The 72,089-nt window shown below is 38.9% G+C and overlaps 1 protein-coding gene across 2 annotated transcripts; it reads left to right on the forward strand.

The window, feature by feature from the left end:
- The first annotated feature begins 8,504 nt into the window (after window positions 1–8,504).
- Window positions 8,505–39,673, forward strand: LOC127542604 (BRCA1-A complex subunit Abraxas 1-like). Of its 2 annotated transcripts, none has more exons than XM_051968339.1 (9): window positions 8,505–8,707; window positions 20,949–21,048; window positions 27,949–27,985; window positions 31,648–31,714; window positions 34,837–35,030; window positions 35,668–35,787; window positions 37,293–37,377; window positions 37,856–37,973; window positions 38,841–39,673. In XM_051968339.1, the coding sequence occupies exons 1-9, from the start codon at window positions 8,621–8,623 to the stop codon at window positions 39,413–39,415; spliced, it is 1,383 nt and encodes a 460-aa protein (XP_051824299.1). In that variant the 5' UTR covers window positions 8,505–8,620; the 3' UTR covers window positions 39,416–39,673. The 2 variants fall into 2 exon arrangements, with proteins under 2 accessions (XP_051824299.1, XP_051824298.1); XM_051968338.1 differs by having other exon boundaries at window positions 8,508–8,707; window positions 38,838–39,673.
- The last annotated feature ends 32,416 nt before the right edge of the window (window positions 39,674–72,089 follow it).

A 72,089-nucleotide genomic window follows, 5' to 3' on the forward strand; every position in this document is an offset into this window, starting at 1 on the left:
AATATGGCATAATTTGACATGTATGACTGATTTATTGTTTGCCTTCTAAGGAGATAGAGGAGGGTGTGGTAAGGAGGGAGAAAATTTGGGACTCCAAAATTTTAAAAGAATGATAAAATAAAAAATATTTTCTAAAGAATCCTAGGTAACTTTGGTCCCTGGCCTCCCCCTTAGGTCAACATAAGGGGACTTGTCAGTTTTCTGGGGGCCTTACTTGTTGTTGCTTAATTTCATTTGGATAACTTCTTCAATTCAGACTCTAGGATGAAATTCCTCAATTTCAGTGATGATCACATTTGGTGATCATAATTCTCCTTCTTTTGTTCCTCACCTGATATTGATGGTCAGTAGGCTACCAAAGTTGTTTCTACTGTTATGCTATTCAAGGTATCTTTAATAGTCTTGATGAATACATGAGAAACTGCCTAATGGAAAGGGAGGTATGGATCTATCAAGTCAGATGCTTTCCTTCATAGTCAACAAACAGTAATAATATTCTCTGGAGAAGAAAATGGCAAATCACTCCAGTATCCATTTTATTCAAGGGAATTCCAATAGACTTGGATTGGAAAGTACCATCTGCATTCAGAGAGAACTACAAAGACTGAATGTGGATCAAAACATAGTGTTTTCACCTTTTTTGTTTACTGCTGTTTGTTTGCTTGTTTTTTTTCTTTCTTGTAGTTTTTTCCCTTTTGATCTGATTTTTCTTAAGCAGCATGAAGAATAAGGAAATCATGTTTAGAAGAATTGCACATTTTTAACCTATTTTGGATTGCTTGGAACACAAGGTTTTGCAAAGGTGAATGTTGAAAACTATCTTTGCATGTATTTGGAAAAATAAAATACTATTGAAAAAAAATGTTTTAAATTAAAAAAGTAAAGAAAATCACATGGGGTCACATAGCGTCAGACATAACTGAATGACTGAATAAAAATAACATCTTGTATTCTCAGCGTCTTTCAACTCTTTGGTAGTAAAAATGCAATCTACTAGAGAATATTATTTGTGAAAGCTCAATTTGCTCATCAGCAATGCTCTTGTGTATACTATTCTCATAATTTTATTTTATCTATCATTTATCCATACATTGCTTAGCAACTATATGCAAGTTTAGAAGAACTGCAATCACTTTTTACCTAATAGATACACTAAAAAGTAAAAGCCAAAATTAAGAGTGTGGTCCAATGTGACAATCAGGTTCTTTGGAGGATGTTGGTGATGTCCTTTTATTTAATTTTTGTTCCTGAAGTGACTTGCAACAACATAATACATATTTACATAAAAGTTGTATTATTGACTAGACATCAAATTAAAAGATTCATGATGAACAGTTTTATCCTTTGTCATTGTTTCAAGATGTTTTAGGCATTTATTTGCATATAGCAATACAATGAAATGTAGCTGTTTTTCTTTTTATTCTCCATTAAAAGTATTTACATCTTCACCAAATTGATAAAAAGTACTGTATTCCACTGATTGTCTTTGTAAGTCTGGAACATCAGGAGCAAAATGTATTCATTGTCCTTGCTGAACCCTTGGTGAATTTAAATGTGACATTGTTCTTTTAAGTGACAGACAGACATTTAGCTATACATTTGTCTGTCTGTCTGTGTCTCTGTTTAGCATTTAGTTCAGCAACCCTTTAAGTGATTAAGAATCAAGAATCAAGATCAGATAGGGTTTTATTTTGTTTTTTTTTGAAAGAGAACTCATTCTGGCACATGTCAGAAACCAAGTTCATTCTGTGTTTAAAAGTATTGTTGAAGCTCCAGAAGCATGTAGCATTTTTGCCTTTCAAGATTCAGTCATACATTCAGCAAGCATTGTAAAAATTGTAAAAATTGTATTGATATCTTTTGTTTTCTGTAACTCAAATTTCTCAATATATTCCTTTTCCCTCTCACTTTAAGAAATTCTTCCCTTATTGAAGCAACAAACTGGGAAAACATCTTCACAGTTAAAGGTTCTGATAAAGGCCTCATTTCCAAAATATAGAGAGAACTGACTCTAATTTCTAAGAAATCAAGCCATTCTCCAATTGATAAATGGTCAAAGGATATGGACAGACAATTTTCAGATGATGACATTGAAACTATTACCACTCATATGAAAGTGTTCCAAATCACTATTGATCAGAGAAATGCAAATTAAGACAACTCTGAGATATCACTACACACCTGTCAGATTGGCTAAGATGACAGGAAAAAATAATGATGAATGTTGGAGGGGATGCAGGAAAACTGGGACACTGATGCATTGTTGGTGGAGTTGTGAATGAATCCAACCATTCTGGAGAGCAATCTGGAATTCTGCCCAAAAAGTTATCAAACTGTGCATACCCTTTGACCCAGCAGTGCTACTACTGGGCTTATATCCCAAAGAAATACTAAAGAAGGAAAGGGACCTGTATGTGCCAAAATGTTAGTGGCAGCCCTGTTTGTAGTGGCTAGAAACTGGAAAATGAATGGATGCCCATCAATTGGAGAATGGCTGGGTAAATTGTGGTATATGAATGTTATGGAATATTATTGTTCTGTAAGGAATGACCAGCAGGATGAATACAGAGAAGCTTGGAGAGACCTACATGAACTGATGCTAAGTGAAATGAGCAGAACCAGGAGATCATTATATACTTCGATAACGATATTGTATGAAGATGTATTCTGATGGAAGTGGATTTCTTTGACAAAGAGACTTAACTGAGTTTCAATTGATAAATGATGGACAGAAGCAGCTACACCCAAAGAAAGAACACTGGGAAACAAATGTGAGCTATTTGCATTTTTGATTTTCTTCCCGGGTTATTTTTACCTTCTGAATCCAATTCTCCCTGTGCAACAAGAGAACTGTTCGGTTCTGCAAACATGTATTGTATCTAGGATATACTGCAACATATCTAACATATATAGGACTGCTTGCCATCTAGGGGAGGGGGTGAAGGGAGGGAGGGGAAAAATCGGAACAGAAACGAGTGCAAGGGATAATGTAAAAAAAATTACCCTGGCATGGATTCTGTCAATATACAGTTATTATAAAATAAAAAATGAATTAATTAATTTTTTAAAAAAAGAAATTCTTCTCTTATAATGATATATAAAAGATTTTTAAAGAATGAATACAATTAAATTGTTATTTAATTAGCAAATTGTAATCAGGAAATTAGCATATAGCTCCAAGTCTGTGGTATGGGGGGGGTGTTGAAAAATGGATTAAATGTAAAATATAAATGGGTATTATTCCCATACAAAACATTAAAATTACCCACAAGTGTGCATTAGCCAAGCAGGATTCAGTAATTTAACTTTTAACCATAGGTAGGAAGGTGATACTTAAATTTCATCAGATGTAAAGCAGTTAGTGGAATTGCTGATTAGACACTTTGCATTTCACCTCTGTTCAGCAAAGCTAACCAATACATTAGTTGAGCCTAATATTACATTTAGTCATCCATACCTATAGTCCCTCACATCTGCAAAAAAGGAAAGGAGCTGCAGTTTCATATTTCTCTTTTGGGGTCAAGCTTGGTCATTATTTAACTTCAATTTTTGTTATTACTGTTAATGTTTTCCATTTACACATCTGTAACAAGAAGAATTTATCAGCTATCTGCTATGCTCCAAATATTGTGCTGGGTAGTGCAAATATATAAACAAAAACAAAAGTAGTCCTTGCTATCAAGAAATGATCAGTTTTAGCTCTGTGGTAGTAAAAATGCAATCTACTAGAGAATATTATTTGTGAAAGCTTAATTTGCTCATCAGCAATATTCTTGTGTATACTATTCTCACGATTTTATTTTATCTATCATTTATCTATACATTTGTCTCTCTATCTATCTGTCTGTCTGTCTCTCTGTCTGTTTATCATTTTTATTTTGTGCCCTTGGGCTGGGCTCACAAACACAATGATATTCACCTCATGGTTTAACAACCGTTGTCTATATATGTACGGACTGTGTTTGGTAAGGTGGAGGGGTATATTTTCTTTTTTACGTGTTTATTAGCTCACTAAATCACCACTCCAGCAAACTCAAGATGTTATTTAATTAGCAAATTGTAATCAGGAAATTAGCACATAGCTCCAAGTCTGTGGTATACCCTGGGGGGGAGGGTGTTGAAAAATAGATTAAATGTAAAATATAAATGGGTATTATTCCTATACAAAACATTAAAATTAGCCACGAATATGCATTAGCCAAGCAGGATTCAGTAATTTAACTTTTAACAAGAGGTAGGAAGGTGATACTTAAATTTCATCAGATGTAAGTAAAGCAGTTAGTGGGATTACTGATTAGACACTTTCCATTTCACCTCCGTTTTGCACCAGCAGAATTGGCTGGGCCAATTCACTCATCAGTGGGTGATCTCTCTAAAACAGAAGCCTCCCTTGCCCCCATCCAGTTCCAACCTTAGATTTCAGGATCTTTTAAACCTCAAATTCTAGACACAACTTCCCTTTAATGTTCATTAGTTTGGGATAATCTAGGAAAGATCAAAGACCCAAGAGTCAAAGGCAACCAAGACACTGGCATAATCCCCAGTCGATGTGGGGAATGACAGTGGGGTCACTATGATACTGGGGTAGAGTATTCTTACCTTCACTATTCATCATTGGGTCACATCATGTCATCTGGAGAGTTCAGCTGAGGGATCTGAGTCATAAGCTGTTTCTTCTTTCTTTTAAAAATATTCATTTTATTTTATATATTTATTTAATGCCATTTTATTTTCGGTTCTGAATTTTCTCCCTCCTTCCAACTTTCCACTTAAAAGGCAAAAATGATCAAACCAATTATACATATGGAGACATGCCAAAAAAATTCTATATTAGACATGTTTCAAAAAAGAAAAAGAAAAAATGGTCAATATGCAGTCTGAGTCCCCTATCTGGAGGTGGATAGCATTTTTCATCATGATTCTTTAGAACTGTATTAGGTTTGTATTGATCAGAGTTAACAAATCTTTCACATTTGGTTACCTTTATAACATTGCTAAATACTGTGTAAATTGTTCTCATTGGTGGTTCTTCTTTTACTTTGCATCAATTCATATAAGTCTTCTCAGGTTTTTATGAAACCATATCCCTCATCATTACTTAATAGCACAATAATATTTCATCACATTCATATATTGTACCTTGTTCGGCTATTCTCCAATTGATGGTCCTCCAATTTCCAATTTCTTGCCCCTACAAAAAGCTGGCACAAATGGGTTTTTTCCCCTAATTTTTTGGTCCCTTTGGAGTAAAGATTTAGTAGCAGTATTTTTCAGTGAAAAGACATGTACAGATTTACAGCTTTGGAAGAACATTGTTCCAAATTACTCTGCAGAATGGCTAGAGGAGTTCTTAGTTCAATCAATAATGTGTCAATGTATCTTAAAAATTAGAATTGGGCAAGTGGAAGCTAATGACTCTATGAGATATTGAGAAATGATATAACAAATTTAAAAGAATAAAAAATGTATGAAAAATTAAAATATTTCATCAAAAAAACTAATATGGAAACTAGATCAAAAAGAGATAATTTAAGAATTGTTGGACCACCGGGAAGCCACTGTTCAGAAAAGAGCCTAAACATCATCTTTTAAGAAATTATCAAGGAAAACTGCCCTAGAACCAGAGGGTAAAATAAAAATTCAAAGAATCTACTGATTACCTCCTAAAAGAGATCCCAACATGAAAACTCACATAAATATTGTAACCAAGTACCAGAACTCCTAAGGCAAGGAGGAAATATTGCAGGCAGCTGGAACAAAACAATTCAAATATGTTGGAATTATAGTCAGGATAACACAAGGTTTAGTAGCTTCCCACGTCAAAGGAGCAGAGAGCTTGGAATGTGATTTTTCTGAAGGCAAAGGAACTAGGAGTAACAAGAAAGTATAATCCTTTGGGAAGAAACATGAATTTTCAATGGAAGAGAGGACTTTTAAGCATTCTTGATGAAAAGACCAAAGGTGAATATAAAATTTGACTTTCAAATAAAAGATTGAAGAGAATCATAAAAAGGTAAACTGGAAAGATAAATTATAAGGGATTCAATAAATTTAAATTATTTACATTCCTACAAGGGAAGATGATACTTATAATTATAACTCCCAAGAACTTTCTCATTGTTAGGATAGTTAGAAGTTGTATGTACATAAATAAAGGGCACAAGTGTGAATTTAATATTTTGGGATGATGTCTAAAAGAATAAAAATTTAGGAATAAGAAAGAGGAATGTACTGGGAAATGGAGGAGGGAGATGTAGAATGGGGTAAATTATCTTACATGAAAGAGGCATGAAAAAACTTTTATAATGGAGGGGAAGATGGGGGATGTGAGCAGGAATACTTTAATCTTACTTTCATCAGAATTGGCTAAATGGGGAATAATGTACACACTTAGTTGAGTAAAGAAATCTATCTTATCCAATAGGAAAAATGAGGGGAAAGGGATAAGGGAAAGAGTAGGGCTGATAGAAAGAAGGGCGATTTGGGGGAAGCAAAACACTTTTGAGCATGAACAGGGTGAAATGAAGAAGAAAGAGGAGAATAAACGGGGAAAATAGGACAGAGGAAATTCTACAATTAGTAATCATCACTGTGAAAAAATATTATATCAAGTTTCACTGATAAAGGACTCTTTCTCAAATAGTCATTCCCCAACTGATAAATGATCAATGAATATACACAATCAATTTTTAGATAAATAATCAAAGTTATCTATAGTCATGTGAAAAATGCTCAAAATCACTATTGATTAGAGAAATGCAGAATAAAACAACTTTGAGGAATTATGCCACACCTATCAGATTGCCTAAGATGACAGAAAAGGAAAATGATATTAGAGGGGTTGTGGATAATTGGGATGCTAATGCATTGTTGAGGAAGTTGTGACTGATCCAACCTTTCTGTTTATCAATACATACTTTATTTTTCCAGTTAAATCCAAAACATTTTTTTTTACATTTGTTTTCAAAACTGAGTTCCAGATCCCCTCCCTTCTCTTCTCTGGAAGAACTCTGCATACAGTAACAGCAATACTGTACATTCATCAAGTGTGAAGGACTTAGCCATTCTCAGTAACATAATGATCCAAGACAATTCCAAAGGATTTGTGATGAAAAAAGTTATTTACCTCCAGAGAAAGAACTGATAAGAGTATGAATACAGATTGGAGTAGCTTTTTAAAAGAAAAAAAAAAGTTTTTTTTTTCTTTTTCTTTTTCTTTTTCTTTTTTTTTTGAGGTTTGAGGTTTGAGGTTTGTTGCTGGGTTTTGTTTTGGTTTTTTTTTGGTCTGTGATTTTTTTTTTAATTACATGATGAATATAGTGTATGACTGCACATGAATAACATATTAAATTGCTTGCCATTTTAATTAAGGGGAACGGGTGGAAAAGAAGGGGATGACTTAAAACTCAAAATTTAAAATGATTAAGGTTAAATATTGTTTTTACATGTAATTGAGGAAAATAAAATATTAAAAAAGAGCTAGTGTGAGATATTTCATTTAAAAATAAGTAGAAATTTTATTTAAAATAACTATACTTGGGAGTTTATCTGCCAGGAAGAATTCAGGAACATAGTTATAAAAAACACTTTTTATACACATAAAGTCAGATTTAAATAATTGGAAAAATATTCATTGTTAATGGGTGGGTCAAGCCAATATAATAATAAATTAGAATTCTATCCCAATGAATATTCAATCAAATCACCAAATTAAATTACCCAAAATTTATTTGATTGAGCTAGGAAAAATAATAACAAAATTCATCTGGAAGAACAAAGGGTCAAGAATATCCGTTAATAAAATGAAAAAATGAAGCAGGTCTCGCAACACGAGAACTTAAAACTGTAATATAAGGTAGTCATTTTTTTAAATATCCGGTAATGGCTAAACATTGGAATGGTGGATCAACGGAATAGAGTAGCTATACAGTACACGGTAATGACGTTGGCCAAGAAAACCTCCTAGGGAGTATGGATGTGCTAGAGACCTCTGCGCCAGCAACAAGTGGTTCGGGAGGCCTTCCGTTGCTGTACCTGGGGCAGGTCACTGAACCTGTCCCTCATTTCCACCTCGTTCCCCATCTCTGGAATAGGGATTACTCAGCAGCCCTTTGTACCCCACCAGAGGTTCTGGAAATCAAACGGGGTGACCAAGGGAAAGAGGAAGCCTCGGATGAGGAAGGACATTAAAAGGGGCCCCCGTAGGGGGGATCGGAAAGCATCGGGGCCCCCGTAGGGGAGGATCGGAAAGCATCGGGGCCCCCGTAGGGGGGGATCGGAAAGCATCGGCAGGCATCGGCAGGCATCGGCAGAGCCCCACCTAGTGCCGAGCCCGCCCCCCGTAGCGGGAGCGCTAGAGCCCGTCCCACCCCCAGCCGGCAGAGGGAGCTCTAGACCTCGCGCCGCCCTCGCAGAAAAAGGGAAGGCTGGACCTCGCGCCGCCCCCCTACCTGCAGAGGACGCGCTAGAGCCCGCGTCGCCTCCGTTCTCTCGCTGGGCGCTCACGCACCGGACCTGCGCCTTCTGAACTCACGTGCTCGCGCCGGCCGGAAGAGACGTGGGAAGAGGTTGCAGACGCGTGTAGTGTCTCAACGACTTGGGCCCAGAGAGGAACGGCAGCATGGACTTCAAGGAGACTTCGGCGACGCTCTCGGGGTTCTTGTTTAGCGCGCTCGCTTTCCAGCATCTTAACTCCAAGACCGACACGGTGAGGCCGTGAGGAGTCAAGGCCACGGCCAGGGAGCGAGCGCCGAAGGGTGGGGGCGGAGGGGCGCCCATAGGAGGGGCGGGTCCCTTGCTCCCTTAGGTTTTTCTGGTTTTACGGAGGGTCTGCTGGCCTTGATGCTGCGGGATCCTGAAGGGCTGCATGGCTGGCTGTGGGGCTGCGGGATTCACCGGGAGGCTGCGGGATCCACCGGGAGGCTGCGGGATCCACCGGGGCTGTGCGGCCGTGAGGCGGGATTCTCCGGCGCTGCTACGGGATCCTCCAGGGCTATGCGGCCGAGGGGCGGGAGGCTGCGGGATTCTCCCGGGCGGGGCTGCGGGATTCTCCGGGCCTGTGCGGCCGAGGGGCGGGATGCTCCGGGGTTTGTGAGGCCGTGGGGCTACAGGATCCTTCTCTGGACACTGCTACCAATGTCTCGCTCGGTGGCCTCGGTGGCCGCGGTACTCAACTCCGACAGAAACTGAAGCCTCTGAGCGGAGCGTGGGGGAGCCTTGGGTTGCATTGTGACTTAGAAAATCACACTTGAACATTCTCTGTGTTTTATTGTCTTTTTATTTATTTTGTCAGATATTTTCCGGCTGTATTTTAATCTCGTTGGGGGGGGGAGGGTTATCAGTCCACAATCCCCTATACTCCCAAAATTTTGTGTAGTCTTAACATGTCCTCCCTCCACCACTCCCCAGACCCAAAAAAAGAAAAAGGAAAAAAAGATTCCTTGTCAAGTAAAACGAACCTGCTTTGGCGCCATCTCAAAATGTCCGACCCGTTCCGCATCTCAGTCCAGAGAATGGGTGGCGTCTTTTAGTCAGGGATAAAAATTGCCCTTCGAACGGATTTTTCTTTATAATGATGTTATTGTATAAATGATTCGTTAGATTCTACTCATTTCACTCTGCATCAGTTCATATAAAATTTTCCAGGTTTCTCAAAATCTCTGCCTCCATTTTTACATACGCTATATAATTTGTTCAACAATTCCCACATTGAGCAATTCCCATTTAGTTTCTGCTTCCTTTCTTTGCCTGGAGCTGTATCTTTTTCTTGTTTTTTTTTGACATCTTTGGGAGTAATAACTAGGAATAGTATGTCTAGATCAGTGATTCTCAGTGTGATCTAGAGATTCCTGGAGATCAGAGAGTCTTCAAATTTAAAGTTAGATTTTATTTCTAATGTGGTAAATATCTATAAATACTACCCAGGTTAGAAAAAAAAAAACTCTGAACAGATTCTCAATCATTTTTAATAGTATAAAGATTATGAGAACAAAAGTTTGAGAACCACTGGTCTAGATAATTGGGGATTCACAGTTTAATGACCTTGAGGGCATGGTTCTAAATTCCTTTCCATAATAGCTGGAATGATCCATTGTTTCATCCAATAACATATATTTGCCCATTTTCCAAAAGTCCTTTCTATGCCAGTGAGGGGGGCTCCCAGCTGCTTTAATTTTTATTGCTCCCTAACTTGGGGGCTCTAGATAGCAGGGTATTTTAATCACCCCAGAGTGGGGCAGTTTAGAAAGTAATGGTACATTTTGTCACCCCAACTTGGGGGGGCTCTAAAAAGCAGGATATTTTAATCACCCCAGCTTGGGGGGTCTAGAAAGCAGTGGTACATTTTGTCACCCCAACTTTGGGGCTCTAGAAAGTAAGATATTTTAATCACCCCAATGTGAAGGCTCTAGAAAGCAATGGCTCTTATCTTACCTTTTCCCTAGTCTTTCAAAAGAAAGTTTCTGAAAAACATCATTAGCATTCTCTCTCCCTTATAGATTCTTATTCCTTAATAAGGTTCCCTTACAGGTTACATTCTTGGAACCAACCCAGAACACTTGAGAATGGAAGTCAGACATTGAATTTTTCTTGGCTACCACATTTTGATTTGTAAAAATGCTAAGTTTTTTATTTTATTTTTTGCCTGTTGTGAAATTAAGAAAATAACTGCTAAAAGATAAAACTAAGCAACTGAAAAACACTGGCCCTTTTATAAAAGTGAGAGATTATAGACCTAGGTGTACATTTATTTTAAATTTCCAGGAGTATGCATACCTCTTTGATTAAAAAAAATTAGTGTGGTGTGAAAACTTGTAACCCATTTCAAATAATTGGTTCTCATAGCCATCCTTCCCTTTAAACAGCACACTTCTCCCCTTATCACCATCTCTTCCCTTCATTCCAGATGGAGTAACTTTCTAAAACAGACATAATCCTGTCATTTTTACTTTTCTAACTTTGATATTTATGTCAAGGACACCACCATCCTTCCATTCAACCCAAATTTGAAATTTATGAACCATCCTTGATGATTTACTCTTCCTCAACTCCAAAATCTGATCATTTGCCAAGTCTTGTGAGAGATGATGTGAATGTAGAAGTAATGCTCATACACCTAATAATGATGATCAATTTAATTGACCCAGGAGAAGACATTCTTTCCATTGGAGAGGCGGGGGACTGTGGGTTTGGAATATTGTATATGCTGTTGCCATATCAATTGCTTTTGTGTAACTTTTTCTTTGTCAGGAAGAGCTCATTGGAGAGGTAGGCAAGAAAGGATGTGGTTGGAAATGACTGATTTTAAAATAAAAGATGATCAAAATTTTTTTTTTTGTCCATTTTCTGCTCCCCAGCTAGTTCAGGAATTCTTTGCTAGACTGATTGACTCAAGGCTTTCTCCTTTCTAGTTCATCCAACATAGATGTGAACATAACCCTCTGATGCTCAAAAAGTTTCAGTGGGATCTAAGATCAAAAACAAACTCCTCAGGTTGACATAAATTGCAAAATTTGCCAATAACTTGCTTCTGTTTTCCTTTTCAAATTTATTACACATTACTCCCCACTTTGAAACCTATTTTCTGCCAAATTGCCCTATTTGCAGTTCCTCTAAACATTCTCCCTCTGTCTTCGTCTTTGTACCAGCTGTTCTGTAATGCTTAGAATTCACTTCTTCCTTATCTGCCTCTCAGGATCCCTAGTGTCCTTCAAAGCTCAACTCAAACACCATCTTGTATATGATACTTTTAAAATTCCCCCCTTCTACAAGTTCCTCCCTCCAGTGCCCCAATTTTATTTATTCTTTATAAATTTTATATGTAATGTGTATTTAATTATATTTATAATATAATTTTATCAGTATATTATGTGTAATGTAATTTACATAATCTTTATAAATCCTTTAAATTAAAATTAAATTTATTCTCTAATTCTTCTAATTTAATTTAATTTTAATTCATTCTTTAAATTCTTTTATTCTTTTTTTTTTTTCTGAAGCATTTGGGATTAAGTGATTTGTCCAGGGTCACATAGCCAGGAAACATTAAGGTCCTCCTGACTACAGGGTTGGTTCTCTATCCACTACACCAACTAGCTGTCCCCTTATTCTTTAAATTCTTTAAAGGCATGGACTAGATTTTTTTTTAATCTCCATGTCTAGCACAAAGTAGGTGTTTAATAAATAACTGCTTGTTGATTGATATACCTCAAGAATTTCCTGTGAATTCTCATTACTTTGACCATAAAGTTCTAACTCCTGGCATTCTGGTCTCTCCATCCTTTAAGCTCACCCTGCTCATGTGCCAGGAACTTTACCCTCTAGCCAGACTAGGTATCATAGGATTTTCTGAACTTGACATACTCATTCCTGATTTTAAAAACCTTAACACATAGATTTTCTCCTACCAGGAATGTCCATTTCCCCATTAGAATGTGATCTACTGGGAGCAAAAATATTTTATTTTGTATATTATCAGCACTTAGCACAGTGATTGGCATATGGTAGGCATGTGATTGATGTAGTGATACATTCTAAGTTCTAGTTGATTGACTAAATCCTACCTTCAGAGTTCAGCTTATAGTTCTACTTCAGTAAACATGAAGAGCTGCTTATGTGCAAGCACTGTGCTATGAAAAGGACTAATTACTTTGATTACTTTGATTTATTTTTAGTTTGATTGTAGGATTAAGCTCCTTTCTTTAGGAAAATCTAGCCCTAATAGCTAAGCCAGATAACATAGACATTCTCTTAAGTCTAGATTGCATATAGATTTAATAAATAAATAGATTAGCAACTCTTTATCATTAAGCACATAATTTTGAGTAAGACAAATATCTGTAGGAAGAAAATAATCATAGGAGTATAAGATTCTCTTTAAAGGCTAAGTTTCCCTTTCTGGAAGCTGGAGAAAACTGGGGATTAAGTTCCTCTTTCCAATGGATCATTTTTTTTTTCAGCTAGAAGTTAAATCTAAGTTGAGTAAAGTTTCTTCTGAGGTTGGTGGTAGGAAGGTGAGGGATGGGGCTAATTACACACGAGTTTCCTTTTCCCAGTCAGCTCTTTAGTTACAAAAAGGCATCATCTGTAGGGCAAGGACTCCTGGGATCATCTTACTGAGGTTCAAAAGAGATCCCGAAAGGTTGGGGACACAGACTGATGTCGGGAGGTATCTCAAAAGAATTTGCAGGTTTGAACCCATCTCCAAATCAAAGGGTAAAGTTTTTTATAATTGTAATGCCAATGGAGCAAGAAGATAAACTTAGAGGAAAAGTTAGAGAGACTAGGAGCTTCATGTTATTTATTTGCTAATTTTATGGCTCACAGGTAGGTTTGAGGGGTGGCTTGTTCACTATTGTCTGAAGAACTTGGTTATCACTGATCAACAAATTGTTTATCTGACAGCAATGTTTGTAGGACTGTACTATAGTATTTCTAAGACCGGGAGACTATTATTATTTATATAATATGTTGTTATTATAAACAGACAAATTGTTAGAACAATAGCCTTCCTAAGGTCAGGGGGCCTAAAGATTATTGTTATATTTCCCCTAGAAGATGCACCCTATCATTCCCCTCTTAAATAGTTTGAGACCCAAATTAATTTGAGATTAAAGGGATATAGAGCTTGGAGAATGAAAGAAATTTTACAAGTAGATTAAAAATTCAGGGGCCAAAAATGAGCAAAAAAACCCCAACAAAAATGGAGTTAGCATGGGGGTTACTAGGGAGAGTTGCCATGTGCCCCACCCAGAAGAAGATGGGGAGGTAGATGAGGCCATCATGAATGTCTCATATCCAGTCAGTTTAATGTTCAGGTGGCCTAGAATGTAAGCACCATAATGTTTAAAAGTGCTAAGCACGGGGTAGAGAAGATGGCATTCAGAGTGGAGATGGTAATCTTAAGTGCCTCACTCATAGCTTGGGTCATTTGGGAAATGAAAGCCTTGCTCTGTGAAGAGCTGGGCAGGCCAAAATGAGTTATGATTTCTTTTAGCAAAAACTCAGCCTTTTCAGTCTTGCAAGGGAAGGCTTTTACCCTGTTAGTAAAGATTTCGACAAAAAACAAAAGTAGTTTGAAGGGGACATAGGTGTAAAATCAAACTGTCAGTTCTCCCTTGGTATGAACCCCTCCTCTGGAAGGGTTTCAGGATAGAGGGAGGTTTAACAGCCTCTTCAGGATTTTTCTCAAGGGATTGCAAGGTCTTTGCCTCTGAGGTGCCAAATAACCTTTCCTGGTTTCGAACCAACTAGATCCATTTGTAAACAGTTCACCATCTGGGTTTTGAGAAGAATGTCCCTCAAGTCAGGGTAACTGGAGTAGATAGAATCTAAAGCTTCCTCACAATTATGAATGATGTCTCCTGACTGAGTGTTGTCAGGGAGCAGGGTGCCAGGGTTGAGAGTGTGGGACACCCGGAGAGGGGGTGTCTAGCAGGTGAGCCTGATACCTGGTTAGTCTCCCATAGCAAGTTTCTGATGACCTTTGGCTACCAAGATACCCTGAAGTCAGTGGGGGCGGGGTTAGACCCTCCAGTGATTGGCGGAAGGTGAGCTTGGAGGCTTCTTCCTTTAGAAGGGCTGTGGTAGCCATTGCTCTAAGGCAGGAGAGTTATCCCAAAGCACCTAATTAAGTTGCTTTGAGAAGTAAGCAACAGCCTAGAATCAGGTCCAAGGGACTGAGTCAAAACACCCTTCATCAATATACAGTTTTCTAAAAGAGGCGAAGATGTTTCAGATTTTGATTCAATCATCAATAGAATAACAGGTTCCATAGGCAGTGTATTACTATAGGAACCTAATTTCATACAGGTATATATCTAGTCATTTATCTAATTATTTAAGATATAATGACTACATATTTTCAGATTGAGAATAGCAAGATCTTCCATACTTGTATTGTGCTGATGGCTTCTACTGACCACTAGCTCTGAGTATAGAAATTTGCTATAAGAGGAAAAGCAGGGAAATGATTATCATAGCATCAAAACAGGTCCTTCAGGAATCAGCCTGAGAGCATGTACATGACAACAGGATAAAGCATCCTTAGCTTTTTTTTTTTTTCATAGCCAGACTCCAGGAATAATAAGGTGGGAGGCAAAGAAACAGAACTGAGAATCTGAATCAGAAGGATCCAACCTTGAACTGAGATTAAGGTTGTTTTCCCAGCTCTTGGCCAGATAAAACCTCCATCTGTGACAATTCAGGAAGGCATCCCTCTGAGCAACTTATGATATTTTTCTGGAATAGTGGGCTACTGACTTAATGATCCATCAGGCAATTATACCCAAATTCAAAACTCAAAAGAATATCAGTTATAATCCCCAAAAGATTTTATCTCTAATAGCAAATTCTACTAATCACAGTTTATGGCTAGATCCATTATTTTTTTTTTTCCTATTCCAAACATGAGAAAATAGTGGGTTTTTTAAAATAGCTTTTTATTTACAAAACATATGCATGAGTAATTTTTCAACATTGACCCTTGCAAAACTTTCTGTTCCAACTTTTCCCCTCCTTCCCCCCCATCCCCTCCCCTAGATGGCAAGTAGTCTAATACATGTTAAATATGTTAAAGTATATGTTAAATCCAATATGTGTATACTTATTTATACAGTTTAGAGATATTTTTTAAAAGTTTGCCAAGACTTGCACACAGGAGATTTTGTTTAATATATTTAAACTCATCCTGTTGCAAAGGATCACTCATTAAACAAGCTTATAGATTCTTAGTAAACATATTCCTTTTTGGGGGAACAATACATCCCAAACAAGCTCCTTTTTCAAGGCTAATGACTTTGCTTACCCTGATGGCTTCAAGAAAACTGGCAAGCTTACAAATTAAGAGGAACTGACAGAGAACCTATTAGTGTATCTTAAAATATGAAATAGTAACCCATAATTACTCTGATAGTCTCTGCTTATATTATTTATAACATATATATATATATATATATATATATATATATATATATATATGTGTGTGTGTGTGTGTGTGTGTGTGTGTGTGTGTGTGTATATAATAAAATGTCATTTATATATAAATAATACTTTAAGGTCTACAAAGCTCTTTAAATGTTATCCCATTTGATTCTCATATGAACTTTGTGACAGGAATTCTGTTGTTATCCTTAATTTTCTTTTTTTGTGGGCTGTGCTTTTGATACCTCCCCCATTCTGTGAAGGGAAAAAATGGTGCTGCACAACCTTGTACTTCAAGGCAAACTGATAAGACTTTCACCTCATCCTTCTTGTTCCACACAAAGTAATTACCAATTTTAGGTTTAAGTTGATGACGGTAACTCCAAATAATTTAGTTAACAATCCTAGAATTTCACAATAGCCAAATAGTCTTAGCTGTAATTTCCTCTTGATTTTCTAGCAAATGTGGAAATACCTAATTCCCTACATTACAATTACAAAACATAAAACAAGGTTAGCAGAGCTAAATAAATTTTCCACCTTCTTTTAATTCAGTTTATTCTGTCCCCAAGCTATTGCAGTTTTGGAAGATCTGGGGGGAGGAGGGAGTCAACTTCCCTCTTCCCTTGAATAAGTTTCCCTTTTGTTTTAGGGAGAAAGCAAGACAATTCTTAAAATTGAGATAGAACAGATTTTAAAACTGACTTTAGTTTATGAGATTCCTTAAATTCTAATTAAATGTTCCAAACTGAATTGTCATTTGGTTATTTTCCAATTCACACAAACCATTTATTGATAGGGCCCCAGAAGTCTGACTCCAGATAATGAAAAAGCAAAGTTGTAGCGAACTGTTTTTCTGTTTTCTTAAAGTTCCCAAACTTTTAAATCTTTTGTTAACACTATCAGTGAAAATAAATTACAGCCTACATAGCCCTTTAGTGGGCTTTGATTGGAACCTCTTTAAAACTGCTTTTACTATCATATCCCAAATAACAAATTTCACTGAACTGAGTATATTTTCTTTCTTTCCCTCTCACCCCTTCATCCATATATCTCTGCTGTAGTCAGGGAAGGAAGGAAGAGGGAACAAAGAGAAAGATTCTATTACACACCGTCTTCCGAGTCCTGGGGAGCTCAGGTGTGGTAACCTTAATTTAGTTGAATTTGCTTCCAAATTACACATACACACATACACAAATTATTTATCTCAACATTGGCGTTGTATGTTGGTCACATCTAAAAACCCATATAAAGTAATCAAATATGAAGTAATTATATCCAATAAAACAATTCACTTTCATTTAGCATTTGCTTTATGCTAAGAATTTTTGCAATCATGTGATCTTCACAACAACCATTATTTCGCTTTACAAATCAGACATCTGGGCAGAGATAAAAATAATTTGCCATAAATTACATAGCTAATAAATATCTGCAACTGAAACAGAGAATGGTAGGCTTCAAATGCAGAGGTTGACTGGTTTTCTTACTTCACACTGCCATGTTGGGTGCTGCCAGGGCACCCAGATTCTTCTCAAGCAGTTGCTGTAGAGAAACTGCTGGAGTCTGGAGTGACTGATGCCAGGATCTCCCTTTGACGGTAGTTTTAGGTGCCAGAACTCAGGGAATGCTCACCAGGGGGGCTGACCCCCCCTCCACTCTACCTCCCTCGCCCCAAGCTGGGTTGGGGACTTGTTTGGGCAAGGTTGTGTGAGGTCCCCATTGCTTTTGCTGCTTCCTTCATTTCTGCTGGAGAATTTGAATTTCCCTCCAGTTCTCTAGCACTCTTTTTTCTTAATCTGATCCAATTCTGGTGAGTAAAGCATACTGAGTAATCAGAGGGCCCCTTAATACCTTCTGGGGTGCTTTTCCAGTGGAATAGAAGAGACTTTGGACAAGATAGGAGTCAAGGAAGGGTTAGCAAAAAAAATTGTTATTTATCTAGTAGTTTTCTTTATTTCCTTTTCACTCCCTTCTTTCAGAATAGGGTAAGTTCCTGGAGTTATCCCCAATGTCTCAGGAATTTTTTCTTGTAATCTTAAAATGACTGATTGCCAAACTCCTTAATCATTGCTCTCAAAACCTTGAGAATCCTCTATATTAGTGGTTCTATAACTTTAATTAGATAGCTTTACTTCTGTAGCCCCCAGCTTAGCCTGAACCGGGATCCACAGGAAAAAAAAAAGTCTGGCTTTTCCCTTTTTAATGTGGGAGTCAAGGATCTACAGTAATTTTTCTCAGCATTCTACAACATAGAAGTTTTATCTTGCTGGCTGCATTTTAAATCTTTCCATGTAACAAAATCTAGCTTACAGAACAGAAATGACACAGACAATCTGTACAGAGACAGACACAGACACAAATGACATGGTAGAGAACTGTCCCATCTTTGCCAAAAGCCATGGACTTTTTCCTCCAGGTGAAAAAGGTGTTAAAGATTAGTTCTTTGCCAAAAGCCATTCTATAGCACCTTGAGTTTTCAAGCATCTCAGGGAGGGTGAAAAGATGGCAAAGGTTCCCTAGGAACTTTGCTGGAAATTGCAAGAATCTCCAAGTCTAGGCATCCCCCATCGAGGAAAATTTACTGAGCATGGAGCTCAAGACAACCCAGATGAGCATTTAGGTGCTTGGGATGTCTCAGCTATAAGATAGAGGGAGAAAAGAATGGAGGACTTACCTTGACAAGGAAGGAGTGAAGCCAGGGGGGACCAGATTCTCCCCATATAGGACCACCAAATGTTGAGGTTCAAAGGAGACCCAAAAGTTGGAGAGAAAGACTGATGTCTGGAGGTATCTCAAAAGAATTTGCAGGTTTGAACCTGAAGTGGGCTAAGTTCCAAAATGATTTAGCAAAGTACCAGGAGCAAGAAGATAAACTTAGAGGAAAAGTTAGAGAGACAAGGAGCTTCATGTTACTTATTTGCTAATTTTATGGCTTACAGGTAGGTTTGAGGGGTGGCTTGTTCACTATTGTCTCAGGAACTTGGTTATCACTGACCAACACATTGTTTATCTGACAGTAATATTTGTAGGACTATACTATACTATTCCTAAGACCAAGAGATTTTAGAATTATTGATGTTAGAACAATAACACTAGGGTCAAGGGGTCTCAGGATTACTGCTATATTTCCCTTAGAAGTTGTACCCCATGCACTCCATCAATCTCACTTTGAGAATTTGGGTTAAGAAAGCCTGGGGAAAGCAAACTAATCAGATGATCTGTCCTTTAAAAATATATTATTTATATATATACGTTTGTTTTTTACATATTTCCATATGAGTCATGTTGGAAGAGAAAAATAAGAACAAAAGGGAAAAAACACGAGAAGGGGGGAAAAAAGGTGAAAATAGTATGCTTCAATCTGCATTCAGTCTCCATTATTTTCTCTCTCTGGATAAGGATGGCATTTTCCATACAAAGTTTGTTGGAATTGTCTTGAAACACTGAATTACTAAGAAGAGCTAAGTCTATTGAGTTGTAGATTCCTTTTTTATTAAAGCTGTTTATTTTCAAAACATATGCATAGATACTTTTCAATATTCACCTTTGCAAAGCCTTTTGTTCCAATTTTTTTCTTCCCATCCCCCCAACCCTTCCCCTGGATGGCAAGTAAACCATAATGTTCAACATGTGGAATTCTTCAGATGATCTGTCTTAACCAATTGAATTATGTTCAAAACAAGTTTCCAATTTTTTTAATTCCTCTTTTCTGTTTTAAACTAAAGCTCTGTAAATCGTTTCTTTGTCACTAATTACTGAGGAATTAATGGCAACTTGCTAGCCTTGCTGTTAAATCATTTTCCACTTGGAAACTGTACTTCAGGATTATTTAGATAATTAATTTTAACAGCTAGTTAAAAGAACTTCAAAGAACTTAGATTCTAGTGGGACATACAGCATGTCAACAGAAATAAATACAAGGTAATTTGGGGAGGGAGGGAGAGAATGCTAATGACTAGAGGAATCAAGAAAAAGTTCACAAAGAAAGTGGCCCCTTAGTAAATATGGAAGGAAAATAAGCATTCTAAAATTAGCTTGCTCATAGGTATGCAGGTGAGAGATAGAGCATTAAGTTCAGGGAACAGAGAGTAGGCCATTTAAGCTAGTGTATAATATATATGTGACATAAATCTGGAAAGTTAGGCTGGAGCCAGACTGAAGGGTTTTAAATGCCAGGTTGAATTGGTATTTTATCTTTTGAGGCAATTGAAAACCATTGGGAATTTTTAACAGGGATTAGAATGATTAAACCTGTGATTTGGGGAAATTATTTTGACAGCTGTGGGAATAGAAAATGGAAAAAAGGGAGTAAAGGAAAATAAGAAGGTTGATTAGGTTATGCAACAGTCCATGCAGTCAGCTAATACAGATCCCAAATAGGGTAGGAACAACATGAGGGGGAAAAAAGGGTAAGGATAAAAAAGATGTTGAGATAAAACTGAAAAAGGTGGGCAAATTAGAGACTCAAGGGTGGCAGGGAGAGAGTCATCAATACTGTTTTCAAGCTTATTCGTGATACCTTCAACAGAAATAGGGAAGTTTGGAGTTTAAAGGGGAAGAAAATCAAATTTGTTTGGGTTGTATTGAACTCAGTTGCCTAAGATGTCCAGGAAGGCAATTTCTGGGACTCAAATGGAGGAAAAAAGATTAGAATTGGGTGAACTTATTTTTATGAATCATATATATAAAGATGATACTTTAGGATGGTGATAGGGGCTGATGAGATCACAGAAAGGAGAGCACTAGGGACAGAACTTTGGGATACCCTCGTGGTTGGAGGCAAGAGATGGATGATAATCTCCCTTAACACAATCCATATTAATCTTCTTATCACAATTTTAAAAATACTTGGCCATGCCATTCATTTTGACATATTGTCTTTCCAACTAGGTCAATTAAGGTGCTCTTTTGTATCTTTTTTAGTACAAAGTATATTGTAGGTGCTCAGGTTTAGAACGAATTAATGAATAAAGGAATAATAAATGTCAGTTTATTTTACATATTGCTCCTTTTTTGTACCCCTATAGGAAGGTTTTCTTCTTGGAGAAATAAGAGAGGACATAAAGGACACCATTACAGATGATCCAGGCTTTTCAGTGACTGAGATTGAAACTGTTTGTGTGGTTGGTGAGTCTGTATTATGTGCTATGTATGTGTTAAAAAAATTTAAGTGTTCTTTTAAAATATTTAAAAATAGTTATAAAAAAACTTTTAAATGGAGAACACATATAAAATTAATGCATTCTTCATTTATTCATCATCTAAAAGTTTAGGCAGAGCTTGGCTAAAGTAGAGAAAACTGAGGCCAAAGGAACAGAAAGAATTATGGATGAAAGACAGTTTCTTGGTAATAGTAAATTTATCTATTATGCTAGCAAATAATAAATAAATTGAGGTCAGTGTTTTCTCTGGTAGCCAAAGACCCTGAATGGAGGTTCCTCGATATTTTAATTACCGTTGCAAAAAGGGAGTGTCCCTGAAGGTAAAAATTAAGAGAATGAATATTATAAGGAGAGGTTGGCTTTTTCTTGTAAGGGGCTGGGAGAGGTGACTTTGATCGCTCTAGATCATTCTGCCTCTAGCAATCTATACAAAAGAATCTATTCTCTACTCATTCCTACTTGAATTTGAGCCAGAGTGGGGTTACTGTAAGAATTCCACCTAAATAAAATGGTCTAGATGGGGTGAATTTTGGGGCTGTCAGAAATGTCCTTGAAAAACTGAGTTTTGAATTGAGTAAAAAAAAGAGGATCTTTGCCTCATATATAAAATTGGTTGTGAATATAAGAAAATAATGTTTTTTCTCAATGTGTAGTCAATTTAAATGGAATTTGTCTATCTCTTCCTGCTGAGTTTTATTGGTAATAGATAGTAATGTTAATGATTTATGGGGATTTATTTTATATTCTATAACTTTGCTGAAGCTATTAGTGGTTTCAATTAATTTCTCATTTTGATTCTCTACTGTTCTTTTAAGTAAATCATTTGATATCCAAAAGACTATAATTTTGTTTGTTTTTTAAATGTGTTTATTCTTTCACTTTCACTTCCCTGTCTTATTTATTGCTAGCTCTAGCACTTCTAGCACTGTGTCAAATAGTGGACCTCCTTGACTTACTCGAGGTCTCATAGAAAGGGACTCTAATTTATCTCTATTATATGTAATGCTCCTCTTAGTTTTAGATACTACTTCTAGGAAGGCGAGTTCCACTTGTGTTTTTTGACAGGAATGGATGTTTTATCTTGTCAAAAATTTTTTTCTCTGTATGTTGATATAGTCATGTTATTTGTTGTTATTCTTGTTACTTCTCATCAGTTGTTTATAATATTGAACCAGCTCTGCACTTGTCATAGCTTTTGTGATATGTTGCTGTAGTCATATTTTATTTTAAAAATTCATGTTGATATAGTTGTATAATATTCTTTGGTCTAACTTTCCCTTGTTAAGGTAGAAAGGCTTTATTTGCATCACAGAAATCACCTTTTCCTCATTTTCCCTACCATTTATGTTATATCTGGTCCTTCAGCTTGTTTTCTTTTTGAGTTCATTTGTGTCTTGTCTAATTTCTTCTTCTAAAAATGGGTAATTTAAGTGCTCTTTCACTTGTCATATTAATCTGAGCCTTTTATATTTTTATAAATATTTATCCATTTCATGTCAGAATAAATTAAGTGAAAAAATATGCTCAGATCTGCATCAGCTCATTATCTGGATGTTGATAACATTTTCCTTCATGAGTCCTTTGTACTTGTATTGAATCATTGTTTTGCTGAGAAAAGCTGAGTCATATCATGCAGTGTTACTAATAATATGTACAGTGTTTTCCTGGTTCTGCTCATTTTATTTTTATCAGTTTGTACAAATCTTTTCAGGTTTTTCTGAAATCTTCCTGCTCATCATATCTTATTGCACAGTAGTATTCTATTACCTTCATATATCACAGCTTATTTAGCCATTCCTCAGTTGATGAGCATGTCATCAGTTTCCAATATTTTGCCACCATGAAAAGGTCTGCTATAAATATTTTTGCACATGTAAGTACTTTCCCATTATTTAATGATTTCTTTGGGATACAGATCTAGTCATAGCATTACTAGATCAAAGAGTATGCAGAGTTTGATAGCCTTTTGGGCATAGTTCCAAATTGCTCTCCAGAATGGTTGGATCAGTTCTCAATTCTACCAACAATACATTGGTATCCCAATTTTCCCACATTGCTGCCAATATTTATCATTTTCCTTTTTTGTCATATTAGCCCATATAATGGGGTGTGAGGTGGTACTTCAGAGTTGTTTTAATGTGCATTTCTCTAATCAAAAGTGATTCAGGGCATTTCTTCATATATATGTACATAGCTTTGATTTCTTCATCTGAAAATTTCCTCTTCATATCCTTTGTCCATTTATCAATTGGGGAATGGCTTATATTCTGATAAATTTGACTTAGTTCTCTATATATTTGAGAAATAAGGCCTTTATCAGAGATACTTGCTGTAAAAATTTATTTCCTAGCTTTCTGCTAGGTTTTCTTTATACAAAAGCTTTTAAATTTAATATAATCAAAATGATCTATTTTGTATTTCATAATGCTCCATATCTTTTATTTGGTTATGAATTTTTCCCTTCCTATAAGCCTGACAGACCTTTTCTTGTTGTTCTGATTTGTTTGTGGTGTCTTCTTTTATGTCTAAATCTCGTACCCATTTTGACCTTATCTTGGTTTATGGTGTGAGAGATGTTGATCTAACCTAGTTTGTGCCCTATTGTTTTCCAGTTTTCCCAACAGTTTTTGTCAAATAAGTTTCTTATCCCAAAAGCTGGGGTCTTCTTGGCCTTTTAATTCTTCCAGATGAATTTTGTTGTTATTTTTTCTAGCCATATAAAATCATTTTTGGTAGATGGTTTTCTTTTTTAAGTTGCATTCCCAATTCATTGATCTGTCCCTTTTCTCTTTTAATGATAAAAGTCTTGAGATAGAAATTTCCCCTTAAGAACTATTTTGGTAATGACTTGTTGTTATTATTTTAATGAAATTACTGGTGGTTTCTGTGATTGTAAGGAGGCAGAATCTATTAGGCACTAATTATGCTAATTATAGGGTAACATACTTTCTGAGAGAATACTAAGATCCTGAGGAAAGGAAGGCTTATACATACCAGCTTAGTTATTAATAGGTTTTATTAGGATGAGTTTACAAGAGCCAGTTGTCCTGAATGGCTTTAGGACAAAGTGACATCCTGGACCCCTGCACCAACCCTACCTAGTCCAGCTCATCTGTTATATTGTTGTTTGTTCTTGAAGATGATGAATGACATCAGGAATATGACACCTTGACTTGCAAGTGAATTGGATTTAAATGAGAGACAGCACTGTGCAAAGTTACTATTCTCATTCTCACCTTAACAACCATCTGGGTTCAGTGGCAAGATGCAGATCAGAACAACTTGAGCTGGCCCTGGATGTGGTGGCAGTCCTTGTCCTTTTAAAACGAAGATCTTTAAACTAAGGTCTCAAGTTGGTTTGAGGCAAGGCCCAATCAGTGATTAAGGCTAAGAAATTGCTTCTTTTACCTAGTCAAGGAAAAAAAAAATCATTTTGAGAGGGGAAATTCCTCAGGATTTCTGGCCGAAACAGAAACAATTGCTATTTACACTCACTGAATCATCGGGGCCCAAACCATGAACAAGTGAGGCTTGAGCTTCTACCTATTATTGCCAATCAGTGAGTGCCAGTATGATTTAGGTTTAAGGCATGGTCATGTAGCTCCATTTGAATCCCAATGGATTTTATCTAAGTCTGGTTTTCCAATGTTGTATTTCAAGAAATCATAAATGAAACTATATGGGGCAAAAATTGTGGGTTTTTTTTTAAATGATAGAAGAGATTATAGGGAAGGGAGGGGAAAGAGATCTAGCCTGTAAACTCAAAGATATCATATGGAGTTTCAGTGATCAACATTTATATTACTTTGGGTATAGTATTCTCATGTAAGGGTATGATTCCTTATGTGGACAAAAAGAGGGAGGGAAGGAAGGAAGGAAGGGAGCAACATTGCCCAACTGGAGTTGCCTAGTTGGATCTCCAGTTAGTAGTAGCTAGTACTGCTCACAGATTGTGATTTGTCCTTCATTCTCAAAGAGGACCAATGACATCAGGAGTGTGATACCTTGGCTTGCAGATGAATGCAATTTAAGTGAGACAGGGTTGTACAAAGGCACCAGCTTCACTCTCCTTCATGTCTATCTGACATTATATAGAAAAATAATAAAGAAGACATAATGCCACGGATGGCATAGGGTCACATGCAGATGTTCCCGTGGGATAGATGGGATAATTAGGTCTTTTTTTTTCCATTTTCATTTATTCAGGTCTTCTATGGAGTCATAGGTCACATTTCCAATCTGAGTATCCCTTCATACTTTGTCCTTTGACCTTTTTTTAGGTTAAGATATTTGGTCTCAATTTAATTTTTAATAGTTTCTCCAGCATAACTTTTATTGGATTGTAGTCTTTAAAATGTGTTTAACATTCTGCTTTCTGCCTTTTTATTATCTAAGACAGTTAATTTTTATAAGATGCCACATACAATGAAATGTCTGTTCTTTTCTATTCCCACTTAGTAACCACCAAACTTCTATCATATCTAACTTTTCTAAAGTGCATTCAGGTCCTTAAGTTCTTTCCTGGTTATTATTTTGTTATATTTGTCTATGTCTCAGAAGGGTACCTTGACATCTCACACTATTATAGTTTTATTGTTCCCTTTAACTCATTTACTTTTCTGTATTTAAATATTATGTCATTTGGTCTATATATTTGGTATTGATATTAATTCATTATGCTGCTTTTCAACAAAACACTATTTTAATCAAGGCTATTTTCACTATTGCCTTGTCTGGGATCATGATAGTTACCTTATCCTTTTTTTTTAAACTTCAACTGAGGAATGATAGATTTTATTCCAGCTCCTTATTTTAACTGTCTGTGAATCTTACTTTTTCAAGTGTGCTCCTTGTAAACAACATATTGTTGGATTCTGCTTTCTCATCTGTTTTGTTATCCTCCTTCAATTTATAGGTGAGTTCATTACATTCACAGTTATTAATTATGTATTTCTCTCCATTCTGTTCTATTATATTTTCCCTTTTCTTTGTTTCTTGTTCTCTTCTTATAAAGAAGAGGGCTGTGCAAAGAATGTGCTCAGTCCCAGTGCTATAGGTACTACAGTCTGCTGCTGTTTCCTTGCCCCTTTTCTCTTTCCTTCCCCAACAACTGAATCACAGATTGCTTTCTTTCCTTTTAAGCCCCTCTGTGTGAACCACCCTTCGGTTAGATTTTTTTTAAATCTCCTTCTTTTTCCTTTTATTTCCCCCCTCTCTTTCCCCTCCTGTTTCCTTGTTGAGGGAAACTGTTTCTGTATTCTTCCCTCTTTTGAGCAGTTCAGATGAAAATGAGGATCCCATTCCCCCTTGTTTGTAGTCTTATAACTGCATCCTGATTGCATGTTATACTTCTTTTCCTCATCCTTTCTCTCCCATTCTACCCCCCCAACCTCACTGCTACCCACAGTGTATTCTTTCCCCTTCCTTTTATTCTTTTATATTGTATCAAAATTTCTACCAGGCCCTCTTTTTATCTGACATTTTCTAGACCCCTGGTGATGTTATGTTCCCCCTTAGAATTCTAGTATCTCCCTCTTTTAGAACGTTTACACTTCATCCTTGTTTAATACCTTATTACTGCTCTCTTGTATTTATCTTTTTCTGTTTTTCTTGATTCTTCTGTTTGTATTTCAGAATTTCCACACAACTTGTCTTCTTTGTAAAAGCTTGGTAATATTCCATTTCATTAAAAATTCAATTTCTTCCTTTTTCCCCCACCTCCAATGGTATTAAATTCAGTACAGTGCAGGATTTAATTGAATGGCTTTAAAATTATTTTATTATGATAAAATATAGTTTTTCTGGTGTCCAAGAAGGACCTTCTTTCCCTATATTTTAGTTCAAGATTGTAAATTGTGCAGCATTGTAGCAAGAGCAGTGACAGTGCACCATGTCTTTGCCATTAGACTTGCCTGAGATTCATCAATGGAAGCCACTGGGAGAATATGAGAGCATGGATTGTTGTGGCTTGTATTGAGTGAATGGAACATGGTAGGCTTTTATTAAATGTTTAGTGAATAAGAATAGTCATTATTTACATAGTACTTGAGGATTTACAAAGTCCTCTTCAAAAATCCTGTGGAGTATAGAGTGCAAATATCATCCCTATTTTTTTGAAGAGGAAGCCAAGTCATGATCAGATAGTTATTGACAGATTTGAGATGAAACACGGTTTCCAATTTTCAGTACAGCATTCCTCTTGTGTAACTTCTCATAAATGTATGCCTAAGGAGATGATCATATCTATAATTATTTCTTCTCAACTCTCACTCCCTTTCCTTAGATTTGGTTTGGCTTTTGAGTTGGAAATAAACTAGTTTAGCTTTTAGACTTCTCTTGACGTTTTTCCTACCCAGATAGTTAACCTCTGCTTTAATGAAAAAAGTTAATGCATCTTTTGTGCGGTACAAACTAGTGATTTGGTAAGTTTAGGGGACTTTTCCCGTGAGGAAATTCTTTCTACCAATTTGAGTCAGTGCTGATTTTGCAATTTAGAGTTTTAGAGCATATCTGGAGCCCTGAGGGGCTCAATGAATTGCCTTCAGGTAGGATTTGAACCTAAGTTTTGTGGACCCTGAGAACCAGGCATTGATCCATCTAATTTGTGTATAGTTTCTAAGCATCAACACATCCATGGAATTTAATATCTATTAAGCAACCACAGAATATAATATGGAGAGAATATAAAAGCCATCTCTAATAATAATAGCTACCTTACCAAAATATGAAATTAGAGTAAACATAGCTTTAAATTCAGTGAAACTATAGCAGGCTAAGATTGTGCTGTGGGGGAAAATTTGCGATCATTAATGCAGTGTTAAGAATTTCTAATTCAATTGATATAAAAATACTCTTTTCCTTTCAGACATACAAAGGTACATTCCATGCTATCAGCTTTTCAGGTAAGTATTACTATGTGTGAGGAATTCTGACAGGTAGTTTGTGATCGTGTTATATCAAGGAAGCAAGCAGTGATTGGCTAAGTACCTACCAAAGGGCAGGCATTTTACTAAGCTTGGACAGACCCTGCTTCAAGAAGCTAAACAGTCGTCTTGGAATGAAAAGGTTTTTTTTCTAATTATCTGAAATGCCATTAATTACTCATTCAACCTGAATACTCACATTCTCTATGATACATCATTGCCTCATTTTTCTAGACCTTCACATTCACCTTTTGAATCACTCCAGCCACCTGCTCATTTGCCCGGTTTTATATTTTTTTACTATTCCAACTACTTGTTTTTTCTCAACTAACTGGTTATATTCCTCACTCCACTATACTTTCTTTCATGGTTGCCTACCTCTTATATTTTCTAAATTGCTATGGTTTTGCTCTTTCTACCACTACCCACGTAGTACCTAATGTAACTGAGGCTGTTTTCCATTAACCACATGGAAAACCAGCTTTACTGCTTTAGAGTTACAAACTTTGCATATTGCATCTTCTTGTAGTGAATCATTTACTCCTCTTATATGAGAATAACTTTCCTAGTCATTAGAACATATTTCTTGAGAAAATTTGAATCTATACCTCTTATTAAATATAAACTCGTCACTATATCTTGATTTAGTATTTATTGGGCAATTACCAAGGAAAAACTCTCCAGCTATACAGCAGTCTCACTCTGAGGATCTGGTAGAGGAAGAATACAGAATATGGCCCCTTTTGTGGTGATACCAGGTCCCCGATGAGATAACCAGGGTAGATTATTATAATAGAAATGATGGGGGCAGTTTGGATGATGCAGTGAATCAAGCACTAGCCCTGGAATCAGGAGGACTTGGGTGCTGCTGGGCAAATTCACTTGACCCCAAGTGTCTCACCAAAAAGACAAACAGTTAGGATGAAGAACCGTGTTAGGATGGTATGACAGCAAAGGAGATTTAAGGAGAAGAAGCTCTCAGTACAATTATAGGGTCTATAAACAGTATTCATGGGGAGCTCATAGGGTTGTTTTGGGAAGGAAGTTGAGGAAAGTGGAGAAAAAAGTGACTCTTTAAATGTCACTTTTGGGATGTTTTAGTGGTTTTCAGATGGTTGTTAAATCATTCACTTGCAATCATGCAGTTTTAGAGCTGGAAAAAAAGAATCTGAAAGATCATCTAGTTTAATTCCCTCATTTTACACATAAAGAAATTTAGACCAATAATTTAATGACTTTCCTAAGATTCTACAGTTTGAGAAAGTCAAGACTAGAATGAAAGGCTTCTTACTTTTAAGTGAGCTTTTCAGGGTGGTAAGTGCCTCTTCCTTCCATGAATTTCTACATTTCTTCCATCCAATTTACTTAAAGGCGTGCTCCTTGAGAACAGAAATGTTTTTTCCCTTTCTTTGTATCCTCACAGGCTTAGCAGAATGGCTGGTACAGAGAAAGCTCTTAATTAGCGCTTGTGATTAATGTGTATTGACTGACTATCAAGTCCTTTCGTTTCTTCTAGGACTTAGGATTTCATTAGTATGGAAAATCTTACCTATTTATACATGCTAAGTGCCTTGGCCAGATAAACATAGCTAGTCTGTATCCAGGGAAGAATATGAACTCAGGTCTTAATGACTCCCAGGCCAATCCTCTCATCTGTTCTGCCTCCTGCTGTCCTGCTGTACCAAATGCTGAATTGTAAAAGATAGCATTTTCAAAAGCTCTTGTGTATGTCCCAGGATTGAAAAGGCATTAGAAAAATCATACATAATGCCTTATACTTAGAGTTACCATATCAAAGCATAGATTTGTGGGACTGGAGAGAGAAATTAGGGACTGCAAATGATCTTTTTAGCATTTCTTTGGGGCAGAGGGAGAGCAGCCATTCTCAATTTCAGATCTTGGTTTATTTTTTTTTAAACTGTAAAAACGCAGGGAGGAGGAGTGATAAGGGCAAATAATCTCAATAAGGAATTTCTCTTTTGTAACTCTTTATTACAAACATAACTAAAATCTGTTCAAATTTACCCACATGAACATTTGTAGCATTATTAACTTATCTCCCACCTCCCTAGCTTTGCAGACTGTCCTTCAGTCTTACACTCTTTCCTCACCTTAGAATCTCTCTTTTGGTTCAAATGTCAATTTCCTACACAAGACCTTAACCATTTACCCTGGTTGTTAGGGCTTTAACCTTCCCACAACACCCTGTACATCACTTTGTATATATTTTGCATTTTTTTGTCTGTGGACATTTTTTCTTTCCCAGTAGAGTGTAAACTTTTGTTGTTTCTTTTTCTTGGTATCCCCAGTTCCTGCCACATAGTAGGTACCTGATGCTTGCCTAATCGAGTTGTTGCACTAATGTGAGAAATGGGCATGTTATAGCATTGTCGGCAACTTCAGTTATAGTTTCATGACACTCACTTCTGACCTGAAATTTTTGTGTAACACTTTGTGTTTCTCTGCCCCATCACATTCTACCTCAAGATCTTTCAAAACATTTTTGTCCTCAACGCGGTCTTTTTTTTGGTGGGTAATTAAAAAAGACAGTGAACAGTGAAGTTGACACAATTCAAGGAGAGGTTTGGAGACCTTAAGTATATGAAGTTCCCCTTCAGTAAGTAAAGTCCTAGCTAGAGTTCTAACTGCTACAGGTTAATTACTTTTGATTACTTACAATCTATGGGGTCTGTCTTTTGTTTGTAAATAGGCATTCACATGTTGTCTCCCCCTTAGGCTTTGAGTTCTTTAAGAGCAGTGGCTGTCTTTTGCCTTTCTTTGTATCCCCAGCACTTAGCACAGTGCCTGGGGCTTAACAAATGCATATTGATTGACTGATATCCTTTTGAATATTATTAGACATAAAAGACATTTGATAAATAATTTTATAATAAATTTTTCTTACCGAGCACATATAATATAGTATTTGCAATATAAACAAAACATGTCTATTAAGAAGTACATATCACCCTCAACATTTGTCAAGATGTGAACTTACTGCTGAACACTTGAACTTACTGAAGGGTAAGTAAAGACTCACACAGTAACAGCAAAATAAACTTAAAGAACAACAAAAAAAGAAACTCAACATTAAATATAATGGGTAAGTTTGGCTCTGAAGAAATGAGAAAATGCTCTTGCCCCTTGCAGAGGTAGTGGACTATGGTTCTGGAATGCTACACATGCTCTCAGATTCAGTTGATGTGTTAGTTTTGTTGAATTGGCATTTTTTTCACATCTTTGTTTATATTTGGTTGCCAGAGATGATTTGCTGAGGGTGATGGGAACTGTGAAGTAAAAATAAGATATGAATTATAATTTTTAAAATAAAGCAATTTGTTGATATGTGCTTTTAAAGAAAAGAATGACAATCAATAGACTGGAAATGAAGTAATTTTATTTGAAAACTTAGAAGATGTCTTTGTTTATATTTCAGAACTCATTTGTTATGTAGCTCATGAGATGTGATAGGGTTCAATAGAATGTCAAGGCACATGGTATCATCTGTTGACTTTTGCCCACTTGGCAACACTTGTTGCTTTGCCTTAGGGTACTTTAATTAGGACCAATTAAAGTATGATACTGGCCTTGCGGGACTTAAAGGATCTTACTGAAATGTGTTTTCAACTGCCTCTTTTTAGCTTTTATAACGCATCAGGTGACATAAATGAGCTGGAACTGAAGAAGATCATCCAGTGCTATGAAAAGGTATTGGTATTTGCTCTACCTCTGTCTTTAATTTTCTACCTTTTTGGCTTCTGACAACATTAATAGTCACATTAACTTTGCACACATGGTTTCATATTACATATGAGAATATCTTCATATTATTCTCCAGAGTAGAAAGAAGAGGTAAAAGACAGCATGGTCAGTGTAGGACCTGGGGGGCCATAGGCAAATCCTTGAGCTTTTCTAAACTTTTTCCTCATCCGTCTGCCATGGAGATAAAATGTTGTACCTTCAGGGGTTTTTATGAGAAAAGGCCTCTGCAAACTTTGAGGTGTTATATAAATCTGAGTGACAAGCCTTTTACCACAGAATTTGAGAGTTAGGCTAGAATCCATAGGGTATTCCAGACCTGAAAGAGTCCCCCTTATTAGTGGGAAGAATGATGGAATAATTTAAGACCAGGTCTTTGGTAGCCAAGTGGGCTATAGGGAGGGGCACTGTCAGGAGGAGTAAGCCTTTGTTGAATCCCTTGCATTGACAAAATGATAATGTTCCCACAGTTATTTATCCAATTAGAAGGCCCGAATACAGATGTCAACCCCCAAGGGTATTTTTTTCATAAAAAACCTACTGGTACCCCATTTCTTAACTAACTTCTTTTAGAAACTTTGCCCAATTACTAAGCATCACAATCGCTGGTTTATCAGGAACTTGCTAACCTTATGTTGTAGCTAGTTCATTAGGAACTTAGCCCACCTTATGGTACCTTCCCCTTTGTTAATAGCTAAAAACTCTCTTGTACTTAGCCTACTGCCAATAGCGTGATAAAATTTTTGCCACTTGATATGGAGGTCTAAGCCTACAAATTCTTTGGAGATACCTTGCAACACCAGTCCCAAACCCCAATATATTTTGGGGTTCACCCCCACATCCCAACAAGAGGGCCTAGCTCAAACCTTTCCTTTTGAACTGTGTGACCTTAGGAAAGTCACTTCACCTCCCTGGGTTTCAGTTTTGTCATCTGCAAAAGGAGATTGGACTAGATGACCTCTGAAAAAAGGTCTTTAAGTACTTATCAAGATTCTGCTTCAAAAACCTCAAGGAGGGAAACCTCTCTAACCCTTATTTGACCCTATCTTCCCAAGGAAATCCATTCCACTTTTCGGTAGCTTTCATTGTTAAGTTTTATCCTATCTCAATCAACTTAAACCCACTGCTCCTAGTTCCGGCCTTCAAGTCCAAGCAGAACAAGTCTGACCCTATCTCAACAGACAGTTGTGTCCATGATCTTCTCCTGGATAAAGATTCCAAGTTCCTTTAGCTAATCTCATATGGCATGAACTCCAAGCCCTTTATTTTCCTGGTTGCTCTACTACAGGCATCCTTCAGCTTATTCCTAAAATATGGTCCCAGAACTAAGCAGAATACTATCTTTTTGGTCTGATCAGGGTAGAGCCTCTCACTTTTCTGCTTCAATAATTCTATATGAATAAACATTTTCAGTTCAGGGTTGTTTTTTTTTTTAAATAAAAAGCTTTAATTTTTTAAAAAAAATTGCATATCTACTATTTGCTAGGCACTGTGATAAGTACTGAGGATACAAAAGCAATCAAGAGACAGTCTCTACCTTAAAGGAGCTTATTATCTAATAGGGAAGACAATATACAAACAGATATATACAAAACAATATATATAGCTAGGACAATATAAAATTACATTTGTCTCTTTAATTTTTGTCATCTACCTTTTGCTTTGCTTCCTTGATAATTATTCTTTATGCAATTTTTTAAAAAGAAAAAAAAAACCAGGAAAACCAGCCAATGCATTCAAGAAGTCTGACATTATAAATATTATTTTATATCAATTTCCTCTCCCATCTCTCTGCAAAGAAGGAAGGAATGTACACTTTAATATCTCTTCTCTGGGACCAAGCTTGGCCATTATAAGTTCACAGAATCTTTTTTAACTATTTTGTGGTTGCTTTCCATATTTATTTTCGTGCTTTTTGCGTTAACTACTTTCCTAGTTCCCCTTACTACAGTTCATACAAGTATTCCAATGCTTTTAAATTTCAATTATAATATTCATAATTTAAATATAATATGATTTTGAGGTCCCAGTTCAGGGGTTTTTTAAAGTAAGTTTTACCTTTCAACTCAGTTACATTAATCTCATCTTTTAAAAAGGATCTTCTTATAAATTAAAGACTTGTTACAAATGAAAAGCCCTAGAGACATTTAATAAGTAATTTATTTTTTAAAAAATTTAGCTTTTTATTTTCAAGACACATGTATAGATAATTTTCAACATTCACCCTTAGCAAAACCTTGTGTTCCCAATTTTTTTCTCCCTCTCCCCCACTCCTTCCTTTAGACAGCAAGTAATCCATTATATGTTAGACATGTGCAATTAAAAGTATTTTATTAATTAGGTCAATGAATAATAAATTGATGGTCAGTGGTCTCTCATGGTAATCAAAGACAAAACCATGGATATGCTTGAAAACCCTTTGGAAAAATAGGTACCCCTGACAGGTGATTGATGAGCAATTAATGGGAGGGAGGTAAGGCATTTTATTGAGGAGCTGGGCTTTAGCTCCTGCGGCTGAGAACTGCCTGCTGAGGACTGCCTCCAGCGATCTGGACAGAGGAATCCATCTCCACCCAGACTACTCCAGTTGAACTATGTGAGTTATCATCAGCCTAAATGCTTTAGAGCTGGAATTCCCTGTCTCCTAGTAGGTGGGCTCCAGCCCAAGATTAAAGAGGATATTCCTGGAGCTGCACTTCAAAACTTGACTTCTCTGAATGAGGAAATAGAAGGTTTAATAAAAACCCTCAGTTCTAATTTGGTTATTAATATAATAGAAAAATAATCACTTCACAGATTCTGGGGTCAGGACAGAATTGGAAAGTTCTGAGTAGGACCTTTTTTCCTTTCTTGAAATTGTTTTTAGTAAAGTCTAAGAAATACATAAGAATGTTGTAAGTACAAACTAGTATTTACACTTTGGGAATGTACAAAACATGTATATATAAATCCTTAAGCTTGTCAAGGCTTTTTAAAATCATTACTTTTGAGTATTTTTCAAGTTTTGTCTTATTGTGATAGTACAGTTTTAGATAACAGCGGCATTTAAGTTTGCATTTTCTCCCCCTTAGAATGTGATTGGATGGTACAAATTCAGACGCAATTCAAACCAAACAGTGACATTCCGAGAGAGCGTTATTCACAAAAATTTACAGCAATCTCTTTCAAAGGAAGGACTTATTTTTCTGTTACTGACATCCAGCATCACCACAGAAAACTACTCTACTCATAGACTGGATCACGTATTGTTCAAATTTCATGAAGGGTAAGTTTGGCATATATTTAGATTAACTAGTAAACTTCAGGAAGTGATTTTTCAATAATTCTGAAATATTTTCTACAAATGTTTAAAGTTGATACAATAACTTTTTATGCATAGGTTTTATGTGAGATGAGCCTTTCCCTTTCATATTTAGATTTTCCTGAATACAGGTAACATAGTGATCCCTGGTACCAATAGGAGGAAAAATCACAAATTTCTTCTTCCCTTAGTGATAATAAGATGGGTAGTACTACCTCATGTCATCCAGATGCCTTTTTCATGCACCATCGAGACTGTTGTAAAAACATGCATTAACCTGATAGTTTTTTTTAACTAATGAATAATAGCTTACGCCAAAATATTAGTTATGCCTAATTATAGCTGTATTCCATTTTAATTAAACTAATCTTTATAAGTCAAAAAAGGTGTTTTTTAATGTATTTCAAAATAATTGACAGTATTGTAGATAAAAGTAATTGCTTACAAATTGAATTAATTTTAGCTGAGCAATTATTTAGGACAAGTAATAAAGGGTGCTTCCATAGAGTCATCTATTAATGAATGGAAAATGAAGATAATAAAATGCCTCTGCTTATTTTTAATCTTGCTTTATAAATTCATATCAAAAACTAATTTTTAGGGTCTTCAATAAAGTGCCTTTACTGGTGACCAGCTTAACTATGACAGAAGAGCAGGGCTATAAGACTCTATCTGGTTCCTGCAGCTCCAACGCCTTTGACCGAGCAATCAATACAAACAGGTAAGATAAGTTTCTCAACCACTAACTCCTCACTTTACTTGTTTCAAATGTTGTTTGGTCATTTTTTTAGTTGCTTCTACTCTTTGTGTTCCCATTTGGGGTTTTCTTGGCCAAGATACTGGAGTGGTTTGCCATTTCCATGTGCAGCTCATTTTACAGATGAGGCAACTAAGGCAAACAGGGTGAATCCTGGAGCCTTTCAGTATCTTAGGCCATATTGGAATTCAGGAAGATGAGTCTTTTTGATTTCAGGCCCAGTACTCTATCCAGTGTATTACCTAGCTATACTAATTTTAAACAAAGGAATTTTTGTGTCATTAAATATAAAAAGGATCTAAACATGAACAAATATAGAACTAAAGCTACTATGGATATAGTCTGTCTGTAAATTTAAGCTACCTCACTTTTGTTCAAGTCTTCAAGGCTTTCTTTTATTCAATAGATCATTGAGCATCCTTTAGATCAGGTCCTTTTGCTAAGGATACAGTGAAACAATTCCTGTTCTCAAGAAGCTTAAGTTCTTTTTGTGGGGAAGCAGTGTGTGTGTGTGTGTATGTGTGTGTGTGTGTATGGGGGGGGGAAGAAATACATATTTTATATACAAGGTATTTGAAAAGAGTCCAGGGCTTTGTGGTATTTTAAGAGTTGGGTCTGGGGCGCTGCCAGGACCCCAAAATGTGAGATAAGGCTCAGTAAGCCCCTTTCCCCCCTACCTGATTGGAGTCTTGTTGCCAACAGAACCACACTGCCCCCCTTCAGTACATTTTTCCTTCTGTCCCCTCTCACATCTGGCCTTTAGTGGGTGCACTAGGCTTTGCTTCTCAGACCTGTTTATAACCTAACTTTACCTAATTTGAATGCCAAATACAGTAGTCCACGTGTATCCTAGAAGCAATAGGAGCCACTGGAGCTTTTTGATCAGGGAAGTGATATGGTCATGTGTGCTTTGGGAATTTCCTACTTCCTGAAGTGGCTGTTACAAACCTTTTTCTCTATTTTAACTTTGCCTTTCCCTGCTAAAGACTGCACTAGCTATGATATTGATAAGATAAAACTGATTCAGTATGAACTTCCTGCTCTTCATCATTGCTTTTCCTTCGTTCTGAAAGAATGAAGCAGTGTTTCTCTTTGAGTTCCACTAATTCTCCTTCATCCCATCTAACTCTTCCTACCCCCATTCTTCTGAGAACTTGTCCCATCATTGTTTATCCTTACTTTTAAATGTTGAAATCCTGTTGTCTCATTTGCTAATAAACATGCAGATTTACCTTATCCTAAAAAAAAAAAAATAAACTCCTCTTGATCCTATAGCAGACCCTCCTCCTTATCTTTCCTACCTTTCTTTTAACAACTAAAAAAAATAGCACTCTACATCCTCACCACATACTCTTAAAATCTATGTTCTAGGGCCCTACATTACCTAGTCTGATCATTGTACAGATGAACTCTAAGCATCAGTTTTGAAACAGATTGGCACAAGGTGATATTTTATCTTTCACCAACAGCTCAGAGTTTTTCAATGAAGACGGAACTTTAAAAGAGGTACAGAATATAAAGGAACTTTGCACCACTGTGCAGGAAGAATTAAAGGTAATTATAACAGACCTTTAAAGATTGTTTCTAGATTTAGAAATCAGCCAGTTTTGCATGTTTAGGATTTCTTCTAGACGGATATACAGATTTTGCTTAGAGGTGTCATTTATCAAAAAAATACACAGTACCCAAAATAAAGTTAACAATTTATTATTATACATTTACATTGATGTTTTAATTCATAAAAATTATTTTAATAAATTCCTCACCCTATAAATTTGAATTAGGTAATAATTTTTTGGGTGACATTAAGTTTCCCCACCCTCACCCTAATGAACCACATTGTTGTTAGGCAAAGAGGAAAATTGTCCTTGCAGAAATGCAGTAGTTAATGTATTTTACAATTCAGGAAGTGGTTCACATTTGTGACTGTTGTCCTATTCTGTCCAATAGAATTCTTTTTCCTTAATATAGGTTACTAATGTATTTTGAATTGGAATGTCATATGTATAATTAAACTGATTTTCTTTTGTAGGAAATAAGCAGTGAAGTATTAGACAGTGAGCACTCAGTAGAAAAACTAACAAAGGATATAAATATGCTGAAAGAGAAACTTGCATCAAAGAAGGAGACTTTGGAGCCTGAAGAAGGAGGTAAATAACAAGATCATGGCTATATTTATTTATTTACCTAGCAGTTTCCAATTGACAGACCTGTGACTTTGCCAGCGGCTCCTGCACTCCCTTTTACCAAAAAAAAATAGAGGTTCAAAAAGTGATGGTTTGGGGGCCTGCAATGACCAGTTCTTTTTGTTAATTTTTATAGTATTTTATTTTTCCAAATGCATGCAAAGATAGTTCCCAGCATTCCCCTTTGCAAAACCTTGTGTTCCAAATTTTTCTCCCTCTCCCTTCCCCAAGACAGCAAGAAATCTAAGTTAAACATGTGCATATTTCCATATTCATCATGTTGCACAAGAAAAGTCAGATCAAAAGGAAAAAAATGAGAAAGAAAAAAAAACAAGCAGATACAACAACACTAAAAGGTGAAAATACTCTCATGCTTCTGATTTTTCTTGTGCAGCACGATGTGGATGGCACTTTCCATCACAAATCTCTTGGAATTGCCTTGACTCACTGCAATGACCAGTTCTTAAGCCATCATGCAGCATGCCATGTCAAACTTAAGAGTTATCCTCAGTTTAACAAGATAGCAAGCAGTCTCTGGACAGTAGCACCCAGAAGACATTTTGATAAATACAGAGGACTCCTCAATTCTGGTTCAGGAAGTCAGCTTTGGCAGATGTAAACCGAGTTTGCCAAATATTTTAAGCAAAAGTAATAGTGTATAAAGTTTTGTAATTGGACTCTTTGATCAAATAAGCCACAAAAAGCCTTATACCTTCACTTTCCATGTCAATCTGAATTCTAATAATGTTATAATAATCGAATTGTAATCCAGTTATGGATTATAATAATTTTATAATGCTGAATAATATATTGTGTTGTTTGATTTAGCAGGAGGAAGTGGTGACCCAGAAGCAGAAGAGAATGTTTTACTCTGTCAAGCTTTCCGTAAATTTTTCCCAAATCAAGAACTTCTTCGTTCATGTGTTGTTTGTTTGAAAGGCAAGCAGATTGCTAGCAAGTCTTGTGCCACTGACCATAAGCATAGTGAATTGGATAAATTAACCCTGATGGTAGAAAGCTCTGATTCTTCAAGTGATGATGAAGCATTAAGATCTAGCTTTAAACGTAAATTTATTGAGTGTGAAGATTTTGATGTTGAGGATGAAAGGCCATATAAGAAAGTAGGACTGTTAACATTTGAGTCCCCTCCAAACGATGATGATGATGATGATGATGATGATGATGATGACGACGACGACGATGATGACGATGTTGACGATGTTGACAACAATAACAATGACAATGTTAATGACGATGATAGCGATAGCGATGATAGCGATAGCGATGATGATGATGATGTTGACATCGACAGTGATAGTGATAGTGATACTGATAGGGGTGTAGAAGAGGCTGAAGATTCTGACAAAGACGATGTCATTGAATGTCCAGACTCACCACCTTTCTAAACCTGTTCATATAATTGTTCTTACTGCCTTGACTAACTGAAAGTGAGCAGAGAAAAAAAGTTTACTGTGTTACTAATTAGATAAGTTGTGATAATTTTCTTAAAATGACAAAAGTTTTTGGAAAACTTGCTACATCAGTAACGTGTCAATCTTTTCATTGTTATTACAGTATTCTAAGTGTGTGGCAAAAATTACAAGTCATTTTCAAAGTTGTATTTTTATTTCTTGTTGTCAATAAAAGCTTTCACTGAAGTTCAATCTACTTTGTAGATGAAATATTTTTGTAAAAAACAAATCCTAAATTCAGAAGCTTTCTTTTTGACTTTGATCTAAGAAATGTAGTTCACATTCAAAAGTTAAATTTCAGAATTCAACTACCCTGGTTTTCACTGCATCCATTTTCTCCTATGTAATCAGCTATAAGATCAGTATTCCTAAAAATCTGAACTAATCCCAGATCAAGAACTTGTTGTGCATGCTTTTTGTGTCTGTGTACAGATTGTTTCTTCCCATTAGAAACTAAGTTCCTTGATGGCAAGCACTTTTTTTTTTGCTGAGGCAATTGGGGTTAAGTGACTTGCCCAGGGTCACACAGCCAGGAAATGTTGAATGTCTGAGGCCAGATTTGAACTCAGGTCCTCCTGACTTCAGGGCTGATCCACTACACTACTAGCTGCCCCCGATGGCAAGCACTTTTTGTGAGATATCTTTTGAGCCCAACTATGTTTGGCACATAGTAGGTACTTGAAAATGGCTGCTGAAAACATGAATTGTACTACTTGTATCTAAGTTAAATCCCATTGTTTGAACAAAATGATGTTTCTTCTTAGTTAAAATTCTAAAGGGCTTGATTTAGAAAAACAAACATAGCTTTGATTTTATATACACACATATACATAGATATATATATCTATATATCCATATATCTGTATATATTGTATGTATGTGTATACACATGCATATATGTATATATGTGATAGCACCTCCCTCACCTTCCCTGTTGTAGGTTAAAATCAAGAGATCTGATGGCAGAACCAAGAACCCAGGGTCACCTCCACAATACAGTCAATCAGCAGAGTAGGAATTGGAGGTTAGCCTGAGGTAGAGTTCAACTGGGTTTTTTTGTGTTCTCTTACAAATTTGTGAAAATAATTTTATGAAATCAGATCACAAGAACTTTAAAGCTCACTGGAGATCATCTTTTCCAACCTCATTTTACATATGAGAAAGGAAGGCCCAGGGAAGGTCCAGAGTCATATTGGTAGAAACAGGCCAATTTTCCCGATACACAGTCCAGTGGTTTTAGAATTGAATCACAACGAATCCCATACATGTTAACTGCCAAATTTTATTTGTAATAGCTTTATTCTCAGTATAGATGTTGGGATGTAAGTCCTATAAAAAGTAACTTGCTTTTTAAAGTTTTTGCATTAATTCGCACAAATAATAAAAGTAAAATTAGGAAACAAACATTTCATAAGTTTAAAGCCTGACGTAAAATCCAAAGCAAACTGAGTCAATAAGATTAGCAGTCAGAGGAGATGAGCATTTGCAAAGGAAGAAATGTAAAATTGAGAAAGCTTCAAAATTACCGATGAGAAATAAGCATGGAAATATTAAAGTAGCACTTCATACAAAACCCAGCCCAAAATGGTGAAGTTTAGTGCTGGAGGAAAGTCTGTTAGTTGGCAAAGTATGCTTATTTCACTTCTGATAGAACAGTCCAAATGTTTTAATGAATTTTTGTAATTATTTAAGCAAGGTACCTAATTTCTTCACTTCCTTTGATCCAGAAATGTCCAAAGGCCATCCGTGAAAGCCAGAAGAGATTATGTGAAAGTATTCATTCACCACACATTAAATCTGTCCTATGTGTAATTACTATTCCCTCGGTCAAAAGTCTCAGAAACAACTCTAGGCCCCAGAAATAACATCTGTGAGACCCTGGACAAGTCACAACTCGTCTGCCTGAGTTTCCTCTTTTGCAAAATGGAAATAATTATAATTCCCCTCCCAACGGAGGCGGAGGAGAGCTTCTCCACCAGCAGCAATTTTCTTCCTTCTTTTTGCCACCTCCTCTCTTGCCAGTCTCTGTGCCCCAACGCCCAAGGAAACCCAGCCGGCCTGAGGGAACCGAGAGCAGAAGCTGTGGGGCTCAAGAAGGAGGCAGGCCTCTCCTGTGGAGAGCTAGCTGCTCCCACCTCCCCTGGCCCTCTTCCTACTCCCCGGAGCCTTGCCTTCCCATCCTGGAAAGCATTTGCCCAAGACAGAGGGTCTGTGCCCTTTGCTCTAGGGCCGGGTCGTAGTGAAAGGTGGTGGTTGTGAAGTGGTAATAAAGACGCCAGAAGTAGTAACAGAATAGAGCCAGACTCGGGGGACACATACGACACAAAAGGCAGGCGTTTTAAATCCTAGAAGAAGAGGCTCAGGAATAATGAGCCCTTTTACAAAGTTTGCTGAAGTCAGTCCCCCATTGTAATTTTGGGATCCCCTACTCATGGTCTATGCTCACTAACCAGTATCCTGGAGAAAAGTGGGGTACAATTAGGATCCTTAGAAAAAGGCAACCTGATTCAGGGCATCCTCTGGTGAGATCTGATCACCCAGTAAGCAAAACGATCCCCAAAATATCTGGGTTTGCCACAGTTGAGAATAGGACTCAAAAATATCGAGGCGACTGCATTTTTGTTCTGTTCCTGTGCTGCCATATGGATTTTGACACCATTATGAAGTGATAATAAAAGTACCAGAAGTGACAATATGAACTAGAAGTGTGAAATAAATTTGGGACAGCACAATAATTCACTCAATCTGAAGAAATCAAGTCAGACATCCATCACAGGTAACAGATTTGCTAGTACGTGAATAGCATACAGGCTCAAGCAAATATGAACAGGAGGGGCAATCATAAATGAATGAGCAGTTTGCTTTTGGGGAACATGACTTTTATAGCTCAGGGGAGATGGAGGAAGGAGAGGGTGGGATCTAGAGAGTGAAGGAAAGAAGGAAGGAGTTTGGTAGCTCAGAGAAAGGGAGGGATGGAGGGATTAACAGAGATGTGTATTGAGATATTGAGTTTCCTTCCAGGCTGTCTCAAATATGCTCATCAAGACAGTCTGGGAAAAGGGTTCCCATCATGGTGGGTCATAGAAACAGGATGGGCTGCTTTAGCAATTCCTGAGAATAATCTGGTCCAGTCCACAAGCCAGTCCAAAGTTCTCAACGCCTTTTAACTAAAGGCTAGCTTCTTTCCCAGGCTAGCTCGGGCCCAGTGGAGCCATCACGGTCATTGATCTTAAATCCAGAGAATTCCAAGCCACAGGTCCAGTGGTCGGCATCAGTAGGTAATGAAATGAAAAAAATAAGTTGCTGTCACTTGTCCCTGGACCCCAGAGTTCCTTCAGGTTATCCCCTGCGTTTCTTAAGTTTTATTTGTTCTCTCTCTGAGTTAGAATATAACTAGTCATCAAGATTTTTAGTGTCTTTTCTGTACCCATGCAAGGAGTGGGTAAGTGGATGGGGTGTCAGTGCCCCTATTACTCATTCACCTAAGGGAGTTTACTTTGTATTTGGAAAGGAACTGCTGTTCGTTTATCCAACGTATGGACAGCTATTGAAAAGTCTCCTTTCTATAAGACACTGTTAGCCTACAAAACTCTCTAAACCATGATCCTGTCCCAAGGGAGCCTGAACTGATAGCTATAAATCAAGATAAGTGACAGGTGTACCATGGGAGTGCAGCAGAAAATTTTAGAGAAAGGAGTCCCAGGCAGGTTATACAGAATGTTACAGGAGACAGAGTCAAGATGGCACAGAAGTCAGAAAGTTGCCTGGGCTCTCCCTAGTTTCCCTCAGAAACAATATTAAATCAAACTTCTCAATGGATCCTGGAGCTACAGAATCTACCAAAACCCAGAATGAAACAACTTTTCAGCTTAAGAGAACTCAGAAGGACTTCAGGAAAGGCACGTCTTACTATGTCTTACTTGGGAAGTGTTGAGGTCTTCAATGTTGGGTGTGGTTAGCAGAGAGAAACTGAAGAAATGATAAAAATTGATCCCTGAGGCAAGCAGGCAGAAGGCACTGATAGGGATCAGTTTAGTTCCATGGTCTCACCCTCTGGGGAAGTCCTCCAGTCTGAAATCCAAGTTATGTCAAACCCCTGAGACCCTCTGTCTGGAGGGGTCTCCGGCGCTCACCTCACCGTGCCCTGCCGGAAATCCCAGTCATGTCCCGGAGGTTAAATTTTCCCTGTAAAATCTACTTATGGGCCATGCCATGGCTGCTGCCCTCCTTTGGGTCAGTCTACCATGACACTGCTTTGTGGTATCTTTCCCCTTGCCCCTCCCCATGCCACGTGGTCTCTCCTAACCTCAGCATACCTTGTGATGTCTCTCCTGACTCCACTTCTCCCTATGGCTAGATAGCTGTTTTGGGGTGCTAAGTCCCTTTCAGGAGTTAGCCTGCCAGCTCAGGGCATGCCCCCGCCTCATGAAGTGCCCCCTTTCTACTGGGTAACTGGGTGTTCCACTAGGGAACTTGCCCTTTCCATCATTAATAATTAAAACCCTTTTCTATGCTCTCCCACTCATTTCATACTTATCATTCCTGGTGTCTATTGTATCCCTTCATTTTATCTGGACCCACTTCCTTAAATAAATCTTATCTTTTGTCAGAGAATGGCCATTGTGAATTCTTCACATGTCGGAACCCAGCTTTTGGTGCCTGCCATCATCTGGTGTCTATGTTACCCTCATCAAAAAGGGAGTGCAGCCCAGTGCAGAAGGCATCCAGAGCAAGCCAGCTTAGCCCTAGCACAGATCAGCAATTGAGATCCCTCAGATCTGGCCCAGGAGGGCATAGCCACAGCCCTGGAAAACAGGCGACAACAGAAGGTTGACTGGGCTGAACCACCTCAGCGGTAGTGAGCAAGCTGTGGAGCACCTGAGGCTCCACTTCAGAAAACCAGTGACTGAGCCCTTGACCCCAAGCACAGGAAGTTTGGGAGAATACCCCTTATGCCCAGGAGTAGAGCTTTATTTTAAAAGCCATAAAATAGGCCAAGATCTGTTGTTTAATAACCTCAACGACCCCAGTTTCTGGGATAAGAATTCACTATTTGACAAAAACTGCTGGGAAAACTGGAATACAGTATGGCAGAAACTAGACACAGACCAACATCTCACACAATATGCCAAGGTCCAAACGGGTTGCACAATTTAGACAGAAAGGATGATACCATAAGCAAATGAAAAGAACAAGGGATAGTTTACCCCTCAGATCTATGGAGAATGGAAGAATTGGTAACAAAGAGGAGATAGAGAACATTATGAAATGCAAAATAGATCATTTTGATTATGTTAAATTTAAAAGAGTTTGCACATACAAAGCCAATGCAACCAAGATCAGAAGGGAAGCTGGGAAACATTTTTTACTTCCAGTGTTTCTCATAAAGACTTTATTTCTAAAATGGAGAAGTGATTCAAATTTATAAGAATACGAGCCATTCTCCAATTAATAAATGGTCAAAGGTATGAGGGCAGTTTTCAGATGAAGAAATTAAGGCCATCTATAATAATATGAAAAAATGCTCTAAATCACTCTTGATTAGAAAAATGCAAATTAAGACAACTCTGAGGTTCCACATCACACCTCTCAGATTAGCTGACAGGAAAAGATAATGATAAATGTCAGAGGGCATGTGGGAAAATTGGGACACCAATGCATTGTTGGTGGAGTTGTGAAATGATCCAACCATTCTTTTTCTTTTCTTTTTTTTAAAAATTTTTCTTTCTTTTTTTAATAATTATAACTTTTTATTGACAGAATCCATGCCAGGGTAATTTTTTACAACGTTATCCCTTGCACTCACTTCTGTTTTAATTTTTCCCCTCTCTCCCTCCACCCCCTCCCCTAGATGGTAGGCAGTCCTATATATGTTAAATGTTATAGTATATCCTAGATACAATATATGTGTGCAGAAGCGAACAGTTCTCTTTTTGCAAAGGAAGAATTGGATTCAGAAGGCAAAAATAACCTGGGAAGAAAAACAAAAATGCAAACAGTTTACACTCATTTTCCTGTGTTCCTTCTCTGGGTGTAGCTGCTTCTGTCCATCCTTGATCAATTGAAACTGAATTAGATCTTCTCTTTATCGAAGAGATCCACTTATGAGGATGTATTCTGATGGAAGTGGATTTCTTCGACAAAGAGATCTAATTCAGTTTCAATTGATCAAGGATGGACAGAAGCAGCTACACCCAAAGAAAGAACACTGGGAAACGAATGTGAACTGTTTGCATTTTTGTTTTTCTTCCCCTGTTTTTGTTTTTTACCTTCTGAATCCAATTCTTCCTGTGTAATAAGAGAACTGTTCGGTTCTGCACACATAGATTGTATCTAGGATATACTGTAACCTATTTAATATGTATAGGACTGCTTGCCATTTGGGGGAGGGAGTGGAGGGAGGGAGGGGAAAAGTCGGAACAGAAATGAGTGCAAGGGATAATGTTGTAAAAAAAATTACCCTGGCATGGGTTCTGTCAATAAAAAGTTATTTAAAAAAAAAAAGAATACATCCTCATAGAGTATCGTTGTTGAAGTAATAATCTCCTGGTTCTGATCATTTCACTCAGCATCAGTCCATGTAAGTCTCTCCAGGCCTCTCTGTATTCATCCTGCTGGTCATTTCTTACAGAGCAATGATATTCCATAGCATTTATATATCACAATTTACTCAACCATTCTCCAATTGATGGGCATCCATTCATTTTCCAGCTTTTAGCCACTACAAACAGGGCTGCCACAAACATTTTGGCACATACAGGTCCCTTTCCCTTCTTCAGTATCTCTTTGGGGTATAAGCCCAGTAGAAACACTGCTGGATCAAAGAATATGCAGGGTTTGATAGTCCTTTGGACATAGTTTTAGATTGCTCTCCAGAATGGTTCGATTCGTTCACAACTCCACCAACAATGCATCAGTGTCCCAGTTTTCCCGCATCCCCTCCAACATTCATCATTTTTTTTTCCTGTCATCATAGCCAATCTGACAGGTGTGTAGTGGTATCTCAGAGTTGTCTTAATTTGCATTTCTCTGATCAATAATGATTTGGAACACTCTTTCATATGAGTGGAAATAGTTTCAATTTCATCATCTGAAAATTGTCTGTTCATAGCCTTTGACCATTTATCAATTGGAGGATGGCTTGATTTCTTATAAATTAGAGTCAATTCTCTCTATAATTTGGAAATGAGGCCTTTATCAGAACCTTTAACTGAAAATGTTTTCCCAGTTTGTTGCTTTCCTTCTAATCTTGTTTGCATTAGTTTTATTTGTACAAAGGCTTTCCAATTTGGTATAATAAAAAATTTTCTATTTTATGATCAATAATGATCTCTAGTTCATTTTTGGTAACAAATTTCTTCCTCCTCCACGAGGAGGTAAACGATCCTATGTTCTTCTAATTTATTTATATTCTCATTTTTTATGCCTAAATCATGGACCCATTTTGATCTTATCTTGGTATATAGTGTTAGGTGTGGGTCCATGTCCAACTGCTGCCATACTAATTTCCAGGTTATCCCAGCAGTTTTTGTACAAAAATTTTTCAATTTGATATAATCAAGATTTTCTATTTTGGGATCAATCATGATCTCTAATTCTTCTTTGGTCATAAATTCCTTCTTCTTCCACAAGTCTGAGAGGGAAACTGTCCTATGTTCCTCTAATTTATTTATAATCTCATTCTTTATGCCTAGGTCATGAACCCATTTTGACCTTACCTTGGTGCACAGTGTTAAGTGTGGGTCTATGCCTAGTTTCTGCCATACTAATTTCCCATTTTCCCAGCAGTTTTTGTCAAACAGTGAGTTCTTCCCCCAAAAGCTGGGCTCTTTGGGTTTGTCAAACACTAGATTATCAAAATTATTGACTATTTTGTCTTTGAACCTAACCTATTCCCCTGATCAACTGGTCTGTTTCTTCGTGGTATCCAATTATATCAACTATATAAAATAGAGTGACTGCTTTCCTTCCCAGGGAAGTGTCCTGTACAAATTCTAATAATGGGGCTACTTCATGGGACTGATTCTTTCCACTAATTGAGATAAATCCTATATTGTCACTCCTACTATATGAGCAAGGCCTGGCTACAAACATTCAAGTTTCCTCCAAATATCTAAACCTATTTTTATTTAGGTAAAGAATATTTTGCGGTGGGACCGAAGCAAAACGCTTGTGTTGGCCAGAGTCAGGAGAATGGAGCCGTGAGGGGGAGGGAGGAGGGAGAGTCACACTGAGAGGGCTGAGGCCCGAAGGGACCAGAGCAGAGATTGTCATCATAAGCAGATGTTTCATGAGGGGAAATGTAGCTTGGGGGTTTCCCAGGTGTGAAGGGGGGAACTCACCAGGGAGGGGGGATCATGGAGGAGAGGCAGAGCCAGGGAGCTCTAAGGGGGGAGATGGAGGCAGCTTAAGTGCAGCTGGAAGATCAACTCCCAGGTCATGTCTCAGAAGGTGTGAGAAGGTCCCCTGGCTGGGGGATGGCTCTTGGGGTTGCTAAAGAGTCCCTTCCTAGGTAGTCTGGGAATTATCTGATAACAGCATTTTCCTGACAGGGGGAGACAGTAAGTCCCATCCCCAAGCCTGGAGTCCCTCCCTCCTCCCCTCCCCTCTGAGCTTCTCTCCCCTTTCCAGACTGAGCTTCCAAACCATCTCCTGCAGGAATCCTGGGGGGTCCCCTCCGCCCTCCTCGACCCTGTGGGGGCTTCCGGGCAATGTCTGCCTTTCTTCACATCTGTCTCGGGCTCCTGAGCAAACGGTTTCCTGGGCTCTAGACAGTGGACAGTTGTTAAGGGGCAGGTCAGGTCTCCCAGAGCCTCCACAGCCGGGGATCAGAGCATGGGAAGGAGCTGCGGGGCAGCCTTTGCTGACACAGGTGTTGCTTGTGGACTGGGAACGAGATAAATTGGAGGCAGAGGGAAGAGGAGGGAGGTCAGACGAGGCCCGGCCTCTCGGTCCCCTTGTGTCCTCCCCTCACAGAGGAGATCCCTTCTGGGCCGGATCGCCAGCAGCCACTGTCAGGTGGGTCCCGTGTATTCCAACAGACAATGATTTATTTTTGTTTCTTGAGAGAGAGATAGAGACAGACAGAGACTAAGAGACAGGAGACAAGAAAGAGAGACAGACATAGGCAAACACACACAGATAGACACAGCGACAGAGAGACACTGAGAGAGAGAGACAGAGACAGAGACAAAGAGAGAGAGAGAGAGAGAGAGAGAGAGAGAGAGAGAGATACAGACAGACAGACAAAGACAGACAGAGAGACAAGAGATAGAAGACAGAGAGACAGATGTATAGGAAAACACAGACAGATAGACACAAAGAGAGAGACACTGAGAGAGAGACAGAGACAGAGGCAGAGATAGAGAGACAGAGAGAGAGACTGAAAGATAGAGAGAAAGAGACAGAGACAATGGCAGGCAGACAGACAGGAAGAGAATCAGAAACAGACAGAGACACTAACATACACAGACGCACTCAGAGGGACAGCCCAGGAGACACAGACAGAGAGAGATAGACACAGAGACAGAGACAGACAGAGACAGAGTCATAGAGAGAGATAGCAAGATGGAGATGCCAACAGAGATAGAAAAGACAAAGAGAGACAGAGAGACAGAAAAAGACAGGAGACAGAGAGATAGAGAGACAAAGAGACGGAGAAAATCAGAGGCAGACAGAGACAGAGAAACAGAGACACTGACAGAGGCAGAGACACAGAGAGAGACAGAGAGAGAGAGAGAAAGAGAGAGAGAAACAGGATACAGACAAACACAGACACAGAATGAGGGACAGACAAGAAACAAAGAGAGAGACAGGAGGAGATACACGAAGAGACACACAGACAACAAGAAATAATATGCATTTATTTATCAAATCTTTAAAAACAGGGACTGTTTCATTTTGTCTTTGCAAAAAAGTGCTTCTCAACACTCAAGGTAGGGTCTGGCAAATAATAGGCGCCAAATTAATGCTTTTTCATGCATTAATTGCCATTAAAAGCTTTATTACAATAAGAAGTGCGCTGACCTGTGGCCAGCTCGGATATTACACATTTCGCCTGCCATCCGGTGTCCAAACCCTGGTATTACACTTGGGCTCATTTTAAATCCCAGATTTCCTGGCTTTTCCCTGACAGGAGCCACTTAACACTCCTTTAACCCGCGTGAAAGGGCAGGAGGAGCTGAAAGAAGGGAAGGGAAGGGAAGGGATGAATCCTCCCGAGGTCGGCATGAGTCCCACAGGAAATCCACCTAAAAGAAACAGAGATTCAGACAGAGACAGAGAGAAAGAGAGATATACAGAGACAGAGGGACAAGAGATAAAGACACACAGAGACAGAGAGAGATGGAGTCATAGAGAGAGAGGCCATAGAGAGAGACAGAGACAGAGCAACAGAGGCAATGGCAGAGACACTGAAAGAGGCAGACAGAGAGAGAGATAGAGACACTGACAGACACAGAGATTGAGAGACAGAGATGGAGAGACACTAACAGAGACAGAGAGAGAGAGACACTGACAGACACAGAGATTGAGAGACAGAGATGGAGAGACACTCACAGAAATAGAGATGGAGAGACGTGACAGAGGCAGAGACAAAGAATCAGAGAAATTTACAGAGGCTTTCAGAGAAAGAGATAGAGAGATGCTGACAGAGGCAGAGACAGAGATAGAGAGACAGAGGTAGAGACACTGACAGAGGCAAAGACAGAGATACAGAAAGACATTGACGGTGGCCGACAGAGAAAGAGATAGAGAGACACTGACAGAGACAGTCAGAGACAGAGAGAGAGAGACACTGACAGAGGTAAACAGAGGCAGAGATGGAGAGACACTAACAGAGATCGAGATGGAAAGTGTCTGACAGAGACAGAGACAGAACCAGAGAAAGAGACTGAGATAGAGAGACAGACTGCGACAGGTCGGAGACAAAGAGACTGACAGAGAGAGACAGAAAGACAGAGACATATATTCAGAGGCATTCAGACACAGAGTGACAGAGAGAGAGAGAGAGAGAGAGAGAGAGAGAGAGAGAGAGAGAGAGAGAGAGAGAGAGAGAGAGAGAGAGAGAGAGACAGGAGGAGACACACAAAGAGATACACAAACATATAATGAGAGATAATATGCATTTATTTATCAAATCTTTAAAAACAAGGACTGTTTCATTTTGTCTTTGAAAAAAGTGCTTTTCAACACTCAATGTAGAGCCTGGCAAATAATAGGCGCCAAATTAATGCTTTTTCATGCAGTAACTGCCAATTAAAAGCTTAATTACAATAATAAGGGCGCCCTCCTGTGGCCAGCCCGGATATTACACATTTCGCCTGCCATCCGGTGTCCAAACCCTGGTATTACACTTGGGCTCATTTTAAATCCCAGATTTCCTGGCTTTTCCCTGACAGGAATCACTTAATACTCCTTTAACCCTTGGGAAGGGGCAGGAGGAGCCAAAAGAAGGGAAGGGAAGGGAAGGGATGAATTCTCCCGAGATCGGCATGGATCCCATAGGAAATCCGGCCCAGAAAAATGTCTTGTTTATTCTTTTCCTATAAAAGGTCACCGGCCACAAGACTCGATCCCACAGAAGCGGGGACAGCGCGGAGCTGATTCCAGGCTCTGATGCGCCTGTTGCCCATCCACAAGAGCAAATCTCAGGAGAAATAAATACAAGGGAAGCAGCTGATCCTTTTAATAATAATTCTTAGCTTGGAAGAAACTGATATAATAAATATCAGAAGTTTGACTAGCATGTGACCTTTATTAAATCAGACCTGCAAAGGAATATCTGTCCAGGTATCCAGGGCCTATCAAATAAGTCCTTATGTTGTGTTAATTTATAAATAAGCAAATATTTTATTAAGTTACGCGACTGCTGTAGTCAGGGTATTAAGGAGTCCAACGGGGATTTGATTCTGACTCCTCTCCCCCCAAGGCCAGTGTTCTTAGCCATGGGCCGTGCTCTCCACCTCTGCCCCAGGTCTCCATCCTGAACAAAGCTGCTCCTGTTTCCTTTCAGTCACGGCCAAGCTTCTGACATGTGCAGTGTCCACTTCCTTCCTGCACTGGTGCCTCCCAGTTGTCTTAATTCACATTTCTCTGATTAATAGTGATTTAGAGCACTTTTTCATGTGACTAGAAAGGGTTTTGAGTTTCTTCATCTGAAAAATGTCCATGTCCTTTGACCATCTATCAATTGGAGAATGGCTTGCGTTCTTATAAATTGAAGTCTATTTTCTATATAATTAACAGTGAAGCCTTTATCTGAACCCTTGCATGTAAATTTCCCCCCATTTTGCTGCTTCCCTTCTAATCTTGCCTGCATTGATTTTGTTTGTGCCCAACCTTTTTAACTTATTATAACCAAAGTTGCGTCCCATCCTGTGCTCCAGTTCTCCTTTGGCCACTCCTTCCTTCCTTCTCCGTAGACCTGCTGCCTCTCTATTTTTAAATCAATCCCAGAGTGTTTTGATGATAGCTGTTTTATAATAATTGTTTCAGGTCTAGAACTGCTGTTTCCCTTTATCTCTCACTCTTTTAAACATTTCCCTTTGTTAACTTCTGTTTTTCCAAATTAATTTGATCATTATTTCCCCAAGTTTTATAACATATTCCTGAGGCAATTTGATTGGTGCAGCATGAAAAGTTTCACTTAACTTTGAAAATACATTTAGGTCCCTATTAATGCAAATGTCAAATCCCACCCAAAGTGGTTGTGTGTGTTTGAATTCTTGCTATCCAAATATTTTTTAATAGTTTTTTATTTACAAGATATATGCATGGGTAATTTTTCAGCATTGACAATTGCAAAACCTTTTGTTCCAATTTTTCCCCTCCTTTCCCCCACTCCTTCCCCCAGATGGCAGGTTGACCAATGCATGTTAAATATGTTAAAGTATATGTTAAATACAATATTAGTATACATGTCCATACAGTTATTTTGCTGTACAAAAAGAATGGGACTTTGAAATAGTGTACAATTAACCTCTGAAGGAAATCAAAAATGCAGGCGGACAAAAACAGAGGGATTGGGATTTCTAAGTAGTGGTTCATATTCATCTCCCAGAGTTCTTTCACTGGGTGTAGCTGGTTCAGTTCATTACTGCTCTATTGGAACTGATTTGGTTCATCTCATGGTTGAAGAGGGCCACGTCCATCAGAATTCATCCTCATACAGTATTGTTGTTGAAGTATATAATGATCTCCTGGTCTTTCTTATTTCACTCAGCATCAGTTCATGTAAGTCTCTCCAGGCCTTTCTGAAATCATCCTGCTGGTCATTTCTTACAGAACAATAATATTCCATAATATTCATATACCACAATTTATTCAGCCATTCTCCAATTGATGGACATCCATTCAGTTTCCCGTTTCTGGCCACTACAAAGAGGGCTGCCACAAACATTTTGGCACATACAGGTCCCTTTATTTATTATTGTAATAATAATTCTTGACTTAAAAAAATTATACAATAAATACCAGAAGTTTGACTAATAGTGACCTTTATTAAATCAAGCATGCAAAGGAATTTCTGTCTAGGTATCCAGGGCTTATTAAATGAATCCTTATGTTGTATTGTTTTCTAAATAATCTAATATTTTATTAAGTGAGGTGACTGCTGTAGTCAGTGTATGAAGGAGTCCAAATGGGATTTGAATCCAGCTCTTCTCCCCCCAAGGCCAGTGTTCTTAACCATGGACCGTGTTCTCCACCTCTGCCCCAGGTCTGCATCCTGAACAAAGCTACTCCTGTTTCCTTTCAGTCACTGCCCAGCTTCTGACATGTGCAGTCTCTACCTCCTTCCTGCACTGGTGCCTCCGAGTTGTCTTAATTCGCATTTCTCTGATTAATAGTGATTTAGAGCATTTTTTCATTTGACTAGAAATGGTTTTAGTTCCTTCATCTGAAAAATGTTCATGTCCTTTGACCATCTATCAATTGGAGAATGGCTTGCGTTCTTATAAATTGGAGTCCATTTTCTATATAATTAACAATGAAGCCTTTATCTGATCCCTTGGATATAAATTTCCCCCCATTTTGCTGCTTCCCTTCTAATCTTGCCTGCATTGATTTTGTTTGTGCTCAACCTTTTTAAATAATTATAACCAAAGTTACCATTTTGCGTCCCATCCTGTGCTCCAGTTCTCCTTTGGCCACTCCTTCCTTCCTTCTCCGTAGACCTGCTGCCTCTCTATTTTTAAATCAATCCCAGAGTGTTTTGATGATAGCTGTTTTATAATAATGGTTTCAGGTCTAGAACTGCTGTTTCCCTTCATCCCTCACTCTTTTAACATTTCCCTTTATTAACTTCTCTTTTTCCAAATTAACTTGGTCATTATTGTCTCAAGGTTTGTAACATATTCCTCAGGTAATTTGATTGGTGCAGCATGAAAAGTTTCACTTAACTTTGATAATACATTTAGGTCCTTATTAGTGCAAATGACACATCCCACCCAAAGTGGTTGTATGTGTTTGAATTCTTGCTATCTAATTATATCAATTACATAAAATAAAGTGACTGCTTTCCTTCCCAGGGAAGTATCCTGAGCAAATTCATATAATTCATATAATGTGTCTATTTCATGGGACTGATTTTTTGCACTAATTGAGATAAATCCTATATTGTCATTCTTACTATACGAGCAAGGCCTGGCTACAAACATTCAACTTTCCTCCAAATATTTAAACTTATTTTTATTTATGTAAAGAATGTTTTGCAATGAGACCTATGCAGAACCCTTGTGTTAGCCAGAGTCAGGAGAATGGAGCCATGATGGGGAGGGAGGAGGGAGAGTCACACTGAGAGGGCTGAGGCCCGAAGGGACCTGAGCAGAGGTTGTCATCATAAGCAGATGTTTCATGAGGGGAAATGTAGCTTGGGGGTTTCCCAGGTGTGAAGGGGGGAACTCATAAGGGAGGGGGGATCATGGAGGAGAGGCAGAGCCAGGGAGCTCTAAGGGGGGAGATGGAGGCAGCTCAAGTGCAGCTGGAAGATCAGCTCCCAGGTCATGTCTCACAGGGTGTGTGAAGGTCCCCTGGCAGGGGGATGGATCTTGGGGTAGTCTGGGAATTATCTGATAACAGCATCTTCATGACAGGGGGAGACAGTAAGTCCCATCCCCAAGCCTGGAGTCGCTCCCTCCTCCCCTCCCCTCTGAGCTTCTCTCCCCTTTCCTGACTGAGCTTCCAAACCATCTCCTGCAGGAATCCTGGGGGGTCCCCTCCGCCCTCCTCGACCCTGTGGGGGCTTCCGGGCAATGTCTGCCTTTCTTCAAATCTGCCTCGGGTTCGTGAGCAAACGGTTTCCTGTGGACAATGACTTCTTTTTTTTTCATATTCATGAGGCAGAGACTGAGACAGAGAGACAGAGAGAGAAAAAGAGAGAGGCAGAGGCAGATAGACAGGAAACAGAGAGACACACACATGAATATACACAGACAGACAGAGACAAAGACATAGAGACAGAAACAGAGAGTCGGAGAGAGAGATAGAGAGACACAGAGACACCAGAGAGACAGACAAAGAGACACAGTCAGTGAGGGACAAAGCGAGACAGAGATAGACAGACAGAAATAGATAGAGACTGAGACAAAAGACAGAGAAACAGAAAGAGAGAAAGAGAGAGAGAAGAGGGGCAGACAGAGAGACAGATACAGATACACTCACAAAGAGACAGACAGACAGATTCACAGTGAGAACCAAAGAGAGACAGAAATAGAGAGACAAAGAAACAGAGGCAGAGACAAAGATAGAAAGTCAGATACAGAGATATAGACAATTACAGATAGAGGCAGAGACAGAGACAGAGACACAGAGACACACACTTATGTACAGACACAGAGCCAGAGACAGAGACAAAGAGATAGAGACAGAGAGACAGACAGAGGCAGAGACAAAGAGATAGAGAGACACACTTATACACATGCAAAGAGAGACAGAAAGACACAGAAAGATGAGACATAAAAAGAAACAGAGAGATAGGAAACAGCCACACACAGAAATAGAACAAGACACACAAAGAGAAAGAGACAGAGAGAGATAGAAATTGAGAGACAGAAACAGAGAGACACACACAGACAGAGAGACCGAGAAAAAGACAGAGAGCCCGGGACAGAAACGGAGACAGAGAGACATAAAGAAAGACAGAAAAAAGAGAAAGACTCACACAGAGTGACAGACAGAAAGAGAAGAGAGAGACAGAGAAACAGAGATACACACAAAGACAGAGACAGAGAGAAACAGTCATAAAGAGAGACAAAGAGAATCAGAAACAGACAAACAGAAACAGCAAGAAAGAGACAGAGAGATAGAGATAGAGACAGAGACAGAGATAGAGAGACAGAGAATGACACAGAGGCAGAAAAAGCAAAGACAAATGTGTGGCTCAGAATGGTGAGGGGTCACCATTTAAAAAAAAAAGCTGGAGAGATCTCTACCATGTTTCCCTGATAATAAGACACTGTCTTTTTTTTGGACAGAAAAACACCAGAGGATTTATTTTCGGGGGAGGGCTTATTTTAATGAACATTGACAGCAATTTTAATAAACAGGTAAATGTGAAAAAAAGTACCTTTATTCAATAATGATCATGTCATCTTCTTCAACAACATCATCATAAGTGTCCATACCCTGAATTCCGTCCTGGATGTCTTGCGCCTCTATTTCCTTCAGAAGAAGTGGACCCAATCTGTCATGTCCAGCAATATAGCTCTCTTTAAATGAACATGTCTTGTCCTGGTAACCTGCTCGTAGTGCCTTGGCGACACAGCTGTCAGTAATTTTATCCCATGACTTCTTCACCCAAGTCACGGCTTCTTGCAGACAGGGCTTCACAAAGTTTCCACGCTGATTTCTTTCCATTCTATTTTCAGTGTAGTCATTGACTTCCATGCGCAAATGGTCCTTGAATGGCTTGTTTATTGCAATATCAAGGGTCTGGAGATAGGCAGTCATTCCTGAAGGAATCATTACTTGATCTATTCTTCTCTCTGCAAGGAAGTTCTTAATTTCTTTAGTGGTGAGTGCTGGCTGAATCCCAGATTATCAGACCTCTTTGGTTACCTCGCATAACAAGTGGCAGCATTAAATCAACCCACTTTCTTATAACGGCTTGGGTACACCAGGCTTTTTCAGTTTCGAGAACGTAAATGCCTGATGCACATTCAATCTTATCTTTCTTGCCCTTACTGATGATTAGAGGTGTGGCTTTCTTTCCATCCAAATGAATTGCCAAAACACAGGTGACCCGTGCAGACAGAATAGTAAAATTATGACCATCAGTCCTTCTTTTTACTCCATCATGCCCCTCAATAATGTTTTAACCCCATCATGCCCCCTGAGTTCTTCTTTTATCTTCCATCATGCCCCTTTTATCCTCCATCGTGCCCCCTCACTCCCGCTTACATACCGGGTTTTTATGTTGTCCTGCCTCAGCTCTCCTCCGTGGCACTGCTCTCAATGGCGCCAGCAAGCAAATCACTGAGGAAGAACAGGATGACGCGCTCACTGCTGCAGCTCTGATTGGATGCAGCTCGGAGTGCAGCATGCATTTCACCCGAGGGGGGGGAGAGGGACAGTGCATACAGAGGGTACTGTAATGTAGCGTGTAGCGCAGGGGATCACCTTCACACAGTAGCAATTTCAATAGGGCTTATTTTCGGGGGAGGGCTTATTTTAGAGGAATCTTACACAGTAAGAGGAGAGCTTATTTTCGGGATAGGTCTTATTATCGGGGGAACATGGTAGGAGCAAAACAAACGTTTATTGTACGTTCTGGCGAGAATCGGGTGCCCCACCTGTGGAGCAGGCAATGGAAGGGAGGAGGCTCCTTTCAGGACAGGTTTGACACTTAAATAGTCCCTATGGCAAACACCCCTCCCACCACTGACCCTCATCCTCATTGGCTGAGGGTCTGAGGGTCTCACATTCTGAACGCGGAAATACCCAAGAAACTGAACTTGGCCAATAAGCACTTAGTTGCCCATATTTGATTGAAAGAGAGAGAAAATGATGTCATGGGAGGATAGCAGGAAAAGGACATAAGTATGCCCTTGGATCAATGGCTCAAAGACCTTCAGTCCTACTCCAACTTGGAAGGAGATGAAGCCTGACTCGATTTTCACAACTGTCTTGAGAGATCTCACCTCATCACTTTCACAGAGAAACAGAGAAAGGTGTGTATATGTATATGTAGAGAGAAAAGACGTGAGAGAAACATAGAGATAGAGACAGGAGAGACAGACAGAGACAAAGAGACAAAGACAAATAGAGAGACAGAGACAGACGGAGACATAGAGAGAGACATAGAGAAACAGGAGAGAGATGCACACACAAAGATACAGACAGATAACTAGAATTAATATACATTTAAATATAAAAACCCTGAAAACAGGGATTGTTTCATTTTTGTCTCTGTGTTCTCAGCATTCAATGTAGGGCCTGTCAAATAATAGGCGCCAAATTAATACTTTGCCATGAATTTATTATCATTTAAAAGCTTAATTACAATAAGAAGTGCTCCAACCTGTGGCCAGCCCGAATATTACACATTTCGCCTGCCCTCCGGTGTCCAGACCCTGGTATTACACTTGGGCTCATTTTAAATCCCAGATTTCCTGGCTTTTCATTGACAGGAGCCACTTAACACTCCTTTAACCCGCGTGAAGGGGCAGGAGGAGCCGAAAGAAGGGAAGGGAAGGGAAGGGATGAATCCTCCCGAGGTCGGCATGAATCCCACAGGAAATCCGGCCCAGAAAAATGTCCTGTTTATTCTTTCCCTATAAAAGGTCACCGGCCACAAGACTGGATCCCACAGAAGCGGGGACAGCTCCGAGCTGATTCCAGTCCCTGTCGCGCCTGCTGCCCATCCACAAGAGCAAATCTCAGGAGAAATAAATACAAGGGAAGCAGCTGATCTTTTTAATAATAACTCTTAACTTTGAAAATAATTATATAATTCTGGGAAACGAATGTGAACTATCTGCACTTTTGTTTTTCTTCCCGGATTATTTATACCTTCTGAATCCAATTCTCCCTACGCAACAAGAGAACTGTTCGGTTCTGCAAACATATATTGTATCTAGGATATACTGCAACATATCCAACATATAAAGTACTGCTTGCCATCTAGGGGAGGGGGTGGAGGGAGGGAGGGGAAAAAAATCGGAACAGAAATGAGTGTCAATATAATGTAATTATTAAATAAAAAATTAAAAAAAAAAAAAGAAAATAATTATATAATTAATATCCCAAGTTGGACTAATATGTGACCTTTACTAACTCAGGCCTGCAGAGGAATCTCTGTCCGTATCCAGGGCTTATTATATTATTATTTTATAAACACGCTGATATTTTATTCAGTGAGGCTGATGAGGCGCAGGAAGGAGCGAGTGATGTTCCTGCTGCTCGGAGATGCAGGTTCGGAAACAAAAGAATTCGCTGACCCCAGAGGCCGGGGCAAAAATGGGAAGGTTTATCGAAAAACCCTGAGAGCCATTCTCTGGGTGGGCACATTTTCTCAATGGAGAGAAATCTGTGAAGAATACGTTTCCAGAAGACCGATTGTATTGGTAAGTCTAGGGGAAGTTGGATCATTCTCAATTGAATGTGAAGTTTTCCTGAGACGGTGACTTCCCCAAAGATCCATAGGAGTTTGTTTTGCTCTTGAATGGGATGAATTATCACACTCTGAGAGGACGTGAGGCCATTTGGGGTCTGCAGATCAAAGGGGGACGTGGTTTTTGTGATTTTACATAATGTTTACAGAGTTCATGAGGGTCAGACATAGTTCATTGGCATCAAGGCAACTACTGTATTAAGGAGTCCAACTGGGATTTGAATCCAGCTCCCCTCCCTCCAATGCCAGTGTTCTTAACAATGGACCGTGTTCTCCATCGCTGCCCCAGGTCTCCATCCTGAACAAAGCTGTTCCTGATTCCTTTCAGTCCCTGATACACCTTTTGCCTCATTTCCCTCTCCCCCAGTCACCTCTTAGGGACTTCCATATGACTAAATGGGGCTCCTAGTGACAGACTTAGCCCCAGAGGAAATACTGGAAGACATTTGTCCAAATCCTTCATTTGCCAGAGACCAAGGGAGCTGCCTGAGATAATGAAGCTGGGAAATGTCTGAGGAAGGATTCGAACCCAAGTCTTCCTGCCTCCAAGGTTAGGGTGTGTCTGTGAGATTCTGCTGTCTCCTAGCTCTCATCTCACAGGGTTACTTTCATCTCTCTAGATCAGTGGTCCTCAAACTTTTCTTCTCAATATCTTTATCCTACTAAAAATGATTGAGGATCTGTCCAAAGAGTTTTTGTTTATGTGGTTTATAGTTATAGATATTGATCACATTAAAAATAAAAACTAATTATGAATTTGTAGACTCTCTGAAAGGATTTCAGAGATTCCCAGGATGCTCTGGACCAGACTTTGAGAACCACTGCTCTAGATGCTCCAAGGCTGGAAGAATAAGGGATCAATTTCTTTTTGAAATTTTAAAGGAAAAAGAGTCTCCCCCAAATACAAAGTTCCATGTAGATGCGAGTCAGCATGCACTGAATTCTGGGGATTTCTGCCTGTGACATGGTTACCTCCGGCCTGTACGGAAAGGACAGGGGGAAAAGCATTTACAGGACAAGGTGGGCCGGGACAGATACCAGCAGGTTAAATACAATCCTCACGCCCTCACCAAAGATTATTGAAGGCTTCCGTAAGGATGATGTCACACAAACCATCTTTATACCCTGGCCAAAGCTATAGATTAGAAGTTCTGATTCATCTCGAGAGAAGATCCTGGAATACAATGGGAAAGGGGAGGGCACAGTCCTCTTAACAGCTAGCAATGGGACCCGAATAAAATAACGTGGATCTATGGGAAGAGGAAACAACAAAAGTTGAGCTACCATGGATTCAATTGCATTTTACCCATAGTTTCTATTTTCTTTTGATTCACTCTCTAGATTTAATAATACTCCTGAAAGTCTCAAAGGGGGACTCAGGTAACAAGGTAGCGTATTGTCCTCATGATCTTGGACTAGATTCAATCTGCAAGAATGTGACATAAATATATCATTTCTTTCTTAGCCCCGCCTCATTTTAGAGACAGAGAGAGATCAGAGTCCCAAGTCAAATAATCAAAGAGCAAACGAACAAATTGTCCATAAAATCTGAATCCAACTCACGACCTCTTGGGGGGGATTCTCATTTTTCATAGTTCTGCTGTGCTGTGGCTGAGCACGATGCCATTGTCTGATTTCCTCTCTCCAAACCCCACAAAACCATTGATCGTGAATCTGCGATATTTAGGAATTTCAGCCAAAGTGTCATGTTCTAAAGTTAAGTTTGTGTTTGAAGATTTTTTCATAGAGAGACATTGTACAAAACCCCCACAACAAGCAAAAAAAGCCTTTGTCTTCGATGTAGGGACTGAAGGCCCAAACATTTTCTTGTATTAGAGAATCAAATAAACAAAAATCACACAGATGTTTGTATATGTGGAAGAGCTGAGCCAACAAGGAAATGAAGTTTGGGGCTCAAAAATGTAAGGAAGGGCTGAGTAGCTGATGAACAGTCTCTGAGTTTGATGTTTCTTATTTCTTAGGTTTTATATTAATTCACTTTAGGGGGGAGCACCATTTGCGGGGTCCCCGTGTGCCGCCTGTCCAGCACGGGTCTAGGCCAGGTTTAGACTCTGTAAAGTATCAGTTGATGTTACCAGAGAACCAGCCCCTCAATGAGTCCCCTGTTGGGGGAGGAGGAGAAGATGGGGAGCCTGGGACAGCAGGACTCAGTCGCCTCCCTCCAGGTGATCAAACTCAGCTCCCAGAGCAAAAGGGGCTCACTCCCCCCTTCTCCTCCCCATTTCTCCTTACCTCTGTGCCAACATAGACCACTTCAGCGGGTGAGAAAACGCCCCTTACAAACAACATTCTGCACAAGGACAGACTGAGGGGGCTCAGGAAAGGCAGGGGCAGGGGGTGGGCACTGTGGAACAGACATGAGATTGGAAGTTAGAGGTCAGGGCCTCTGTCCCCATCCATGTCATTGCCAGGAAGTCAGTGACCTTCCCTGGACATCAGTGTCCTCCTCTTTCAGATGAGGTAGCTGACCTCCCCGGCCCCCGTGGGAGTCCAGCTCCAGGCCTGGTGCATCCTGGGGCCAGTCCCTTTCTGTCCCCTCTGTCTCCCTCTGTAAAATGCCTTCCTGCCCGGGAATGGAGGCCGGACCTCCCGGAGGTGACAGATCTGTCAGGGATTTCCAGCAGAGGACTCCCAGGGGCTCTGGAGACCTCAGCGGCTGGGACTGGATAACCCGTCTGAGCCAGGAAGCTGCCACGGGGCCTCCTGTGTCCAGGCGAGGGAGGCGAGGAATATGAACTTGCTCCCAGCATCCCACCCTCTAAGGAGACGTTGTTCTCCTTCTCTGATCGGGATCCTCAGCGTCCGGCTGTGGGGATATTTACCAGGCCCGAGATTTCCTTGGACAGGGCTCAGCCCAAGGGCAGAATCTGTCTCCCAGGGCAAGCCGCCCCCTCTGTGGGGTATCTTTCTATGCAGGAAGAGCAGGGGCCGTTTTCGGTTTTAATTTCTTCTGATGCCCCGAGACTTCTGGAACGGCCTGTGTAGTTTCCTGGAGCCCTGAAAGGCTGAGGGTTGTCCGGGGCCACAGAGGGAGTCCGAGTCACAGACGGGAGTCAGAGACAGGACCGGAACCCAGTCCTTCAGGGTCAGCTCTCTCTCCTATTCTCCCTTTCCTTCTGGGCACATAGGAGGCACTTAATGAACCATTCTGTATTGGTTTATCTGGTTGTTTTGTGTGTAAAAAGTGAAAGGCCCCTTCGTGCTCAGAATTTGTAAAAAAAAAAAATGTATCCTTTTAGGGGTAGGAGGCACAAGCCTCTTCAGCAGGTGCTCAGGGGCACAAGACGGATGGGAGGGCACCAAAGGCTGTTTTAATGTGGAAGTCCCACCTGGGGGACAGTTGGGCTATTGACACCCCCCTGGGTATATGTAAGAATTCTCATGAATCAGAAAGATTTAAAATCAGAGACATTTGATACAAAGGTTTATTTATTCAATCTAACAGCTTCCTTTCTTATTCGAGGTGAATTAATTTTATCCATCTAGAAACTTCAGTTTCATGTAATCAAGGTTATGCATTTTATCTTTTATAATTCCTTCTCTCCCTTGTTTGGTTAAAGCTAATTCTTATCCATAGCAGGGAGAAGAATAGGATCTGTTTCTCTTCTAACTTTTAAACATCAAGGTCACGTATCTATTTAGAATACATAAAGGAATGTTGTATGAGATATTTGTCGACATCTAATTTCTTCCAGAATGCGTTCCAGTTTTCTTGGCAGTTTTTATTGAAGAGTTCAATCCTAAATAATTTATTTTTTTTTGGTTAATTGAACACTAGCTTATTGAGCACCACTATTTCTGATTCTCCTTTGCCAATCTGTTCCATTTATCTACCTCCTTGGTCTAGTCGGTAGTCGGTTCTATCTCTCTATTTCTTAAAACTTTTATTTTTTTCTGAAGCAAGTGGGGTTAAGTGACTTGCCCAGGTCACACAGGTGGACTGTGTTAAGTGTCTGAGGCCAGATTTGAACTCAGGTCCTCCTGACTTCAGCATTGATGCTCTATCCACTGCACCACTTAGGTGCCCCTAAAAGTTTTTTTTTATTATTTTCAAAACATATGCCTAGATAGTTTTCAACATTCACCCTTGCAAAACCTTGGGTTCCAAATTTTTTTCACTCTCCCTTCTCCCACTCCCTCCCCTAGATGGTAACTAATCCAATATGTGTTAAACACATACAATTATTGTATACATAGTTCCACAATAATGCTGCAGAAGGAAAAACAGTTCAAAAAGGGAAAAAATGAAAAAAAAAAGACAAAATGCAAGCAAAGAAAAACAAAAAAGTGAAAATACTGTATTGCGATCCACAATTCTCTCTCTCAGTGCGGATGGCTCTCTGCATTTCAAGACCATTGAAACTGGCCGGAATCATCTCATTCTTGAAAAGAGCCACATCTTTCCCTCCTTTATGATCTCTTTGGGAGAAACACTACTGGGTCTATGGGTATGCACAGTTTGATAACCCTTTGGGCATAGTTTCATATTGCTCTCCAGAATGGTTGGAACAGTTCACAATTCCACCAGCCATGCATTAGTGTCCCAGTGTTCTCACATCTCCTCCACTCTTTATCATTATCTTTTCTTGTCATCTTCACCAATCTGATAGGTGTGAAGTGGTATCTCAGAGTTGTCTTAATTTGCATTTCTCTAATCAATAGTGATTTAAACTATTTTTTTCATATGACTAGAAATGGCTTTAATTTCTTCATCTGAATATTGTCTGTCCATATCCTTTGACCATTTATCAATTGGAGAATGGCTTGAATTCTTATAGATTTCAGTCAATTTTCTATATATTTTAGAAATGAGACCTTTATCAGAATCCATGGATAAAAAAGTTTCCCTCTCTCCCCCCGCCCCAGTTTACTGCTTCCCTTATGTTCTTATCTTCATTGGTTTTCTTTGTACACAACCTTTTTAACTTATTATAATCAGAGTTATCCATTTTGCATTCGTATTCCAGTTCTTCTTTGGCCCCAAATTCTTTCTTTTTCCACAGATCTGAGAGGTATAAACTATACTTTGTTCTTCTAATTTACTTATAATATTATTCTTTATGTCTAAATCATGAACCTATTTCAACCTTGTCTTGGTATATGATGTTAGGTGTGGGTCATTGCCTAGTTTCTGCCATACTAGCTTCCAATTTTCCCAGCTGTTTTTGTCAAATAGTGAGTTCTTATCCCCCAAATTGGGGTCTTTGGGTTTGCCAAACACTAGATTACTATAGTCATTAACAATTGTGTCTTGTAAACCTAGCCTATTCCACTGATCAACTCCTCTATTTCTTAGCCAGTATCAAATGGATTTTATGATCTCTGCTTTTTGATATAGTTTTTTGGTCTTGCACAGTTAGGCCACCTTCATTGGCATTTTATTTCATTAATTCCCTTGAAATTCTTGACTTTTTTGCTCTTCCAGATGAATTTTATTATTATTTTTTTAGCTCTGTGAAGTAATCTCTTGGGAATTTGATTGATATGGCACTAAATGAGTAGATTAATTTAGGTAATGTTTTCATTTTTATTATATTAGCTCAGCCTACCTGTGAGCACTTGATATTTTTTCCAATAGTTTAAATCTGACTTTATTTGTGTGGAAAGTGTTTTGTAGTTCTGTTCATATAGTTCCTGACTTTGCCTTGTCAGATAGGCTACCAAAAATTTTATATTATCTAAAATTATTTTAAATGGAATTTCTTTTTGTATCTCTTGCTGTTGAATTTTATTGGTAAGATATAAAAATACTAAGATTTATGTGGATTTATTTTGTATACTGCAACTTTGTTAAAGTTGTGAAGAATTGTTTCTAATAATTTTTAGTTGATTCTCTAAGATTCTCTAAGCATACCATCATATCATCTGCAAAGAGTGATAATTCGATTTCCTCATTACATACTCTAATTCTTTTAATTGTTTTTCTTCTCCTATTGCCAAAGCTAACATTTCTAATGCAAATTGAATAATAATGGTGATAATGGCCAAACTTGTTTCATCCCTTATCTTATTGGGAATGCTTCTAGTTTATCCCCATTACACCTGATGCTTGCTGAGAGCTTTCAATAGATGATATTGATCATTTTAAGGAAAACTCCATTTATTCCTTTGCTCTCTAGTATTTTTAATAGGAATGGATGTTGGATTTTGTCAAATGTTTTTTCTGCATCTATTGAGACAATCATTTGATTTTTGTTAGTTTGTTTACTGATATAATCAATTATGATAATAATTTTCCTAATATTGAACCAGCCCTGCATGCCTGGTATAAATGATAGTTGGTCTTGGTGTATTATCCTGGGGATAACTTGCTCTAATCTCTTTGCTAATACTTTATTTAAGATTTTTGCATCAATATTCATTAGGGAAATATTTCTATGATTTTCTTTCTCTGTTTTGATACTACCTGGTTTAGGTATCAGCACCCTAACTGTGTCACAAAAGGAATTTTGTAGGACTCCTTTTCCTACTTTTTCAAATAGTTTGCATAATATTGGAATTAATTGTTCTTTAAATGTTTAATGTTTAAATGTTAAATCACATGGAGATCCATCTGGCCCTGGAGTTTTTTCTTAAGGAATTTATTAATACCTTGTTCAATTTCTTTTTCTAAAATGGGACTTTTTAAGTAAATTATTTCCTCTTCTGTTAATCTGGACAATCTATATTTTTGTAGGTATAACTCCATTTCACTTAGATTATTGACATACAGGGGGACAAAATCATTCCTAAGTATTGCTCTCATGTCCTCTTTGTTGATGGAAAGTTCTTCCTTTTCATTTTTGAGACTAACAATTTTATTTTCTTCTTTCCTTTTTCTAATCAAATTAACTAAAAGTTTATCTATTTCTCTGGTTTTTTTCCATAAAAGAAACTCTTAGTTTTATTTATTAATTCAATAATTTTCTTATTTTTTATTTCTTATTATTCAAACTTTATTAATCTCTCCATTTATTTTCAGAACTTCAAATTTTGTATTTAGCTGGGGATTTTATTTTGTTCTTTTTCACCATAATCACTGTCACAGCATAAGTGATGTCATTGTCATGTAGGTACTTTTGTCCCTCTCACATCTTTACTGTCATCGTCTCATCCTCATCAGCACTGTTGACATATACAACACAATTAATATTTGCATTAAAACAATAAGCTGAGTAACAACAGGGCCGCCATATTACTGTCTCATCACCAGGAATACCGTATTCATGTCCCCAACAACATCACTATCCCTTCCCTACCAGGATGACTTTTACATCTCCACTCTCACTGTTAAACCCCCAGACTTGTATATACTCATCATCCCCACAACATTCCCAGAATCCCCGTCTCAATATAAGCCCTGTCACTGTCGTACAGAGCTCGCCACCACCATTACTTTTGGAGGATCTCAGTTGACTTTACGTCCATTACTTTCACACCTTCACCATTGTGCTTACCCTCAGCCTTTTCATGTCTCTGCCACCATAACTGAAAAACCCTTGCCTTCTCCTCACTCTTTGCACATTTCTAATCACTTGCCTAATTTCTTGTTATTTCTCCCCCCCCCCAGTTCAGATCCCCATCACTTCTCTCTTGCACTATTGCAAGGCCTTCCAGTTCCACATCCTGTCTAGAATCTCTCTCTACACCCAATCCAGGAGAGACTCAGCAGTCCAAATGGCCTTCCTACAGGGTAGCTCTGATTAAATCAGCCCCTACCCAACAAACCCTGGGGCTCCCCATTACTTCTAAGATTGAATATAAAATTCACTCTTGGGCATTTCCAGTTCTTTAAAACCGCGCCCATTCAAAGCTTTCCAGTTTTCTCATTCTTGACTCCTCTCTGAAGATCCCACAGTAATACCAGACTGCAGTACTTGCTCTTTCTTACCCATGATTCTCCTCAGAGCCTCGTTATAATGTGGCTGGGATAGCGATACCTAGTTCAAAATGGCAATGTGACAAATTCCCATTAGCCATTCTCTTTGACAAAAGGTAGATTTTGGTGGCGAAAAGGTTACAAATAAAATGAAAGGATAAAGTAGACATGGGGAAGGGTCCATATGAAATAGAGCAAATAGGTAGACGGAGGAAAAAAGACAAGGTCCCCAGGGGAAGCCACAATTAACCAGGAGAAAGGAAATCCTTCAAGACGTGGAGAAAACCCTTGTCTGGCAGGATAGACTGACTAGAGCTAGCCAGAGTCAGGAGAATGGAGCCGTGAGGGGGAGGGCACGAGGAGGGAGAGTCACACTGAGAGGGCTGAGGCCCGAAGGGAAATGAGCAGAGATTGTCATCATAAGCAGATGTTTCATGAGGGAAAATGTAGACAGAGACAGAGAAAGAAAAAAGACAGAGCCAGAGATACAGAGACAGAGAGAGAGAGAGAGAGAGAGAGAGAGAGAGAAGACAGAGACAGAGACATACACACAGAGATAGAATGAGAGAGAGGGAGACAGAGCCAGGGACAGAGATAGACAAAGACAGATGAAGAGACACACAGGGAGAGACAGAAAGAAAGGAGACAGAGAGAGACAAAGAGAGACTGCGACAGAGACAGAGATAGGGACAGAGACAGAGAGAGACAAAGACAGAGACAAAAAGACAGAGAGAGACTGACATACACAGAGAGATATATACAGAGAAAGAGAAGAGAAGAGAAAGAGACAGAGACAGATTGAGACAGAAGCAGACTGAGATAAAGACAGAAAGAGAGACTGATACAAAGACAGAGACAGAGACAAAGAGACAAAGAAAGAGTCAGGAGACAGAAAGACAGAGATAGACACACAGAGAGAGATACAGAGACAGAGAGACACACAGAGAAAGATAGAGATATACAGAGAGACAGAGACAGGAGACAAACATACAGAGTCAGAGACAGAGAGAGAGAGATAGAGACAGGGACAAAGATAGAGAGACAGAGAGAGACAGGGAGAGACACAGAGTAAAAAGAGAGACAGAGAGAGACATACACAGAGACAGAAAGAGAAGAGAAGAGAGAGACACACAGAGAGATATACAAAGACAGATAGACACAAAGAGAGACAAACAGACAGACAGACAGAGACAGACAGAAGCAGACCAAGATAAAAACAAAAAGAGAGACTGAGACAGGCAGAGACAGAGATAAATGCAGAGACAAAGAGATAAGAAAAAATAGAGAGGAGACAGAGACAGAGAGACACAGGGAGAGAGAGAAACAGTCAGAGATAGAGAGAAATAGAGACAGAAACAGGAGACAGACCCACACAAAGGGATAAAGAGAGAGGCAGACAGAGATAGATATAGAGACAAAGAGAGACAGGAGATGGAGATAAAGAAAGAGAGAGACAGAGAGACACACAGAGAAAGAGAGAGAGAGAGAGAGAGAGAGACAGAAAAAGAGAGGCAGAGAGAGATAGAGACAGAGAGAAATAGACAGGAGACAGAGATACACAGTCAGAGACAGGGAGTGAGAGATAGAAACAGAGAGACAGAAACAGGGACAGGGAAGGAGATACAGAGAGAGATAGAGAAAGAGAGACACACACATATACATACTCACAGAGAGAGACACAGAGAGAGGCAGAGATAGAGACAACATAGAGACAGAGAGACACACAGAGAAAGAGAAACAGAAAGCGAGACAAAGACAGAGACAGAAAGAGAGAGAGAGAGAGAGAGAGAGAGAGAGAGAGACAGAGACAGACAGAGACAGAGACAAAAACAGAGAGACACATACATGCAGATACAGAGACAGAGACTGAAAGTCACAGAGATAGAGACAGAGAGATAGAGAGAGTGAGAGACAGAAAGAGAGGCATACAAAGAGAGAAGTAGAGAGAGGCAGAGACAGAGAGAGAAACAAAGAGAGAGAGAGAGACAGAGACAGAGATAGGAGACAGAGACACACGCAGAAACAGATATAACTAGAGATAATGAGCATTTATACATGAAATCCTTGAAATCAGGGACTGTTGCATTTTTTGTCTTTGCGTTCCAAACACTCAATGTAGGGCCTGGTAAACAATAGGCTTCAAATTAATACTTTTTCATGCATTAATTGCCATGAAAAGCTTAATTACAATAAGAAGTGCGCCGACCTGTGGCCAGCCCGGATATTACACATTTCGCCTGCCATCCGGTGTCCAAACCCTGGTATTACACTTGGGCTCATTTTAAATCCCAGATTTCCTGGCTTTTCCCTGACAGGAGCCACTTAACACTCCTTTAACCCGCGTGAAGGGGCAGGAGGAGCCGAAAGAAGGGAAGGGAAGGGAAGGGATGGATTCTCCCGAGGTCGGCATGAATCCTCAGTAAATCCGGCCCAGAAAAATGTCCTGTTTATTCTTTCCCTATAAAAGGTCACCGGCCACAAGATTTGATCCTATAGAAGCAGAGACAGAGTGGAGCTGATTTCAGTCCATAGAGACAGAGAGACAGAGAGACAGAGGCAGATGGAGGCAGACAGAGACACAGAGAGAAAAACACACAGAGACAGAGACAGGCAGACAAAGAGACACAGTCAGAGAAAGGGACAAAGAGACAGAGAGACAGAGACAGAGGCAGATAGAGACAGAGAGATGGAGAAAGAGATAAAGACAGAAAGAGGCAGAGGCAGAGACAGAGACACACAGAGAGATAGAGACAGAGATACAGACACAGAAAGAGACAGAGACACAGACACAGAGACAGAGATGGAGAGATAGAGACAGAGCAAGAAAGTGAGACAGAGACAGAGAGGCAGAAACAGAGACAGAAAGAGAAAGAGACAATGATAGAGACAGAGACAGAGATAGACAGAGAGATGGGAAAAGACAAACACACAGAGAGACAGAATGAGGGAGACAGAGAGAGATTCAGAGAGAGAGAGACATAGACAGAGACAGAGATAGAAAGAGATAGAGAGGCAGAGGCAGAGACAGAGAGAAGAGAAGAGAAAGAGAGAGACAGAGACAGAGAAACATACAGAGATGCAAAGACAGAGAGAGACAGGCACAAAGAGACAGAGATGGAGAGATAGAGATAGAAATAAAGACAGAAACACACAGAGACAGAAAGAGGGACAGGGAGAGACAGAGACAAAAAGACAGAGACAGAGATAGAAAGAAAGAGACAGAGAAACAGTCAGACAGAAAGAGGGACAGAGAGACAGAGGCAGAGGCGGACAGAGAGACAGAGGCAGAGGCAGACAGAGACAGAGAGACAGGAGAAAGATAGAAACACACAGAGACAGAGAGAGAGACAAAGATACAGAAAAAGAGAAACAGGAGACAGACAGAGAGAGGGGGGGGGGAGACAGAGACAGAGACAGACAGAGACAGACAGACATATTAGACAGACACAGAGGCAGAGAGAAAGAGAGACAAACTAAGATACAAAGAGACAGAGACTGGAGACAGATACACCCAGAGGAAGAGAGAGAAGCAAAGACAGAGAGAGATACAAAGACACAAAAGAGAGACCCTCTGTTTCTTTTTCTCCTATTCGTTCTCTGTCTCACTCTCTGGCTCTCTCTTTCTCCCTCTGGCACTTTCTTTCTCTCCTTTTTTCTAGCTCTGGTTTGCTCTCTGACTCTTTGTGTCTCTTTTTCTCTTTTTGTCTCTGAGTGTCTCTTTTTCTAAATCTCTCTCGCTCTGGCTCCCCTTTTGGTTTCTCTGTCTATCTCTGTCTCTTTTTCTCTTTCTTACTCTCTGGCTGTCTCTCTTCCTCTCTCCCATGGTCACATTCACTCTCTTCCTCTCTGATTTACTCTAGCTTTTTTCTCTCCCTCTCTCTGTTTCATTCTCTTTCTCTCATCTACTCTGACTCTCTCTTGCTTATGTTCTGTCTTTTGTTTTCTCTTTATCTTTCTTACTCATTATCTCATTCTCTCTCTCGCTACCACCCCCTCTCTCTGAATTTCTCTTTTTCTTTCTTACGATCTTGCTCTTTCTTATGATCTTGCTCTATCACTCTCTGGATGTCTCTCTTCCTCTGACACTTTCTCTGTCTCCTTCTCTGACTCGCTCTGGCTTGCTATCTTGGACTCTGTCTGTTGCTCTCATTTCCCATGTATGTTTATGAACATTAACAACTTGACTAATCACCAATTCTTTCTATTTTCAAAGTCTTTTTTCAAGTCTCGGTACAAGTCCATTTACCAAATAACGGAACGATTCACCTTTTAAAAATTTAAAGATTTCCTTTTGGTTCTCTCACCTGCTGAGTTGACTCCTTCAGTACTCATACTAGAGAGCACATTACAGATGCTGTGATGCTATTTCTCTCTTCTTTCTCTGGCTTCCCCTCTTGCTGTTTATGTCTGTCTCTATCTCTCTTTCTCAGTCCCTTTGGCTGTCTCCCTCTCTCTTTCTGGCCCATGCAGTGTCTCATCTCTCTGGCTCTCTGGCTCCTTCTCTGACTCTCAGTTGCTCTCTTGGCACTTTCTCGCTCCCTCCTTTCTTCTCACTGTCACTATAGTAGGTAGGGGTTATGCAATCTTTAACTTATTATTATGATGATTATATTCAGGCACTCCCCTGGTGCCCCTGAGAAAATGGCCCTCCCTCCCCATCAGGTCTTTCCTCATCCTTCATAATACTCTCTCGTTCTTTTTTGGTCATAAATTTCTCCCTTTTCCAAAGATCTGAAAAGTAAATTATCCCTTACTCTTCTAATTTATTTATGGCATTGCTATCATCCTTTATGCCCAAATCATGTACCCATTTTGACCTTATTTTGGTATGGGGTGTGAGATGTAGATCTATCGTGAGTTTCGGACATTATTTTTCAGTATTCTCAGCAATTTTTGTCAAATAGTGAATTCTTAGTCTAGATGTTGGAATTTGGGGGTTTAACTATATTATTATAGGTCTTGCATATCTAATCTATTCCACTAATCCACCACTCTTTCTTAGCCAGTACCAATTGGTTTTGATGATTGCTGACATATAATAGTTTTAGATTTGGTACTGTTAAGCCAACATCTTTTGGATTTTTTTTTTCATGAATGCCCTTGATATTCTTGACCTTTTG

The sequence above is a fragment of the Antechinus flavipes genome, chromosome X (genome assembly GCF_016432865.1).
Source record: "Antechinus flavipes isolate AdamAnt ecotype Samford, QLD, Australia chromosome X, AdamAnt_v2, whole genome shotgun sequence".
Classification (NCBI taxonomy): domain Eukaryota; kingdom Metazoa; phylum Chordata; class Mammalia; order Dasyuromorphia; family Dasyuridae; genus Antechinus; species Antechinus flavipes.

What these genes read in the sequence shown, in the direction of transcription:
- LOC127542604 (XM_051968338.1), top strand. Translation starts at nt 8,621, where the DNA reads ATGGACTTCAAGGAGACTTCGGCGACGCTCTCGGGGTTCTTGTTTAGC. An exon ending in CCATGCTATCAGCTTTTCAG is followed by an intron (nt 27,986 to 31,647) that starts GTAAGTATTACT and finishes GCCTCTTTTTAG; the next exon opens with CTTTTATAACGCATCAGGTG. An exon ending in TTTGGAGCCTGAAGAAGGAG is followed by an intron (nt 37,974 to 38,837) that starts GTAAATAACAAG and finishes TGTTTGATTTAG; the next exon opens with CAGGAGGAAGTGGTGACCCA.